Source organism: Lolium perenne, chromosome 4 (assembly GCF_019359855.2).
Source record: "Lolium perenne isolate Kyuss_39 chromosome 4, Kyuss_2.0, whole genome shotgun sequence".
Lineage (NCBI taxonomy): Eukaryota > Viridiplantae > Streptophyta > Magnoliopsida > Poales > Poaceae > Lolium > Lolium perenne.
The window spans coordinates 366,156,931-366,228,508 of NC_067247.2; the positions used below are offsets into that span (position 1 = coordinate 366,156,931).

At 47.3% G+C, this 71,578-nt stretch overlaps 4 protein-coding genes across 4 annotated transcripts; 2 read left to right on the forward strand and 2 right to left on the reverse strand.

Moving 5' to 3' along the window:
- Positions 1-39,121: 39,121 nt before the first annotated feature.
- LOC127296686 (ras-related protein RABC2a) lies at positions 39,122-44,202 on the reverse strand. The gene is made up of 6 exons (XM_051326874.2): positions 43,965-44,202; positions 42,894-42,962; positions 42,468-42,533; positions 41,751-41,872; positions 41,523-41,651; positions 39,122-39,596 (listed from the first exon to the last, which is right to left on the reverse strand). Exons 1-6 carry the CDS (start codon positions 44,104-44,106, stop codon positions 39,486-39,488), a joined length of 639 nt encoding a protein of 212 aa, XP_051182834.1. The 5' UTR covers positions 44,107-44,202; the 3' UTR covers positions 39,122-39,485.
- A 3,024-nt stretch (positions 44,203-47,226) lies between these two features.
- Positions 47,227-50,136, forward strand: LOC127296685 (uncharacterized). The gene is made up of 5 exons (XM_051326873.1): positions 47,227-47,520; positions 49,159-49,250; positions 49,344-49,422; positions 49,509-49,606; positions 49,706-50,136. Exons 1-5 carry the CDS (start codon positions 47,349-47,351, stop codon positions 49,889-49,891), a joined length of 627 nt encoding a protein of 208 aa, XP_051182833.1. The 5' UTR covers positions 47,227-47,348; the 3' UTR covers positions 49,892-50,136.
- Positions 50,137-51,932: 1,796 nt separating this feature from the next.
- Positions 51,933-53,457, forward strand: LOC127296684 (zinc finger CCCH domain-containing protein 17). Its single transcript, XM_051326872.2, has one exon. The coding sequence runs from the start codon at positions 52,031-52,033 to the stop codon at positions 53,381-53,383; it is 1,353 nt and encodes a 450-aa protein (XP_051182832.1). The 5' UTR covers positions 51,933-52,030; the 3' UTR covers positions 53,384-53,457.
- Positions 53,458-54,443: 986 nt separating this feature from the next.
- On the reverse strand, positions 54,444-57,108 carry LOC127296683 (mitochondrial import inner membrane translocase subunit TIM22-3-like). The gene is made up of 5 exons (XM_051326871.2): positions 56,848-57,108; positions 56,587-56,651; positions 56,414-56,486; positions 56,281-56,334; positions 54,444-54,935 (listed from the first exon to the last, which is right to left on the reverse strand). The coding sequence occupies exons 1-5, from the start codon at positions 57,002-57,004 to the stop codon at positions 54,706-54,708; spliced, it is 579 nt and encodes a 192-aa protein (XP_051182831.1). The 5' UTR covers positions 57,005-57,108; the 3' UTR covers positions 54,444-54,705.
- Positions 57,109-71,578: the final 14,470 nt, after the last annotated feature.

Consider the following 71,578-nt stretch of genomic DNA (forward strand, 5'->3'; position numbering starts at 1 on the left):
GGCAACTAAAGTTCAACTAGAGATGATTAATGGATCTTTTAGAATTTGAATTTCTCATGAGTATGGCATACCACATAGTGACTAGATAATCTTGCAATATCACTACTAAGTGGTGGTACCCATGTACACATATTTTAAAGAAAGAGAGATGCACAAAGCATATCACTCCCCCAAAATGGGATGTTCCATTAATCACTTCAAAGAGAGCCAAATAAAATATCATCAAGATGCATTAGGCTCAAGGCAATACACAAGTATATGATGAGTCAAACAAACATACTTGATTACACAAGATATGTAAGTAAGACACAACACATACACACAAATATTTGGTACAAAACCAAACATGCAAAGGGGCAAGTAACTTACAATAAACATGGAGAGTTGAAGTATAAGTTACCGCAAGGAGGAACATTGGATTATAAGATATAGACGATAATCCATACGACTTGGCTTGGTAACAATACAATATATGAAGATCCCTTAATTCTTCATGAAGAAGCCAAATCTCCAATGCCCTCCAAATGTACCTATTGATCAAGTTTGAGATTGTTGGTCCCCAACCAAGTTGGGTCCTAAGAGGTTAGTCACAATAGGCTTGGCAACCCAAATGGTTCTTTTCTTGAAACCACTTTGAGCTCCAACAAACTTGGCAAACACATTGCCATCCTTATCCTTCCCTAGAGAATAATCATCATTAACAATTATAGGGTTAGATAAGGTACCACCTAAGCAAGAAGAAGCAAAGTGCCCCTTCTCACGACATAAGTAGCAAGTGTTCCCCTTTCTCTTCTTTATTGATTTCTTCTCTTGGGGAACAATATCTTGATTCTTCTTGGGAAGTGGCCTATCTTCAACTTGAGGTCGAGCATGAGCTAGACCTTTACCTTGTGGCCGTTTCCCTTGTTGTTTCTCACTCAAGTGCTTCTTCTTCTTCAATGGGCATGATCTAACATGATGCCCTTCAACCTTGCACTTGAAACAAACCAACTTGGCCGGATCCTTGACTTTGTCTTGGCCCTTCTTCTTGTTGTTCTTGCTCTTGGACTTGTTCTTGTTATTGGAGTTGAATCCAAGTCCACTCTTGTCATTGGGGGATTGTTGCACACTTAGCATCTTGTCAAGTGCGGATTTCCCTTCATGACGCTTTTCCAAGTCTTTCTTCAAAGAAAGAACTTGGGCCTCGAGCTCTTTTATTTCCTCTACATGGTTAGTAGAAATACAAGTACTAGAGGAAGTAGAAGCTTCATTGTTAGAGCAACAAGGCAAAGTGAGTAATCCAACACAAGGTGTATCACTAATTTGACTAGATGGATTACAAGGACTAGCACATGGCAATATAACATTTTGGGTAGAGGTTGTGCTAATGTCCACATGAGGCTCACAAGATGTTACCTTAGTGATACTAGCCTCATGAGCTAACTTTAGCTCATCGTAGGAAGTTAGAAGATCCTCAAAAGAGTGTGAGAGCGTTTTATTGCTTTCTTCCAATTCCCTACAATTGCTAGTTAGCAACTCAAGTTGAGCCCTTAGCTCAACATTCTCCTTTAAGGTAGATGCTTCACAAGAATTAGAGTTAGTAGCACAAGCATCATCAATAGATTTTTCATTTTCAAGCTCATAGGATTCAATTTTTTGTGTGAGCATAAAATTAGTATGCTTCTCATCTTTTAGCTCTTGCTTGAGGAGATTGAATCTCATTTCCCCATTTTCAACATGGGACTCCAACTCCACTATGGTTTCCCTATATTTACTCAAGGTATCCATAGAGTGTTCGAGATTAGCACGAGCTTCTTTATTACCATGAAGAGAAGCATATATCATTGCCATATTATGCACCAAGGTATTATACTCTTCATCATTATCATCATCATCACTCTCATCATTAGAGGATGTGTTAGGAGTCAAAGTAGGAGATACCTTTGATCCATTTGCCATAAGGCACATGTGCATACCGGAGGATAAAGATGAAGGTATTCTTGAATCCTCATTTGAAATCATGTCTTGATCCATAGAGTGTTCGGTTTCCTCTACATTGTTAGTCAACAAGCAACTAGAGGAAATAGAAGCATTTTGATTATGGGAGCAAGACAAGGCAAGCATATCCTCATGAGATCTATGTAAGCAATTTACACATGATATGCGAGGACTATCAACACGAGCATGTAGATTATTTTCAATGCTAGATGTGTTTAAGTCCAAAGAGGAAACATTGCAATGAGATAGAGATGAAGAGTCATCACTATTGAGCACAATATCAACATTGCAATTTCCCTCACCACTCACCATATCATTACCTTGTGTCTTGCAACACGTTGGTGAAGTGGAAGAAGATGATATATCATCACGACCGGAGGTGGAAGCAACTTGGAGCTCTTCATGATGTGAAGGGGAAGAGAGCTCCTCGGAGACACCACCGATCAATTGAGAAGTGGATCCACCAAACATTTCCTTAAGCTTGATCCACATCTCATGAGACGATTTTCGCTTTATATATATCAAGAACCTACGAAAATCGGGTCTCAAAGAGAATAACAGCTCATTAGATACTTGAGCTTCAAGATGTAAGTTTTTCTCATCCTCTAAAGATAGATTTTGAGAATCCATCGGAGGAGAAAAACCGACATCTAGAAATTGCTCTATATGTGGACACAAGGTCCGAAGCTTACAAAGCAAGCAATTTCTCCACAAAAGATAATTTGTGCCATTAAAGACAATTGTGTCATTGTGCACTATACTAGCCGACATCTTTACTCTCAAGGCGGTGAAGCCTTAAACAAGGAGAGACCTTGCTCTGATACCAATTGAAAGATCGAGATGTCGCCTAGAGGGGGGGGGGGTGAATAGGCAATTACAAACTCTCGCGGATTTGTCTTGTAACAATGCGGAATAAAACTATCGTTTAGTTTACAAGCACAAACCCTAAATATGCTAAGCTCAACTAATTGTAACAATAGCAACTAGAGCTAAGCAAGATAGGCACAAGATATATGTAGCACAAGTGATAGCAAGATATATGTACTTCAAGCACGATGGCTATCACAAGGAAAGAGAGCTCGGGTATAGAAATAACCGAGGCACGCGGAGACGAGGATGTATTCCCGTGTTCCCTTGCTTTGCAACAAGGTACGTCACGTTTGGAGGAGTGGAGGTCCCACGAAGGATTCCCCGCGCCACGAAGGCTCACCCTATTCTCCGAACCACACCCACGAAGGATAATGGCCCTTTCCTTATGGTTAGCTTTTCCTCCGCTCCGGAGATGGCAAGCTCCACAACCACTTCACAAGCCCCACGAAGGAGAAGCCCGGGCCTCTTCACAATCTTCTTGAAGAGATCACCGGAGCACCAATCACCAAGCCAACTAGGAGGTCACCCTCCAAGAGTAACAAGCTCACGGTCTCTCACTCGAACAAATCGTGGTGGAGAGCTCAACACTATGCAATGATGCAAAGCAAGAACACCGGAGGTGTTCAAGTCCTTCACACTCAAATCCCACCAAAGCAACGAATGCTAGGATGAGATTGGAGAGGAAGAACAAGGGGGAAAGTCAACCAAAGACTCCAAGATCTAGATCCCAAGAGATTCCCTCACTTAGAGAAGAAACGGTTTGGTGGAAGTGTAGATCTAGATCTCCTCTCCCAAATCCTCAAATATGAGCAAGAATGATTGGAGGAATCAAGGGGGAGAGCAAGTTCTTCAAATAGTAGCAATGGAGGAGAGAGAGTAGGAAGAACTGGTTTGGCTCAAGGTGGAAGAAGCCTATTTATAGCAAAGGGAGAAATAGAGCTGTTGGGGAAAAAGACAGGAAATAAATAAAGGAAAACGGGCTAAAAAAAACGCTCTAGAAGGCAGCCCAGCCGGTTGCCAGGCCGGTTGACCGGCACAGGCACTGAGTGGCCTGGTCGGCGGCCCGGACCGACCGGCCCAGCCGACCGGACTGGGCAGTGGCCGCGCTGGGCGGCGGATAAGGGAGAGGAGCGCTGGGCAGGTGGGCCGAGCTGGAGCATGAAGCCCAGCCGGCGCAGAGGCCGGATCGACCGGGGCCTCCACCGGCGGCCCGGTAGGAAACCGGTGCACAGGCCGGACAATCCCGCCAGTGCCCACCGGAGATTGCCGGATGGCAATGGCGCCCGGGCCGGTCAACGACCGGGTGGGCCGGCGCCAGGCCCGGCTGGCCGGCAGGCCGACCGGCTGCCCCTTCCTATTTTTTTCTTTTTCTTTTTATCTTTTTCCTTTTTCCCTTTTCTTTTAATAACAAATGCTCCCGAACTCCGAATCGCATGAAACCAATTTTGTTTGGAAGATAACAACGAATGCTATCTTATAGAAAGTGAAAACCCAAGAATCTGTAGGAGGGGATTTTATCATGAATATAAAAGGTAGAACCTTATATCATGAATAACCGGTAAAATCACCCAACCTCGAAAACGCAATAGAAGATGCATGTGAACTCCGTTTTCGATGAACTTGGGCTTGTTGTAAAGCTAGCAACAAGCTCAAGAACCTCACACCGAGAAATACCAAGAAGCAATAAGAATATGCAACGCATGCAAGGATTGAGCTCCCTAAGACGATGTGATCAAGTTACCCAACCGAAAGCCCCTCTTAATAGTGCGGCTATCTATCCTATAATCCGGTCTCCCATCAACCACCTCGAGACCGGTAAAAGGAAAGCCTATCAAGGTCATACCTTTGCCTTGCGCATCCCATCACTTGATCATTGTTGCTTCGTGTATACTCACAAATGCTCCCCCATACACTATGATGGGAAAGCTTCATTGATGCACATCTTCACATGTCCATTATCACCAAATGGACGGCAAGCTTCAAGCATGTGATCCACTCAAGATGCTCATCTTGAACTTGCCCAACTCAACCTTGTATCTTCTCATACTCACTTGAGATAGAGCATGGCTAATATTGGGTTCCATATAAGAACACCATCTTCATTTCTTCTTCTTGATCATATCACATATGTATCTTCAAATCGATGATCTTGATGGCAATACACAAGGTATATCTTTATTTTCATGGCATCCATACTTGAATCCAACACATGGAGAACAAGTAGAACCTATGGAATATTCCTTCATATAAACTCAATGAAAACATTAGTCCATAGGGGTTGTCATTAATTACCAAAACCACACATAGGGGCAATATACCCTTACACCAAGCAAAGGAAAGCCGATGATGAGACATCGGCTGGTACAAACATGGTGTTCATCCTCCCTTCGGAGTTCAGTGCTCCAGGATTAGACGAGGCACCTGTGGCACAACTTGACTGCGGCCCACGGCCGGTTATCTTTGAGAAGCCACGAGAAAGAAGCTACAGACATCTGAGGGCCCTGTACTTGCGAGGTTATATCGATGGGAGGCCTGTAAATAAGATGCTGGTAGACACCGGAGCGGCAGTCAACATCATGCCGTACTCTATGCTACGTCGGCTGGGACGCTCTAGCTCAGATCTAATCAAGACCAACGTGACATTGAGCGATTTCAATGGCCAAGCGTCGGACGCACAAGGTGTTCTGAACGTGGATCTGACCGTAGGAAGGAAAACTATCCCTACAACGTTCTTCATCGTCGATAGCACGAGCACTTATGCTGTTCTGCTAGGAAGAGATTGGATCCACGCCAACTGTTGCATTCCCTCCACGATGCACCAATGCATAATTCAGTGGGATGGAGATGAGGTAGAGGTCGTCCAGGCCGATGACTCAGCCGAAATTTCAACGGCTGGCATGAACGCATGGGAAGCAGCAGGCCAAGAACCCCTCTCAGGGGTCAATTTGGACGACTGCGAGCGCATTGACGTGACGAAGGGAAGGGTTAAGCTGGTTTTATCCACTGGCCTGACCATGTAGCTGAAGCAAAAGCGATGAGCAAACGTGGCGAGGCTGATCCTTGTGATCGGCCCCAAAAAATTATGAAGGAGCATTACAAAACCTTCAGTCAGCGCTTCAATGGATATGGAGGCCGATTCCAGCAATCGGCCAAAATTATCTTCACCACATGTTCTGCTTGTGTTCAGCATCGATCTACTGGGCAGCGGCCAGTGGCGGACCTTAGTTGGGGCAAAACTGGGCCATGGCCCGCCCAGCCCAGAGAGATTTAAGCCTAATACCAGTAAAATTTGGCCCAAAAATGTCACATTTTGGTCTAATTTAGTGTACTGGCCCACCCAGGTTTTTGGGCCTAGATCCGCCGCTGGCAGCGGCCACGTCGGCAGATGAAAGTCAGCACGAGTCCTTGCGGAGCCGACGTGCAAGTGCAGTGCCCTGGCTAACCATAAAAGCCGATATCTGCAGTCACCTGGCAGATTCGGCTCGGGGGGCATATAGTCAGATGAACATGTGCAGTAAACATTTGTACAAGGAAACATTGGGGGCCGATGGGAAAAATCGGCCAGTAAAAAACAAAAAAATTTCATAACAGACAGCCGATGCAAGGGCATCGACTTTAGAATTGAGAAGCTGCCGATGCGCAGCCATCGACTCTAGTACAATTATACGAGGTTTACCGGATCTCCACCAAGTCCAGTTCAGCTGTCGAGGATTTCCAACCTTCGATACTAGTTCAGCCGTGTTGACAGAAGGGATATATCGGCTTTCTAAAGGAAAAAGGTGATCGGCTTTGGCGCATCCTCTCTGACATTCTCGCCTCGAGTAAGGCTCGGGGGGCAGCAGGCCTGGTAGACGCTCTATTCATGAGCCGATTGGGGTACCATCGGCTGATCTTTCGTCGCAACCTTCTTCACAGATGATGAGTGTTAAAGAAGACCATCAGGTTTGGTTGGAGGAATTCAAAGACTTCCATGAAGATGCTACATTATCCACCAGATTTCAAGATCATCAGTTGAAGAATGGAAGGGTGAATTTTTAAAGGACTGATACATTGCTATCGGCTCATTACGCATTGGCAAAGGGGACAAATCGGCAAGGTCAGTAGAAGAGGAAATGGGCTAAATTAAGCTCAGAGGAAATCGGCAAAATCAAATTGGGGAAAGTTCTTCATTGATAAGCGAGATTTCTTACATAAAGAGCTGATTGCTCTCAAAAGGAAGTACTAGGGGATACATTGCCCCATCTACTGCTACTGGCCCTATACTAGAGGTCCTATCTACGGGCCGTCGCTGCCCTCGTCGTCGCCGTCATCGCCGCTGTAGGCGCTGCTCCCGGCGGGCTCGTCGTTGCTCCAATGGCCGCCGACTGGGCCCTCATTGTCCTCGTCCTCTTCGTCAGCGTCGTCGTCGTCGCTGTCGAAGTCGCTGAGGTTGCCCGGCCAGGGGCAGAACCGCTTGGTCGGCGGCTCATCGGAGGGGGTGTCGTCCTCCTCCTCCTCCTCCTCCTCCTCCTCTTCCTCCTCCTCCTCGGGGGAGGAGAAGTCACAGGAGAAGCGATCGTCGTCGCTCTCCTCCTCTGTTTCCCCGTCGGCGAGGAAGCAGAGGCAGCTCTCCCCGTCGGTCAGGGACTGGTCGTCCTCCGACCAGATGGAGAAGTCATGGCTAGACTCCTCCCCGGCCTCAATGGCGCGGCAGGTGTTGGCTGCGTGGACCTCCGCCGGGTTCGGTTCCGGCGTCGGCTCGCGAGAGGAAGAGGACTGGGTGGAAAGATCTGATGAGGCAGAGGAGGAAGAAGACATGGTGGCGTAGGAGGGCTTTTGGAGTGCTAATGCGAGGAAGATGCGGAAATAAACTGTGCGGAGCGGTTAAATAAAAGGGGATATAGTGGAAATTCAATGCCACAGCAGTTTCCGAGGAAGTGGTGCCTAAAAGAAAAAAAAACTGCCAGGTCATGCGGAGAAGTTGAGAAGGCAAGGCATCATGATGAAGGATACTGCGACGGTTCTGCCACGACATGACCCGACGAAGAAAAGCAGAGTGATTTCGGAATTGTCAATTCCAAAACCAGGGGGGCATGTGTTATCACCAGAATTTGACCGAGTCAGAGGTGGGCCGCGATCAAGATGGATTCGAAGAATATACATGGAAGAGATACGTGAATCGGCCTGTTATGCAAAGTTTGGGCTAGTTGGCCCGTGTATCTGTAACATATTAGGATACGTGTCGGTTAGTTAGAGTTTTATCCGTGCACGGTTAGGTGCACGCCTAAATTAGAAAGTCCCCTGGACTATAAATATGTATCTAGGGTTTATGGAATAAACAACAACCAACGTTCAACCAACCAAATCAATCTCGGCGCATCGCCAACTCCTTCGTCTCGAGGGTTTCTACCGGTAAGCAACATGCTGCCTAGATCGCATCTTGCGATCTAGGCAGCACAAGCTCCACGTTGTTCATGCGTTGCTCGTACTGAAGCCTTTTTGATGGCGAGCAACGTAGTTATCATAGATGTGTTAGGGTTAGCATAGTTCTTCGTGTAACATGCTATCGTAGTGCAACCCTCGCATGTCTAGCCGCCCTTACACCTATCTTAGGTGTAGGGGCGGCACCCCGCTTGATCATTATTTAGTAGATCCGATCCGTTACGGTTGCTCCTTGTTCATCAAGGATTAGTTAATATCTGCAATAGTTAGGCCTTACAAAGGGCTAGAGGATCCAGCGGCACGTAGGGTGTCGTTTGCTAGTCCTGGACAGGATGTTCCGGGGATCAACCTCGTGTTGGTTTTTAGGCCTTGTCTAGGATCGGCTTACGATCACCGTGCGTGGCCGCGAGGCCCAGTCCTGAGTAGGATGATCCGATTATGCGGTGAAAACCCTAAATCGTCGTAGATCTCATTAGCTTTATCTTGATCAAGCAGGACCACCATATATTCGTGCACCCCGTACGAATCATGGGTGGATCGGCTCCTTGAGCCGATTCACAGGATAACCTGAGAGCCGATCGAGGCTCGTATTTAATGTTTACATGTATGCCTGTTGTCATCAGAAACCCACCGGCGGGCAGCGACGGACAACACCTGTTGACGTCAGAAACCCACCGACGGGCAGCGACGGGTCAACACCGTAGAGCCGGGAAGAGCCTAGAGCTGCGGCTGGCTGAGACCCCTCCGAGCGACGGCCCGCAAAGCACTTCTGGTCACACGTCCGATGCTGGGTGCAAGGGCGTGCCACCTGACCTATACCTGGCCAGGAAGGTGATGGAGATGCCTCGCTTAATTTCCTGCATGGCATACACGTAAACATTAAATACGAGCCTCGATCGGCTCTCGGTTATCTCGTGAATCGGCTCAAAGAGCCGATCCACCCATGATTCGTACGGGGTGCACGAATATATGGTGGTCCTGCTTGATCAAGATAAAGCTAATGAGATCTACGACGATTTAGGGTTTTCACCGCATAATCGGATCATCCTACTCCAGGTTGGGCCTCGCGGCCACGCACGGTGCTCGTAAGCCGATCCTAAACAAGGCCTAAAAACCAACACGAAGTTGATCCCCGGAACATCCTGTTTAGGACTTGCGAACGCCACCCTACGTGCCGCTGGATCCTACCACCATTTGTAAGGCCTAACTATTGCAGATATTAAACTAATACTTGTAGAACAAGGAGCAATCGTAACGGATCAGATCTACTAAATAATGATCAAGCGAATGCCGCCCCACACCCGAGATAGGTGTGAGGGCGGCTAGACATGCAAGGGTTGCACTACCCAAGCATGATATCCGCAGAACACTCCTAACCCTAACACCTCTATGATAACTACGTTGCTCGCCAACAACCAGGCTGCAGCACGAGCAACGCATGAACAACGTGGAGCTTGTGCTGCCTAGATCGCAAGATGCGATCTAGGCAGCATGTCGCTTACTGGATAGAAACCCTCGAGACGAAGGAGTTGGCGATGCGCCGAGATTGGTTTGTTTGGGTGAACGTTGTGTTGTTGTTTATTCCATAAACCCTAGATACATATTTATAGTCCAAGGGACTTTCTAACGAGGGAATAATCCCACCGTGCACAAGACAAACTCTAACTTTTAATCTACGATACAATCTACTATAATTAAAGATACACGGGCAATCTAGCCCAAACTCTTCGTGCAAGGCCGTTTCAGAGATCCTCCACATGTAATCTTTCAAGCCCATCTCCTTTACGGCCCACTTCCTGATTTGGCCAAAATCTGGTGATAACACATGCCCCCCTGGTTTTGGCAATGATAATTCCAAAACCACTGCTTTTTTCCTCACGAAGGGTCATGTCGTGGCAGAGCAGAGCTGTTGCAGTATCCGTTATCATTATGCCCTGTCTTCTCAGCTTCTCTGCAAAATTCGATAGCCCTGGCGTCATCTCCTTGGAAACTATAATGGCATTAAATTTCCACCAGGCTTCTCATTATTTAACTATGCCGATTGATTAGCTCTTTTCATCCCCTTCCTCTGTTCCAGCCATCGGCACCCAAAAAACCCTCTTCTCCCTCAGCCATGTCTTCCTCTTCCTCTTCCTTCTCAAGCCTCTTCCCCCAATCCTCGCCGAAGAAGAAGAACGAGGACAGCCTTCACTCCGAGGTGAACCCCCTTTCCTCCGCCAATGAGAAGAAAGAAGGAGAAGTAGCGAAGGCCAAGGCCTCCCCCTCCGCCAAGCTCCCGCCGAAGAAGCGCTCCCGCATGTGGGCGGACAGCGAGGACGAAGATGACGACGAAGAAGGAGAAGAGGAGGAGAAAGATGAATCTTCCTCTTCCGCCGGGTACCCGCCAACCAAGCGCTTCCGCTCCTGGGCGGACAGCGAGGATGATGATGATGACGAGGAGGAAGAGGCTCCGGCCACGGGCTGGGGCAGCAGCGACGAGGAGCTCCCTGGGAGCAGCGCCGACGACATCGACGGCGGTGATGACGAGGACAGCGACGACTAGTAGAATAGGACTAGTAGTAGCAGTGCACTAGGCACCAGATCCCCCTTTTCAGAGTCATCGGCTCTTTCTTGTAAAGCCGCTCCTTTGAATTAATGAAATTGTTCTTTCAATCAATCCAATTTCATTCCTTCCACCTGTCTCGCCAAGACCGATAGCAACGTATCGGATTTCTTTTCTTTTGGACGCCCGTGAAGCCGGACTCTCATGTCGATTAGCCCGTCGGTCAAGCACTTCTCAATTTCAGGCTGCGATTCGATATCTGACCACAATTCTTCGCAATCCCTTAGCCGATGACTGCTCATCGGCTATTTTGAGAATCCAATCCCTTTGCAGCGACAGGACAGTCCAAAATCTGTAAAAACCGACGGCCTCCTTTCCTGATTCCTCTTCATAGCTTCAGCAATCTTCTTTCGCGACCGGAACTGCTTCCAGAGAGGATCACGATGCAGGATCAGTCGATGCAACTCCAATCGGTTTCTTAAGAACCAAATATCCATGCAGTCCGTTGCCCCCCGAGCCTTCATCAAGGCGAGAACAGTAGTGAGCCAACCACATGTGCCACCATCGGCCTCCGAATCGTAATGCAGAATCAGCCGATTCTATCAAAATCGGCTCTCCAGAGAATTTTTAAGGCGAGCTGCCCCCCGAGCCCGGCAAGGATGCACCGGTCGCTGATCAGCTTTCTTCTACTGAACGTCGACGTTGATGTAAACCTTGAGCACATAGCCAGTAGGTCTTGGTCTTGTGTAACTGTACTAAAGTCGATGGCTGCGCATCGGCTTCGCCGAAATTTTTTTTTTATTTGGCCGATTTTTCTTAATCGGCCCCCAATGTTTCACTGCACGCATGTTTACACACATTTATCTGCACATGTTCATCTGATCAGATGCCCAGAGCCGAATCTGCCAAATGATTGCAGATATCGGCTTCTATGGTTAGTCGGGGCCTTTGCACTTGCACGTCGGCTCCGTAAGGATTCATGCTGACTTTCATCTGCCGACGTGGCCGCTGCCCAGTGGATCGTTGCTGAACACAAGCAAAACATGTGCTGAATATGCGGTGAAGATAATTTTGGCCGATTGCTGGAATCGGCCTCCATATCCATTGGAGCGCTGATCGAAGGTTACGTAATGTCCCTTCATAATTTTTGGGGCCGATCACAAGGATCAGCCTCGCCTTGTTTGCTCATTGGTGTGTTCTTGCTACTCGGTCAGGCTGGATAAAACCAACCCAACCTCTGACTTTATGCGCTTGCCGTCGTCCACCTTGAGTGCATCGTATAATCGTGGAGCACTAAGCTCCGTCGGAAGGACGAGCACCACGTTTGTGCCAGCGGATGTTTCATCATCGGCTTTCTTTTGCTTGGGACGCCACTCCATTCTCCGTGGACGACCCTCTTTATCCAGGGTTCGCTGAACTTTTGCAGCCAGATCAGGCCGTGCCTTCCTTAGCGTATGCAGGTATAACCTTTCGGCTTCCTCCAGGCCGCGCAATCGTTGAACCCTGCGCTTTTGTGAACGGCTGAGTCCGTCAGGGCACCACCTTGGACGGTTGTACCTGTCTTCTTCTTCTTCTTGTCCCTCGCCTTCGGAATCCTCGAGATCTGCCCACCGAGGGGACTCAGCGCGTTTGCTTTGTGGCGGGAGAGGCCCTAAGTGCTTGAATACAGACACGTTGGCTGCCTCCTTCTTCTTCTGGTTGCATTCTGGGCAATTGCCGATTGTGGGCAATCGGCTCATTCCTGAATCCCAGCAGTGTCTGAAGAAGGGGCAGTCCCAATGTCTCGCGTTGTCATCTTGCTCCCTTGATTGGTCCGTGGCACAGCGCTCGTGCTCCTCCTCATCGCGATCATGCCGACGATGTCTTCTGGCTTCTCTAGCCAGACGATCTCCTTCATCATCATAGCTGGACCGTCGGCGTTGGTCATACTGACTCACATATTTGTTGAGGAGGTGATCAGAGAGGGGTCGCTGATATCTTATGTTCTTCACCTCTCCCTCTGTGACGTAGCATTTGCCATCATGACGGAGCCGATCGCGTGGAGCGGCCTCCTCTGTGTCCTCGCTACGAGAGCAGCTGCCCTCGTCTCCATCTTTGCCAGAGTGGTTCCCAGGTCCTACCATGTTGATGCTGAACGAGGATCCTGGCTGGCAACCTTCAGGGTACGTGCACTCCACCATGTTAACGGCGGGAAAAGGCTGGGTGTCGACCTTTATGGCGTACTGGTTGAAAATCAGACGCCCTTTTTCTATCGCCGCTTGGATGTGCTGACGCCATACCCTGCAGTCGTTGGTGGCATGGGAAAGCGAGTTGTGCCATTTGCAGTATGGCTTTCCGTTCAGCTCTTGCACCGTGGGGAATTTGAGACCTTCAGGAATCGTCAACTGTTTCTCCTTGAGCAGGAGGTCGAAGATTTGTTCAGTCTTGGTCACGTCAAAATCAAATCCCCTGGGTGGGCCTGGTGGCTTTACCCATTTGCAGGGCACTGGGGTTCCTCCCCGAGTCCATTCAGCCACTGCTACCTCTTGGTCTCCCGCAGGAACTTCGTCTTCCTCTGCATCGACCGGGACTATCGCACGCTTGAACTTGTCTTGGTACAGGTCCGGGTGGCGCTGTTCATATGCCGATAGTTTCTGAACCATGTGCGCCAATGAGGGATAATCTGCTTGGGAGGCCATGTCCTTGAGCTGTGTTGCAAGGCCTGCTACTGCCAACTCGACTGCTTCTTTTTCAGCTATACGAACCGAATAACATCGGTTCCTAAGATTCCTGAAGCGCTGGATGTATTCTGTCACAGTTTCTCCGCGCTTCTGACGTAGTTGTGCTAGATCGGCAATGCCAGACTCGGAAGCCTCTGAATGGTACTGCATATGGAACTGTTCTTCCAACTGCTTCCAAGTCTGGATGGAGTTTGATGGCAAAGAGGTATACCATCCAAAAGCCGATCCCGTGAGGGACTGTGAGAAGAGCCTCACGCGTAGCTGATCCGACACTGAAGCCGGTCCTAGTTGTGCCAAATATCGGCCGACGTGCTCGATGGAGCTGGAGCCATCTGATCCACTGAATTTGGAGAAATCAGGGAGCCGATACTTAGGTGGCAGCGGGATCATCTCGTACTCGTCGGGGTACGGCTTGGAATAGCCGATTGCCCTCCTTTTCGGCACCATGCCGAACTGGTCTCTCAAAGATAGTCTTGATTCGATCCATTTGTCTTGGCTGTAGGAGTTGAACTCTGAAGATTCGCCAGGGTGGCGTACTTAGCCAGCCATGTTTGCTTTTCCAGCTCTGAGCCAACTGCAGGAGCTGAGCTCTGGAGGTTCGTCGGGGTGGCGTGTAGGATAACGTTGCATAGAAAACAAAAATTTTCCTACCGCGAACACGCAATCCAAGCCAAGATGCAATCTAGAAGACGGTAGCAACGAGGGGGTATCGAGTCTCACCCTTGAAGAGATTCCAAAGCCTACAAGAGGAGGCTCTTGTTGCTGCGGTAGACGATCACTTGCCGCTTGCAAAAGCGCGTAGAAGATCTTGATCACGATCGGTTCCGGCGCCACGAACGGGCAGCACCTCCATACTCGGTCACACGTTCGGTTGTTGATGAAGACGACGTCCACCTCCCCGTTCCAGCGGGCAGCGGAAGTAGTAGCTCCTCTTGAATCCGACAGCACGACGGCGTGGTGTCGGTGGCGGTGAAGAAGTCCGGCGGAGCTTCGCTAAGCTACGCGGGAGATATGGAGGAGAGGGGGGCGGCTAGGGTTTGGGAGGGGGTGGCCGGCCACTTCAATGGGGCGGCCAGCTTGTGGTCTTGGGGTGGCCGGCCCCCTCCCTTGGCCCCTCATTATATAGGTGGATCCCAAGTGTTGGTGTCCAAGTCTTCGAATAAGACCCGAAACCAAAACCTTCCATAAGAGGTGAAACCTAGCCCTACTAGGACTCCCACCCAAAGGGTGGGATTTCCACCTCCCATGTGGGGGGGTGGCCGGCCCCCTATGGTGGAGTCCACTTGGGACTCCACCCCATCTAGGGCTGGCCGGCCATGGTGGTTTCTTCCGGACTTTTCTAGAACCTTCTAGAACCTTCCATAGAACCTTCCGCGACATTTTATTTCACATAAAATGACATCCTATATATGAATCTTATTCTCCGGACCATTCCGGAACTCCTCGTGATGTCCGGGATCTCATCCGGGACTCCGAACAAATATTCGAACTCCATTCCATATTTCAAGTGCTACCATTTCAACATCCAACTTTAAGTGTGTCACCCTACGGTTCGAGAACTATGCGGACATGGTTGAGTACTCACTCCGACCAATAACCAATAGCGGGATCTGGAGATCCATAATGGCTCCCACATATTCAACGATGACTTTAGTGATCGAATGAACCATTCACATACGATACCAATTCCCTTTGTCTCGCGATATTTTACTTGTCCGAGGTTTGATCTTCGGTATCACTCTATACCTTGTTCAACCTCGTCTCCTGACAAGTACTCTTTACTCGTACCGTGGTATGTGGTCTCTTATGAACTCATTCATATGCTTGCAAGACATTAGACGACATTCCACCGAGAGGGCCCAGAGTATATCTATCCGTCATCGGGATGGACAAATCCCACTGTTGATCCATATGCCTCAACTCATACTTTCCGGATACTTAATCCCACCTTTATAGCCACCCATTTACGCAGTGGCGTTTGATGTAATCAAAGTACCTTTCCGGTATAAGTGATTTACATGATCTCATGGTCATAAGGACTAGGTAACTATGTATCGAAAGCTTATAGCAAATAACTTAATGACGAGATCTTATGCTACGCTTAATTGGGTGTGTCCATTACATCATTCATATAATGATATAACCTTGTTATTAATAACATCCAATGTTCATGATTATGAAACTAATCATCCATTAATCAACAAGCTAGTTTAAGAGGCATACTAGGGACTTCTTGTTTGTCTACATATCACACATGTACTAATGTTTCGGTTAATACAATTATAGCATGATATATAAACATTTATCATAAACATAAAGATATAAATAATAACCACTTTATTATTGCCTCTAGGGCATATCTCCTTCAGTCTCCCACTTGCACTAGAGTCAATAATCTAGTTTACATTTGTAAAGATATAACACCTTGGCCTTCTGGTGCTTTATCATGTTTCGCTCACGGGAGAGGTTTTAGTCAACGGATCTGACACGCTCAGAAACGTATGTATTTTGTAATTCATTTGCGTCTCAACGCATCACTCATTTCCAAATGAGTTGGCATTAAATATGTTTGATCTTATGGTGGAACCTTAATTCCGCGGTCTGAAATAAGTCACTAATATTGTCACATACAATATAGCTTCAAAGTTCTGACACTATCGGAACTACACCAAGTTCTCAAAGAACTTCTTGACTCAATATCCTCAGTCATTTGTCAAAACAAATGACATACTCTGCCTTCGTTTTGTAGAATCCATCACAATATTTAGAACTCTTCTAAATCTAACATAGACAACTTCTAGTTCATTGTGCTACCTTTAAAACAACACTTAGTCTAATTTGAGATTGAAATTCTATTTTGATATGTGACAAAATAAATATCGGTGTAACACCTTACAGCGATTTGTTTGTCATTTCTTCATACAAAAATATATATGTATATCCTTAGTTCTTCTAAAGTACTCAAGGATATTCTTACTGTCGTTCAATGATCATCATATGAATCATTCTGGTATATGCTCATAACACTTTATAGCACATGATATCTGATTGTGTACATATTATTCGTGATCTATAATCACTCATGTGTTTTTTTTTTACTCATCGAGTGTCAGATACACTCAAGTCTTGTTAAACCTTCACATGACAAGAACATTTTCTTAATATTTCTATATTGAACTACTTCAATATCCATCATATGTACTTTGACTTAAACTTATTTATGTGTTTCAATCTATCTTCATAGATCTTGTCACTAAATTTGTTTCAGTCCATATCCTTTCATTGAAGTTTAATTTTCAATGAAACCTTTTAATCAAGTATATAATTACATCATTTATAACCAACTATATGTCATCTACATAAAGTATTATAAATATGTCTTAGCGCTCCCACTTAATTTCTTGCAAATGCAAGCCTCTTCATCGTTTCTGATGAAATCAAAAACTCTTTGACTATTTCATCTGGTGAAGATTCTAACTCCGCGATACTTACTTCATCCATTGAAGTTCGTATACCTATCTAGTATTCCACGGACCAGCAAAACTCTTGGTTGTATCTTGTATACACCTTTAATACACACTTCTGTTAAGTAGTGTATTTTGCCACTCTACTAACATATCTCATAAAAGAAATATGTAGTGATTACTAGAATAATCCACATAGACTATAAGCATTGCTACGGAAGATTTAATCTTATCGTAGTCAACTCTTTGAACTTTGTCGTAAACAACTTTTCGACAAGTTGAGCTTCTTCAAGGATATTTCATCCAAGTCCATCAATTTCATAGATCCATTTACTTTCAAAAAGTATTCATCTATCTTGGATTTCATGGCGTATAGCCATTTTAACGGAGTCAGGGCCCATCATAACTTCTTTGTTTGTAGTTGGTTTATTATTGTTCAAAATCAATCCTTTGTCCACAAATCTTTTATTTGATCACAAAGTAAACCATACCTACAAGGTTCAATATGTACTTCGATCTCCATGGCTAAAACACTTTGTAGTCATGGGAGCCATGATCATCGTAGCCGCTTCCGAAACCAATTCCAATGCTGCGCTACTCTGATCATTATGCTCAGGTTCATAAACCTTATCAAATTATATTGTCCTCCCACTCAAAAACTTCACTAGAAACAATTTCTTGGAAATAAGAAACATTGACAAACACTTTTGTCTTTGTCTCGTGGGAAGAATTCCCAATTAAATCTCTGGGATAACCAACAAAGACATTCATCCGATTTTGGTTGTAAACTCTTAGACCAAAATTTAAAGAAAAGACTATTAGGGTTTATACCCATGTCATAACTTGTATGATGTCATTTCATCGGATCATGATGATGCTCTATTCAGTGTAAAAGCGGTAGTCACTAAAGCATAATCCACAAAAATATAATGGCATCAATATTTTATCTCATCATTGATCCAACAAGGTTTGGATACATATCTCGGATACTATATCATCATTATGATACTCCAAGAAATGTGAGTTGTAGAATAATTTCATAACTCTCTTAGATGTTCGCTAAAACTCGTAATTCAAATATTTCCACCATGATCCAATCATAGATATTTGACTTTTCTATTACGTTGATTTCCACTTCATGTTGAAATTTATTTGAACCCATTCAAATGTTTCAAACTTCTTCCTTATCGAATATATCCATATATATACTCAATTCATTGTTGAAAGTTTTCATGAAGTAGAAGAATCTCCCGCACACAACTATGCTCAGTGAACCATATACATCATTATGTATTTTTCCACTAAGTTTGTTGCCCGTTCAACTCTTGGCCTATGAACGGTATTTTAATCATTCTCTTTAGAAAAGATTTGCAAGCGTCAAATGATTCAAAAATCAAATGACTCCAAAAATCCATTTGCATGGAGTTCCTTCATGCGTTCCTTTCTAACATGACCTAAATGGCGGTTCCACAAATAAGTGGAATTCAAATCATTTGCCTTATGGCATTTTAGCGTCGATTTTATGTATGTGTGTTTCACCATTAAGATTTATAATAACTTATCCATCGTACATGGAGTAATGTCATAATTTGAACAACTCATTGTTTTCATTTGACCAGAGCAAAATAACAATTATTAAGTTCTTTATTATAAATTCTAAGGGCTAGATAGAATGCCAACGACGAACATAATAACACTTTATTTTGTTCCAGACGTGCTTTTCTATCATATTCCTTGTCGATCACTTAGGCCATTGTATTCTTGTATTGCGTTGTTTTGTATGACACTTCATACCAACCAATATGGTACTAATACCCAAGAATTTCATTGTGTGACTTAACTAGGAATACAACCATAACATGTATATCATTTATATACACCTGAGCTAGACTTTCTAGTCTTTTCTTTTCTTTTTGCCAAAATATCTTTTGCAGTTTCTCTTTTAGCTTTCCTCATTATTCAGAAAAACACTTCAACATTAATAACTTCTAGGTTTGTTGGTCAAATACCAATAACCTTGAGGTTCTTACTTTGAAGTTGATCATCATATGACAAGTGTTCCAGATTTCACTATTAGTAACTTTGTAATATGATGAACAATTTCACTCATAATTTTATCCATCATATCATGACGACTTTTCGAGACCATGTCTGTACATGCTAGGCTCGTAAAGTTTTAACCTTGGTATTTGCATGTGCAAATCTAGCTTGCACCCGTTGTATGCACACGTAGAATCTATCACACCCGATCATCACGTGATGCTTCGAAACGACGAGTTTTAGTAACGGTGCATATTAAGGATGGTCACTTCATGGATATGCGAATATCGTTAGTGCCCCAATAGTTGGAGGATTGTGACGCCTTGCGTCTTCAACCTTCGTACATTCCCATAAAACTTATGAGTTCATGTAGTCTCACCAAATTATATTCTATCATCTTGCAATAAGGTCTTAGATATCACATATATCTCATACCTTGATTATTTCTGAAAACTAAATTTTCAGCTCCTTACTTTTCAAACAGATTTGAACTTCAAGTTTCACGGAGACAAGATAACTTTAGGTACTAATTGAAACCATAGCTCTTTGAATCAACAATGTGAGGTTTACTAAAAGTTTGCAATAGGACTTAATTAATTCTTGATTCTTTAACAATACGGTACCAGTCCGTAAAGTTTCTTGTCAGATTTTAACAGTATTTCTATCTCAATAACAAGACTAGCGCATAGTAGAAAACGGATGCCAATTCTACAAAATTAATTCAAAATACTACTCAGACTATGTTTATGATAATTAGTTCATGTTTTAATCTAATTACTAATGAACTCCCACTTAATACAACATCCCTCATAGTTGTTAAGTGGTACACGATCCATATCCACTACACCAAAACCGATCATCACGTGAGATGATGTAGCTTCAATGGTGAACATCAACATGTTGATCATATCATCCATATGACTCGTGTTCAACCTTTCGGTTTCCGTTGTCCCGAGGCCATGTCTGTACATGCTAGGCTCGTCAAGCAAACCCAAGTATTCCGCGTGTGCAACATGGCTTACACCCGTTGTATGTGAATCGTTGAATCTATCACATCCGATCATCACGAGATGCTTCGAAACGACGAACTGTTACAACGGTGCATACGAGGGGAGAACACTTTATTATCTTGATATTAATGTGAGGGATCATCTTATAATGCTACCGTCGCGATCTAAGCAAAATAAGATGCATAAAAGGATTAACATCACATGCAGTTCATATGTGATATGATATGGCCCTTTTGTCTTTGCGCCTTTGATCTTTATCTCCAAAGCACGGACATGATCTCCATCATCAACGAGCATGATCTCCATCATCGTCGGCGTAGCGTCAAGGTTCATGGCGCCGTCTTCATGGTTGTTCACCTCATGTAGCAACTATTACAACTACTTTGAAATACTACTCAACATGAAAATTAAAGACAACCATAAGGCTCCTGCCGGTTGCCACAATACAATAATGATCATCTCATACATATTCATCATCATATCATGGCCATATCACATCACCAAACCCTGCAGAAACAAGTTAGACGTCTCTAATTTGGTTTGCATATTTTACGTGGTTTAGGGTTTTCGAGAGAGATCTAATCTACCTACGAACATGAACCACAACGTTGATACTAATGTTTTCGATAGAAGAGTAAATTGAATCTTCACTATAGTAGGAGAGACAGACACCCGCAAAGCCTCTTATGCAATACAAGTTGCATGTCGAACGAGGAACAAGTCTCATGAACGCGGTCATGTAAAGTTAGTCCGAGCCGCTTCATCCCACTATGCCACAAAGATGCAAAGTACTCAAACTAAAGATAACAAGAGCATCAACGCCCACAAACCATTGTGTTCTACTCGTGCAACCATCTATGCATAGACACGGCTCTGACACCACTGTAGGATAACGTTGCATAGAAAACAAAAATTTTCCTACCGCGAACACGCAATCCAAGCCAAGATGCAATCTAGAAGACGGTAGCAACGAGGGGGTATCGAGTCTCACCCTTGAAGAGATTCCAAAGCCTACAAGAGGAGGCTCTTGTTGCTGCGGTAGACGATCACTTGCCGCTTGCAAAAGCGCGTAGAAGATCTTGATCACGATCGGTTCCGGCGCCACGAACGGGCAGCACCTCCGTACTCGGTCACACGTTCGGTTGTTGATGAAGACGACGTCCACCTCCCGTTCCAGCGGGCAGCGGAAGTAGTAGCTCCTCTTGAATCCGACAGCACGACGGCGTGGTGTCGGTGGCGGTGAAGAAGTCCGGCGGAGCTTCGCTAAGCTACGCGGGAGATATGGAGGAGAGGGGGGCGGCTAGGGTTTGGGAGGGGGTGGCCGGCCACTTCAATGGGGCGGCCAGCTTGTGGTCTTGGGGTGGCCGGCCCCCTCCCTTGGCCCCTCATTATATAGGTGGATCCCAAGTGTTGGTGTCCAAGTCTTCGAATAAGACCCGAAACCAAAACCTTCCATAAGAGGTGAAACCTAGCCCTACTAGGACTCCCACCCAAAGGGTGGGATTTCCACCTCCCATGTGGGGGGGTGGCCGGCCCCCTATGGTGGAGTCCACTTGGGACTCCACCCCATCTAGGGCTGGCCGGCCATGGTGGTTTCTTCCGGACTTTTCTAGAACCTTCTAGAACCTTCCATAGAACCTTCCGCGACATTTTATTTCACATAAAATGACATCCTATATATGAATCTTATTCTCCGGACCATTCCGGAACTCCTCGTGATGTCCGGGATCTCATCCGGGACTCCGAACAAATATTCGAACTCCATTCCATATTTCAAGTGCTACCATTTCAACATCCAACTTTAAGTGTGTCACCCTACGGTTCGAGAACTATGCGGACATGGTTGAGTACTCACTCCGACCAATAACCAATAGCGGGATCTGGAGATCCATAATGGCTCCCACATATTCAACGATGACTTTAGTGATCGAATGAACCATTCACATACGATACCAATTCCCTTTGTCTCGCGATATTTTACTTGTCCGAGGTTTGATCTTCGGTATCACTCTATACCTTGTTCAACCTCGTCTCCTGACAAGTACTCTTTACTCGTACCGTGGTATGTGGTCTCTTATGAACTCATTCATATGCTTGCAAGACATTAGACGACATTCCACCGAGAGGGCCCAGAGTATATCTATCCGTCATCGGGATGGACAAATCCCACTGTTGATCCATATGCCTCAACTCATACTTTCTGGATACTTAATCCCACCTTTATAGCCACCCATTTACGCAGTGGTGTTTGATGTAATCAAAGTACCTTTCCGGTATAAGTGATTTACATGATCTCATGGTCATAAGGACTAGGTAACTATGTATCGAAAGCTTATAGCAAATAACTTAATGACGAGATCTTATGCTACGCTTAATTGGGTGTGTCCATTACATCATTCATATAATGATATAACCTTGTTATTAATAACATCCAATGTTCATGATTATGAAACTGATCATCCATTAATCAACAAGCTAGTTTAAGAGGCATACTAGGGACTTCTTGTTTGTCTACATATCACACATGTACTAATGTTTCGGTTAATACAATTATAGCATGATATATAAACATTTATCATAAACATAAAGATATAAATAATAACCACTTTATTATTGCCTCTAGGGCATATCTCCTTCATGGCGTACTTAGCTAGCCACGTCTGCTTCTCAAGCTCTGTTGCTGACGTTCCTCCTGTCTTCCCAGAGGTCCCTGATGTTGTGGCCTGGTTTGTGAGTGCCCAGTTGCCACAATCCGGCACATACGTGCACGCGTATCCGTGAGGGATCTCCTTAGGCGCCTCGGTCAAGAACTGGTAGTCACTAGGGTCACCACCGATCTTGTAGACGACGAATGCCGGTGTAGCCGGCACTTCTGGTGCTGCCAACGCATATGGCAGCGGTGGACGGGACCGGAGTGGCAACTCTCCTTGAGGTGTCCCGAGAGCTGGTCCTGACGGCGAGTACTGGTGCCTCATGATCTCCTGGATCACGCGAAGAGCGACACGCTCCAACGTGTTGACCAGGTTCTCAGAGTGGCGGTGTAGCGAATGAGCCACCAAGTAGTTGATCTCCTGCCGCAGGCCCCTAGTGCGTTCCTCCGACGGGGCAGAGAGGTCTATCCCATCGAGTGCACCTTCTGGTGAGAATCCCTTCCATCTGATGCCATGGGAACGGGTTCTCTGAAAAGAGCCGATGAGGTCGGCTTCGAGGGTGGCCTTGATCTCGTCATATCTCTTCTTGAGTTCGTCAGGCAGCTCCTCGTAGGTGACTGGCGTGCCGTCCGCCATCTCGGATGTAGATGGCGATGTGGTTGATGTAGACGATTGTCCCACCGGGCGTGCCAGAATGTGTTGACGTCAGAAACCCACCGACGGGCAGCGACGGGTCAACACCGTAGAGCCGGGAAGAGCCTAGAGCTGCGGCTGGCTGAGACCCCTCCGAGCGACGGCCCGCAAAGCACTTCTGGTCACACGTCCGATGCTGGGTGCAAGGGCGTGCCACCTGACCTATACCTGGCCAGGAAGGTGATGGAGATGCCTCGCTTAATTTCCTGCATGGCATACACGTAAACATTAAATACGAGCCTCGATCGGCTCTCAGGTTATCCTGTGAATCGGCTCAAAGAGCCGATCCACCCATGATTCGTACGGGGTGCACGAATATATGGTGGTCCTGCTTGATCAAGATAAAGCTAATGAGATCTACGACGATTTAGGGTTTTCACCGCATAATCGGATCATCCTACTCCAGGTTGGGCCTCGCGGCCACGCACGGTGCTCGTAAGCCGATCCTAAACAAGGCCTAAAAACCAACACGAAGTTGATCCCCGGAACATCCTGTTTAGGACTTGCGAACGCCACCCTACGTGCCGCTGGATCCTCCCCCCCTTTGTAAGGCCTAACTATTGCAGATATTAAACTAATCCTTGTAGAACAAGGAGCAATCGTAACGGATCAGATCTACTAAATAATGATCAAGCGGGGTGCCGCCCCCACACCTGAGATAGGTGTGAGGGCGGCTAGACATGCAAGGGTTGCACTACGTAAGCATGTTATACGAAGAACAATGCTAACCCTAACACATCTATGATAACTACGTTGCTCGCCATCAACAAGGCTTCAGTACGAGCAACGCATGAACAACGTGGAGCTTGTGCTGCCTAGATCGCAAGATGCGATCTAGGCAGCATGTCGCTTACTGGATAGAAACCCTCGAGACGAAGGAGTTGGCGATGCGCCGAGATTAGTTTGTTTGGGTGAACGTTGTGTTGTTGTTTATTCCATAAACCCTAGATACATATTTATAGTCCAAGGGACTTTCTAACGAGGGAATAATCCCACCGTGCACGAGACAAACTCTAACTTTTAATCTACGATACAATCTACTATAATTAAAGATACACGGGCAATCTAGCCCAAACTCTTCGTGCAAGGCCGTTTCAGAGATCCTCCACATGTAATCTTTCAAGCCCATCTCCTTTACGGCCCACTTCCTGATTTGGCCAAAATCTGGTGATAACAACACCGTAGAGCCGGGAACAACCTAGGGCTGCGGCTGGCCGAGGTCCCTCCGAGCGACGGCCCGCAAAGCCTTCTGGTCACACGTCCGATGCTGATTGCAAGGGCGTGCCACCTGACCTATACCTGGTCAGGAAGGTGATGGAGATGCCTCGCTTAGTTTCCTGCATGGCATACACGTAAACGTTAAATACGAGCCTCGATCGGCTCTCAGGTTATCCTGTGAATCGGCTCAAGGAGCCGATCCACCCATGATTCGTACGGGGTGCACGAATATATGGTGGTCCTGCTTGATCAAGATAAAGCTAATTAGATCTACGACGATTTAGGGTTTTCACCGCATAATCGGAACATCCTACTCAGGATTGGGCCTCGCGGCCACGCACGGTGATCATAAGTCGATCCTAGACAAGGCCTAAAAACCAACACGAGGTTGATCCCCGGAACATCCTGTCTAGGACTAACGAACGACACCCTACGTGCCGCTGGATCCTCCAGCCCCTTGTAAGGCCTAACTATTGCAGATATTAAACTAATCCTTGATGAACAAGGAGCAATCGTAACGGATCAGATCTACTAAATAACGATCAAGCGGGGTGCCGCCCCCACACCTGAGATAGGTGTGAGGGCGGCTAGATGCGCAAGGGTTGCACTACGATAGCATGTCTATGCGAAGAACTATGCTAACCCTAACACATCTATGATAACTACGTTGCTCGCCATCAACAAGGCTTCAGTACGAGCAACGCATGAACAACGTGGAGCTTGTGCTGCCTAGATCGCGAGATGCGATCTAGGCAGCATGTTGCTTACCGATAGAAACCCTCGAGATGAAGGAGTTGGCGATGCGCCGAGATTGATTTGGTTGGTTGAACGTTGGTTGTTGTTTATTCCATAAACCCTAGATACATATTTATAGTCCAGGGGACTTTCTAATTTAGGCGTGCACCTAACCGTGCACGGGTAAAACTCTAACTAACCGACACGTATCCTAATATGTTACAGATACACGGGCAATTTGCCCAACTTGGTACATAAGGCCGATTCACGTATTTCTTCCATGTATAAATTCTTCAACTTCATCTTGATCGCGGCCCACCTCTGACTCGGTCAAATTCTGGTGATAACACATGCCCCCCTGGTTTTGGAATTGGTAATTCCAAAATCACTCTGCTTTTCTTCGTCGGGTCATGTCGTGGCAGAACCGTCGCAGTATCCGTCATCATGATGCCTTGCCTTCTCAACTTCTCCGCGTGACCTGGCAGTTAATTTTTTCTTTTAGGCACCACTTCCTCGGAAACTGCTGTGACATTGAATTTCCACTATATCCTCTTTTATTTAACCGCTCCGCACAGTTTATTTCCGTATCTTCTTCGCACTAGCACTCCAAAAGCCCTCCTGTGCCACCATGTCTTCTTCCTCCTCTGCTTCATCGGATCTCTCCATCCCGTCCTCTTCCTCTCGCGAGCCGACGCCGGAGCCGAACCCGGCGGAGGTCCACGCAGCCAACATCCGCCGCGCCATTGAGGCCGGGGAGGAGTCTAGCCATGACTTCTCCATCTGGTCGGAGGACGACAAGTCCCTGACCGACGGGGAGAGCGACCTCCGCTTCCTCGCCAGCGGAGAAACGGAGGAGGAGAGCGACGACGACCGCTTTTCCTGCGACTTCACCTCTCCCGAAGAGGTGGAGGAGGAAGAAGAGGAGGAGGAGGAGGACGACACCTCCTCCGACGAGCCGCCGGCCAAGCGGTTCTGCCCCTGGCCGGGGAACCTCAGCGACTTCGACAGCGACGACGACGACGCTGACGAAGAGGACGAGGATAATGAAGGCCCGGTCGGCGGCCATTGGAGCGACGACGAGCCCGCCGGGAGCAGCGCCGACAGTAGCGACGACGGCGACGACGAGGGCAGCGACGGCCCGTAGATAGGACCTCTAGTATAGGACCAGTAGTAGTAGATGGGGCAATGTATCCCCTAGTACTTCCTTTTGGGAGCAATCAGCTCTTTATGTAAGAAATCTATCAATGAAGAACTTTTCCCCAATTTGATCTTGCCGATTTTCTTTGAGTTTAATTTAGCCGATTTCCTCTTCTACTGTCCTTGCCGATTTGTCCCCTTTGCTAATGCGTAATGAGCCGATAGCAATGCATCAGTCCTTTAAAAATTCACCCTTCCATTCTTCAACCGATGATCTTGAAATTTGGTGGATAATATAGAACCTTCAGGGAGGTCTTTGAATTCTTCCAACCAAACCTAATGGTCTTCTTTAACACTCATCATCTGTGAAGAAGGTTGCGACGAAAGACCAGCCGATGGTACCCCAATCGGCTCATGAACAGAGCGTCTACCAGACCTGCTGCCCCCCGAGCCTTACTCGAGGCGAGAATGTCAGAGAGGATGCGCCAAAGCCGATCACCTTTTTCCTTTAGAAAGCCGATATATCCCTTCTGTCAACACGGCTAAACTAGTATCAAAGGTTGGAAATCCTTGATAGCTGAACTAGACTTGGTGGAGATCCCCTTGGTGGAAATCCTCGCATAATTCTAAAGTCGATGCCCTTGCATCGGCTGTCTGTTATGAATTTTTTTTTTTGCTGGCCGATTTCTCTCTAATCGGCCCCTAATGTTTCATTGTACACATGTTTGCTGCACATGTCCATCTGACTATATGCCCCCCGAGCCGAATCTGCCAGGTGACTGCAGATATCGGCTTTTATGGTTGGCTAGGGCACTGCACTTGCACGTCGGTTCCGCAAGGATTCGTGCTGACCCTCATCTGACGACGTGGCCGCTGCCCAGTAGATCGATGCTGCACATAAGCGGAACATGTGGTGAAGATAATTTTGGCCGATTGCTGGAATCGGCCTCCATATCGACTGAAGCGCTGGCTGAAGGTTCCGTAATGCTCCTTCATAAATTTTTGGGGCCGATCACACGGATCAGCCTCGCCATGTCTGCTCATTGCTTTGCTTCAGCTACGCGGTCGGGCTGGTGGATAAAACCAGTCCAACCTCTGACTTGATGCGCCTGCTATCGTCCACCTTGAGTGCGTCGTAGAATCGTGGAGCACTAAGCTCCGTCGGAAGGACGAGCACCATGTTTGTACCAGCCGATGTTTCATCATCGGCTTTCCTTTGCTTGGGGCGCCACTCCATTTTCCGTGGACAACCCTCTTCATCCAGGGTTTGCTGAACTTTCGCAGCCAGATCAGGTCGTGCCTTCCTTAGCGCATGCAAGTATAACCTTTCGGCTTCCTCCAGACCGCGCAAACGCTGAACCCTGCGCTTTTGTGAACGGCTGAGTCCATCAGGGCACCACCTTGGCCGGTGGTACCTGTCTTCTTCTTCTTGTCCCTCGTCTTCTGAATCCTCGAGATCCGCCCACCGAGGGGACTCAGCGCGTTTGCTTTGTGGCGGGAGAGGCCCTAAGCGCCTGAACACGGACACGTTGGCTGCCTCCTTCTTCTTTTGGTTGCATTCTGGGCAATTGCCGATTGTAGGCAATCGGCTCATTCCTGAATCCCAGCAGTGTCTGAAGAAGGGGCAGTCCCAGTGCCTGTCGTTGTCATCTTGCTCCCTTGATTCTTCTTTGGCACGGCGCTCGTGCTCCTCCTCATTGTGATCGTGCCGACGATGTCTTCTGGCTTCTCTAGCCAGACGATCTCTTTCATCATCATCGCTGGATCGTCGGCGTCGGTCATACTGACTCACATACTTGTTGAGGAGGTGATCAGAGAGGGGTCGCTGATATCTTATGTTCTTCACTTCTCCCTCTGTGACGTAGCGCTTGCCATCATGATGGAGCCGATCGCGTGGAGCGGCTTCCTCTGTGTCCTTGCTACGAGAGCAGCTGCCCTCGTCTCCATCTTTGCCAGAGTGGTGCCCAGGTCCTACCATGTTGATGCTGAACGAGGATCCTGGCTAGCAACCTTCAGGGTAAGTGCATTCTACCATGTTAACGGCGGGGAAGGGCTGGGTGTCGACCTTCATGGCGTACTGGTTGAAAATCAGTCGTCCCTTCTCTATCGCCGCTTGGATGTGCTGACGCCACACCCTGCAGTCGTTGGTGGCATGGGAGAGCGAGTTATGCCATTTGCAGTATGGCTTTCCGTTCAGCTCTTGCACCGTGGGGAATTTGAGACCTTCAGGAATCGTCAACTGCTTCTCCTTGAGCAGGAGGTCGAAGATTTGCTCAGTCTTGGTCACGTCAAAATCAAATCCCCTGGGCGGGCCTGGTGGCTTTACCCATTTGCAGGACACGGGGGTTCCTCCCCGAGCCCATTCAGCCACTGCTACCTCTTGGTCTCCCGCAGGAACTTCGTCTTCTTCTGCATTGACGAGGACTACTGCACGCTTGAATTTGTCCTGGTACAGGTCCGGGTGGCGCTGTTCATATGCCGATAGTTTCTGGACCATGTGCGCCAGTGAAGGATAGTCTGCTTGGGAGGCCATGTCCTTGAGCGGTGTTGCGAGGCCTGCTACTGCCAACTCGACTGCTTCCTTTTCAGTTAAACGAACCGAATAACCTCGGTTCCTAAGATTCCTGAAGCGCTGGATGTATTCTGTCACCGTTTCCCCGCGCTTCTGACGCAATTGTGCTAGATCGGCAATGCCGGACTCGGAAGCCTCTGAATGGTACTGCGTATGGAACTGCTCTTCCAACTGCTTCCAAGTCCGGATGGAGTCTGGTGGCAACGAGGTGTACCATCCGAAAGCCGATCCCGTGAGGGACTGTGAAAAGAGCCTCACGCGTAGTTGATCCGACACTGCAGCCGGTCCTAGTTGTGCCAAATATCGGCCCACGTGCTCGATGGGGCTGGCACCATCCGATCCACTGAATTTGGAGAAATCAGGGAGCCGATATTTGGGTGGTAGCGGGATCATCTCGTAGTCGTCGGGATACGGCTTGGAATAGCCGATTGCCCTCCTTTTCGGCACCATGCCGAACTGGTCTCTCAGTATGGTACTGATCTGATCCGCCGTGCTGGCTGCAGGAGTTGAACTCTGAAGATTCGCCGGGGTGGCGTACTTAGCCAACCATGCTTGCTTTTCCAGCTCTAAGCCAACTGTAGGAGCTGAGCTCTGGAGATTCGTCGGGGTGGCATACCTAGTTAGCCACGTCTGCTTCTCAAGCTCTGTCGCTGACGTACCTCCTGTCTTCCCAAGAGTCCCTGATGCTGTGGCCTGGTTTGTGAGTGCCCAGTTACCACCATCTGGCACATACGTGCACGTGTACCCGTGAGGGATCTCCTTCGGCGCCTCAGGCAAGAACTGGTAGTCACCAGGGTCACCACCGATCTTGTAGACGACGAACGCCGGTGAAGCCGGCGCTTCTGGTGCTGCCAACGCATATGGCAGCGGTGGACGGGACTGGAGTGGCAACTCTCCTTGACGCGTCCCGAGAGCTGGTCCTGACGGCGAGTACTGGTGCCTCATGATCTCCTAGATCACGCGAAGAGCGACACGCTCCAACGTGTTGACCAGGTTCTCAGAGTGGCGGTGTAGCGAGTGGGCCACCAGGTAGTTGATCTCCTGCCGCAGGGACCTGGTGCGTTCTTCCGATGGGGCAGAGAGGTCTACCCCATCTAGTGCGCCTTCCGGTGAGAACCCCTTCCACCTGACGCCATGTGAACGGGTTCTGTAGAAAGAGCCGATGAGGTCGGCCTCGAGGATGACCTTAATCTCGTCATACTTCTTCTTGAGCTCATCGGTCAGGTCCTCGTACGTGACTGGCGTGCCGTCCGCCATCTCAGATGTAGATGGCGATGTGGTCGATGTAGAAGCTTGTCCCACCGGGCGTGCCAGAATGTGTTGTCGTCAGAAACCCACCGGCGGGCAGCGACGGGCAACACCGTAGAGCCGGGAACAACCTAGGGCTGCGGCTGGCCGAGGTCCCTCCGAGCGACGGCCCGCAAAGCCTTCTGGTCACACGTCCGATGCTGATTGCAAGGGCGTGCCACCTGACCTATACCTGGTCAGGAAAGTGATGGAGATGCCTCGCTTAGTTTCCTGCATGGCATACACGTAAACGTTAAATACGAGCCTCGATCGGCTCTCAGGTTATCCTGTGAATCGGCTCAAGGAGCCGATCCACCCATGATTCGTACGGGGTGCACGAATATATGGTGGTCCTGCTTGATCAAGATAAAGCTAATTAGATCTACGACGATTTAGGGTTTTCACCGCATAATCGGAACATCCTACTCAGGATTGGGCCTCGCGGCCACGCACGGTGATCATAAGTCGATCCTAGACAAGGCCTAAAAACCAACACGAGGTTGATCCCCGGAACATCCTGTCTAGGACTAACGAACGACACCCTACGTGCCGCTGGATCCTCCAGCCCCTTGTAAGGCCTAACTATTGCAGATATTAAACTAATCCTTGATGAACAAGGAGCAATCGTAACGGATCAGATCTACTAAATAACGATCAAGCGGGGTGCCGCCCCCACACCTGAGATAGGTGTGAGGGCGGCTAGATGCGCAAGGGTTGCACTACGATAGCATGTCTACGCGAAGAACTATGCTAACCCTAACACATCTATGATAACTACGTTGCTCGCCATCAACAAGGCTTCAGTACGAGCAACGCATGAACAACGTGGAGCTTGTGCTGCCTAGATCGCGAGATGCGATCTAGGCAGCATGTTGCTTACCGATAGAAACCCTCGAGATGAAGGAGTTGGCGATGCGCCGAGATTGATTTGGTTGGTTGAACGTTGGTTGTTGTTTATTCCATAAACCCTAGATACATATTTATAGTCCAGGGGACTTTCTAATTTAGGCGTGCACCTAACCGTGCACGGGTAAAACTCTAACTAACCGACACGTATCCTAATATGTTACAGATACACGGGCAATTCGCCCAACTTGGTACATAAGGCCGATTCACGTATTTCTTCCATGTATAAATTCTTCAACTTCATCTTGATCGCGGCCCACCTCTGACTCGGTCAAATTCTGGTGATAACAATACCATGTAGGAAACTAAGCGAGACATCTCCATCACCTTCCTGGCCATGTATAGGTCAGGTGGCACGCCCTTGCAATCAGCATCGGACGTGTGACCAGAAGGCTTTGCGTGCCGTCGCTCGGAGGGACCTCGGCCAGCCGCAGCCCTAGGTTGTTCCCGGCTCTACGGTGTTGCCCGTCGCTGCCCGTCGGTGGGTTTCGGACGTCAACACATGTCTACATAAAATGTTCTCAGTTGCAACTCGTGATGACACGAACCATATGCTCGAGGAGTTTGCTGAGAATTAGCAAAACTTAAAAAAAAACTTAGTAGAAGTGGAAGCTCAATTGTAAGTCTTTTTATCACTAAAATTTATAAAGCTCAATTTCAGGCTGCTTCGTTTCATGCCGAATATACCACCTCGAGAGGTGTGGAGCTTAGACTCATGGGGATGTTTAAAAAAAATCAAAAACAACATTTTGAAGATTAAAATAAAAAATCTAAAATAAAATAAAATGTAGTTAACACTGTACTCTATCAATATGCAAAATCTAAGCTCAAAATATTTTTATTCAGGGATAAACAATGAAAAATTATGACATCTAAACTAGTGAACAGTGCACTCAAAATTACTATTTTTTGTGTAGCCCCGTATAACAGAAATCGTCTTAAGATTTTGCAAGTTTGTAAAGTGCAACATTGTTTATATATTTTTTAAAATAGATTTTTTTAGAAAACTTTAAAATGTTGTTTTCAATTTTGAAATTTTTTATGGAGCCCCTTTTTTCTTCTATATCTCGCCTTATGTTGTCTTCTGGCCCGCACAATCTGTCCTAACCACGGGTCCACGTGCTTATATTACAGGTCGAAAAAGGAGCAGTAATGGTCGTTGTTAGTCTAGACAAATGGAGAGACTGTGATGTGTCACATGTGGCTAGGTAATTAGGTAATCAGTTTGTCTTTTGCGCTATATGCGGCATCGAGCAACTGAGGCCGAGCTGCATTCTGAACGCAACTTGGCGCGCACTCCGGGTGCCAGAACATGCAAAACATTAGCGCTACTGCCTACTACCAACCAGTAGTTAAGTAAATCGGATTCAGCTTATACTAATCTGTTTGCATCACTTTTTGGCCTGCGACAATGACTGGGTGCTAGCAATTAGTTCAGGATTTAGCCTGCTAGCTAGGTGTCCACTCGGTGGGCTGTGCTCCGGTGTCCCCCTGGCGAACGACGTTCACGTGGTAAACGTGCGTTTGGTTCGTGACCAGAAAATATGGATGATTCCATCCTAAAAGCCGAATATTTTTGAGAAAGGCTGGACCATATGATCCGTGAATTTCATGACTGATCTCAATAGCCGTCTGAGAATCCATGGCCGTCGACGCAACTCCAACACCTGCCACCGTCGTATGTGTGGCTCCCCAGCTCAGCGGCGGCCACCATGTCACGGCGAGCGGTGGGCTTGCTTTTCCGCGTGGCTCCCCAGCTCGACATCGGCGGCCTCCAGGGCATGGTAAGCGGCGGGCTTGATTTTCAACGTGGCTCCCTAGCTCGGCAGCGGCGGCCTTCATGGCGTGGCGAGCAACGAGCTTGCTACGTCTGCGCCACACCCAGTCGAAGAAACGGCCTCGCTAAGTATGTGCGAGTAGTGACCTTGCTAGGCACGGGTAGGCGGCCGCCCGCTAGGTCCGGCCTCCACCACAAAGGGAAAAGGACCCGTTAATTACATATTAACCTGTGTGTTAATGGCATATTTATATTTTTCTATTAATCGTTAATTAAACATATTTTATCCCATCTCATCCCCTACATGTTTGCCCATGAACCAAAACACATGTTAAGTCAACCCACGAAGGGGTATCAACAGATCCTAGCCGTTTAAATAGAACAAAGCTTAGAGGGGGACACCGGAGCAATAGCCTCGGTCTGAACTGGTATTTTGCTAATTCGCTCGTCGGAATCTTCCGGAGAATAATCCTCTTGTCAGCGACATGTTATCCTCCTCCTAAACCATTTTAAAACCAGAGTCGACTCTCTAATCTTTGGATATGGCTTCAAGAGTTTGGACCACGCCAATCAATCATCAGACCTGTAGCTTAGCATTATCTTCTCTGCTTATTTAACCGATCGGCTGATTACGACAACAGAGTTGTCTTTGGTGCGAGCTAATCGATCGAGTTCTAATTAAGAGCAAATTAATTATCCCGGAGCCATACAGGCAGTTCAGTTCAGCCTTCCTAATCACTCGAGCATACACTAACTATCTTGGCTGTACGTAGGCGGTTAGCTGAACTAGGTTTAGGCTGGACCCCGACCAGGCGGTAGCCGTCGAGAAGTTACAGATCAGGAGTTCAGGACTCAGGAGCCAGGAGGTATGACGCTGGATCAGCACGGCGACGAGGCGTCACCGCGTCAGCGAGGAGGATGGGAGGCCGTCGCTGTTGCCGTATTGAATCTCTCTCGATGTCGCGAGCGATCGCGTGACGCGGGACCGAGATTATCCTGTCCGGAGTGCGGGCGTACGTCTTCTTCCGCACTCTCGATCGGTTCACCGGCCGTAGGAAAGAAAGACAGAAAGAGATAGGAACCGAATCGAAGGCGATGGCCGGCCGTTTCTTCATCTTTAGTCGCCGTTCCCGCGAAGTTCACAATGATGATGATGCACATGTTCCTTTTAATGAGTTGGTTACGTTTTTACTGCTGCACGCTGAAACATCCAAATGTAGATAAATCTGTACGTACTGGTCAATGACGGATGGGGTATTAGTCAATGATATCATGAGCCCTAGTCCAAATTTCTCCATAATAAAAAAACTAATTTACTTTGTTCATTGGTTTTTATTTAATGTCAAAAGTATTAAAAGCATTTATCATGATATATTATTTCTCTTGCAAATCATATTATTGTAGTTGACAACTACATCGGTTCCGTTTCAGTCATCATCCTCTTAGTGGTTTGATAAACCTTGAGCCACTCACTAAGGAAAAAAACGCCACTGCTACCGAACTCCGCGCTAGGAGGTTCAACAGTCCTCACAGCTTAATTCAACAACACCATGACATCGAGGAGGTGTACCATCGCCCCACTAGAGGGAGCCACCACACCATTGTGATCAACACCACTGAGTAGGAGAAGCAACTACCATGCCTCTTGGATAGGAGGACGGTTCGCAACATCCGGGCTCGTCATCACCGCCGAGGAGTCATCATTGCCGTAGATCGTCTTTCCTTTTGTAGATTTGAATGAGCAGCAAACAAACGAGGGGACAATATCGTCTAGTTAAGGATTTGAAGCCCGAAACTAGGTGTCAAAGGGCAATATCCCTTATTGTCTTTGTGGGGGCCACACCCTTGACTTGTGGAGGGTTGCTGCCCTTTAAGCTTCGTTGGTTGTTGCAGATCATCACCCCTTGGTCTCATGGGGCAGAGTTGTTCGAGGAAGCAGGGCCTTTTTGAATTGTATGAACGATAGGAATGGAGCCGTGAAGGAGAACGTGAACCCAAAAGCCGATCATCGACTCGATTCTCAGAACATGCGGTTCCTCGAAACCATGAGAGGCGAGAGCATGTTCCTCCGTACCTTGACCATCGACCCTTAGTACCTCAAAACCATGTCTCGACCATCATTCTGGAGCAAGGAGGAAAGAGACTAGGCACGAGAAACCTAGGCAGGGTGAGAAGGAACTTAAACTTAAAAGTCAAGCGAAGAGGGCGAGAATTAGCACGACGACTCCCACCAAGTACCACCGGAAGGAACTAGGGTATATTTGGTGCTGACCAAAGGCAACCATTTTAAAGAAAAATATCATGAGCAAAATTTGGGCTCTTTCTTGGATGTTTGCCAATATCTTGACATGCCCATGCTCTCTAGCCGGTTCTAGTTCATTTTTGTTGCCAACATTGGTCAAAATATGGGAAATCAAAAACAATAGCCAAATATTGGTTAAATTTCATCTTGTGTTTAAACCAGACACATGTCTAACCTTCAAATGGGGATGCTAATAAATTCATTGTTCGGTCGTACCTTCCGTTAGTGTGTCCAACTAGTGTATGCTAAAGAGCCACATGGCCAGTGAAGTTCCGATGGCGACACTCCTTCCGTTACTATTTACGTGACGATCTTGTTTTATGCGTTTTAACTTTCATCATTAAATTAATCAATAATCCATTAGAAGAGTCACAACTGTCTATCATTAGGAATACAAATACAATGGCAGATCCTTTTTAGAGCATAACACATGCTTTGCAGGTTAAATCTAATGGTCAAACTTGAACCTTGAACCCATGTGTATAGGGACGAAGGCAATACACATCCCGGAAACCACAAATGTAGTCCGAACTACATGTAGCTCTTTTTCTTAAAAAAATGTTGTATTCCATCAACATGAAAATTCTGAAATCAAAATAGCTTATATTCGGGCTATGCAGAGATGACAAAATCTGACACCTATAGGTGTATCTAGTGCAAAAATTTAAAACCTTAAAATCAGTCAGATTTTGTTTTATTGTGTGCATCCCAAAATATAAGGTGTCCCCGGTAAAAATTTCACACATTGGTAGAACACGACAATGTCTACTGGCAGAATTGTTTTTCAAAAAAAATGAATCTTTGAATGGCATTTTTGAATTTTGAAGAAAAACGAGCTACATATAGCTCGGGCAAAGAAAGAAAATCCACTCCCATGCACAACCAGCATATTTGCATCGTACCAGTAGTAAGTAGTAGTTAAGCTAAAAAAAAATATAGTAAATAGTAGTTCACATTTAATTTTGAATTAAGCTCCTGAAACGCTCATATCTCGCAAAGTCTGTGGCTTAACCTGACGCAGTAGCAGACTTGAACGCAATAATATGTCTGCTTGCCTACAAGTGTCCAAATCTAAACTAAAAAAAGGGTTTGAGAAACAAAAAGGACACTCTATCCATTCATGAATTAATCCTAACTGAGCTGTGAATTTGGTCCATTTCTCCTAGTAGCACCATAAAAATTGGACGAAAACGTTTTTGAGGATTATAGGCACCGCTGGCCGGATCAGCCAGTGTCGGCAGTGGAGCCCGCCCGCGCCGTGTGTATATACGGAGTATGCATGTGTATCTGTATGTATGTATGCGGTCGGGGGAAACCTGGACAAAACCAGCATGGCCGTGGCCCAACCGCTGCGGTCCGTCCTCATGGCCCACTTCCCTGAATAGATCAATCAGCGTGGCCCGCCTGAACAAAAATGCCCTAATAATTTTGCTGCCTACGCCTCAGGAGTCAGGAGGACCCATGAGATGAGAATCCAATGGTTGATGGCTGGAGCTGCTCCCACGGTTCTGTTTTTGGCCATTAGACTAGACATGGATCCTCCCAAACCTTTCTTTTCTTGTGCTTCCATGGGAATGTATGATAGAGCCTGCTAGGCCAGTCTTGGCATTTCCTTCTTGGCTGAATATAGATGCTTGTTTCTCATCTTGCATGTTTGCAAATGGAAACTTGGCTAGAGGTGGAGGTGGGAGTGATCGAGGAAGGAAGATCGCACCCACCAATCCACCATGTATATATCTTGGGACTACAGTGTGCTTGTGTACATTGTTGATGCCTTTTGTGCGAGTCCTGAAAGATAATTAATCCACCAAAGCCAGAGATACAGGATCGTCCTTTGCTGCGCCCTTCCGGGCAGAAAAGCATGTTAGCGGTCGCTGCACCTGAGAGCATCACGTACGTCTTCACGTGCCTTCCCCTGCCCATATGCATCATCAGTGTTGTCCCTTGGGTGCTCCGGTCACAAGAACCAACAGCACACAGGACGTGAGGTACGCGCACACGATGCAGTTACTTATCACGTGAGCGTCGTCTCACGTCTTAGAACAAAATCTGACTGGCTAGCCACAGTACACGACCGAGTATAAATCCCTACACCAGGAAAATAATCATCTAGTACTGAAAAGGGGGAATAAGGGCATCTCCAACCGGGCGACCCATCCCGCGCCCGCGCGTCCGGATGGGTCACAATGGACAAAACCCGCCAAATGCGTGATCCATCCCTAAAACGGATGCCCGCGGCGTCGGATCGACGCAAAACCCGGCCCAAATCTTGGCCGGGTTTGCGTGGTCATGACGCGAAAGGCTGGTCGCTCGCGTCCGCCCTTGTCCGCCTCGGCCCGCGTGTCATAGGCATAAATAATATTTGTCATTAAAAAGAACTCATTACATTTTTTTAGTACTACTTCTATCCTAAATACGTACGGGGCCGGCGGCCTCGCCGGCGACTCCTCGCCGGCTCGCCGTCGGGGCGTGGATTTCACTCGACGCGGGCGGCTTTGTACGCGTGAGGATTCCACTCCGGCCACTACGGGCCGGGTGGCGCGTCGCGTCGGCGCGGCGGCGGCGCGGGCTGGGCAGCTTGGAAGGAGGCCGTCATCCTCCTCCTTTCCGTCCGCGCACCTCGGGCGCGCTCGCGCTCCGCCTCTGCGGCGGAATCATCCGCTTCCCGCATAGCTCCACCTCTGCAGAGCGGCGCGTTCCACGGCGGCGCCTCAACGCGGACGAGGCGGGGGCCCGGGCCTCGTGGATCTCCTGCCGCCGGCGCATGCGCTCTTGCCGGCCGCGCTCCGCCGACTCGGCATCCTCCCGGGCGCGCCGCTCGGGGACGGCATCTGGATGAGGTGACGGGCTGCTCGCATAGCGAGCGGCTCGTTCTTCCGGCGAGGAGGTCGCCAAGCGGCGGCGGCCGGCCCGCGGATGCCCTCGTGCTCCTTCGTCACGCGCGTGAGGTCGAGGAGTCGCCTCGATGGCGGCGTTGATGTTCGCCGGCGCGAGGTCCTCCTCGTTGACGGGCTCCTCCGCGGCGGCCGCCCTCCTCCGCGGCCTCGTACCGGCCCGTCCGCGGTCTCGTGCCGCCTCCGCGGCCGCCTCCACCATCTCCGCGTCACCGGCCTTCTTTGCCGCCGCCTCGGCGGCGACGCGGAGCGCCTCGTCGTCGGCGACCCACCGGAGTCCGCGCGCTCCTCCTCCACCGTCCGCGGGAACTCGGCCCGGCGGCGAGGGAGAGCTTGGCCCATGTATCCTGCAGGGGTGCGCGGCATGGCGACGGAGAAGGTGGAGTGGCCGCCGGAGAAGGTGGAGTGGGAGAGGAAGGTCTCGCGGTCGTGTGGAGACCGCCGCCGTCTTTTATAGCCGGCGGTCTGGCGGGAAACTAGGGCGCGAGCGCGCGCCAATGTCGTTTTCGCGCGCGCGGGAACCTTGCCGCGCGCGGGATCTTTCCCGCGCGTTCCACCGCCCACCATGGCTGTCCCGTCGAGGCCTGCCATGGCGCAGCGCCGCACAAGGAAGACGAACCACGTGGCGTCTCTTTGGGTCGCCGCGTTGGGCGCAGCGCGCGACCCAAACGGACACGCGGACGCGGGGCGCTGTCCGCGTGTCCTGGCGGCGACCCAAACGGCCCAAAACGGACGGCCCAGCGCGTCCGTTTGGGTCGCCCGGTTGGAGATGCCCTAATGTATCCACTATCCATGCATGTGATTGATCAGTGGTCAGATCAGGCTAGTGTCTAGTGTTACAGCAAGAAATGATGATATAACGGTGTAACAAGCAATTTCATACAAGACCACAGTGACCCCAAACAAAACCAAAGGTAACACTGTATATCAAAAACCAAAAAAGAAAACAGAATTATGTACCAGCAGAACACATCCCATGCATACCAGTGCCAAGGTGATCAGCTCGCTGAGTCACTGACCTCCTTACAGTCAGCAAACCGTGTCACCAGACCAAGTTGGTCAGGAAAACCATTGTCTCCCTTTGTACAGATCGATTCCCACCCTTCACACCAAAACCTCAAGTTGCTGTTATTTCTTCTTTAACTCACACGCTGGCTGCTGCACCGGTGAGCACTTAGTTACAACTCATTTACATCAGAACACAAGAACAAGCTATGTCTAGGCGTCATCGATCACGAGATCTAGTCGGTTGCATACAATGAACTGGATCTACTGGCAGCATCCTCCGCCCAGTTTTGCGTTGTTCTCCTGCTTCTGTTTCAGCGAGTTCCTCTTAACAACTGAAGAGCCTTCCTCCGAGAGACTTGGAACCTCAAGAATCTGCAATAGCTCAGCACGGTAAGGTATTTATACACGATGATCACAATGATGGAATACAACTGTAGGCATTAAGGAAACATGTTTTCTACACTTCAATCAAACAATATTGTCTGGAACACTATTTTTGTTGTGCCACACTGAAGTATTCAGATACTAGCAAGGCTTACATATAGCTCAAAAAATATAGCTGGATGAATTTGCTAATACAATGGTGTTGTCCATGGAAAGGGGCTCGCCAAAGATAGATATATTGCATATACATATCTATGTTAAGATATAACTGCAGAAATCAGTTAAAAAATACTCCACTATCCATAACAAAGGACAGAAGCTATGCATGTTCAATGATGTCCAAATACCAAATCTGTGAGTAAACAAAATCTGCGAGTAATTATAGTGCATCAAGACGATCATCTGACAAAATAGACTGGCAAATTGCTTCGAGCATGTTCTTTTGTTAGTACAGTACGGATATGCTGCCTAGAACAGAAAAAATCCACTGCTGATTGCCTATACAGAGCACGTTCAGTTATCCGTGTTGTCTGCGAGCCAAGGGTTTCAAAATGAAATACAATGGAGAAATCCTATGTCATTGACTCGATAAATGAACCTATCATGAGGAAAAAAATAGAACAGCTACCAACTTCTCAGTGAAATGACGAAAGACCATACAGCATGACAATGGAATAAATAACACGTGGAAGTGTAAGCAATATTAGGAACAGAAAAGGGTTAAACGTACAGGATATCTTTAAAATTATAAGCACGTGACAATATATTTGCATGCTCAGGGGGATATTAAGTTAACCTTGCATGGCATATCTAGATAAAACTCAACATACCCGACTTTGGCTGGTAGTTTCATGCAGACATCGGCCATAAAAAATCTGGCAGATGTGCGAAAGCTGCCTTGCACCAGTTCACAAACAATAGACTTATGCGTGTATGTAAAGAACTTTTACAGCTCACAGACAAGACATCACAGGCTTGCTTAACAGCACATTAAAACTAAGCAGAAGAAATTCATGTAAAAAAAGGAAGACTGTTTAACAATATTCCAAAAAATCTGACAAGTTCAGGTTTGGCAGATAACAGGCCTGAAGACCATCTTGCCCTTCCCTCACCAAAAAAGGAAAAAAAATATGCTGCTAAATGGCGGCATGGAAGAGAAAGCAAACACTTAGTGACCTATAAAACAAGTTTTGAGGCCTGAAGACCATCTTGCCCTTCCCTCACCAAAAAAGGAATAAAAAAATGCTGCTAAATGGCGGCATGGAAAGAGAAAGCAAACACTTAGTGGCCTATAAAACAAGTTTTGAGGCTGAAGAATATCCAGAACTGCTTTCATGCTGTCTATCATAAACATGAATCTAGTAAATCGGTAATACAAGTTTTCAGGCGTAAAGGGGCAAGTCCACAAGTTCAGGACTCGAGCGATATGCCAGTTAGGGAACCTAGAGTACCCTTCAATACTTAAACATGAACAAACTGAAAGACGACAGCACAATAAGCATTGATCACTGCATCGGTCACATACAAAAAATTAAGGAGACATTTCTGAAAGCCAATTAAGACTCACCACACAGGGATGGTACAGCAATAGGAACATATGCAGTTACATCGTTTCAAAAAAGGGTAGTACTACTTCTAGCTGTGCTTTGCAATAAGGTGGGATAAGTAAAATACATGCATTTGATGAAGGAATGTTCAATGCCGGAAGACTGCTTTCTGAAGAACAGAGTCATAATCTAAAGTGGTTACAAACTAGTCAGCTATATATTTGTTGAACTACTAACTTAAGGATGCTGCATGGAATGACCCATAACTATAAGAGTCCATTTTTTTGGATTTCATGGAATATATTGTTCTACTGTCAAAAGTAAAGAGGATAATGTTGTGTTGCTTAGTATCTTTCTATGGGTGTACCTTTAGTGCAAGCTCTTCAAAACATTTCTCCACATTTTCTCTTGTTTTGGCACTGCTCTCAAGAAATAGGCATCCACATTCCTGTGCAAAGGCAAGCCCTTCTTCCCTTGTTACCAATCGTTCCTCATCCTGCAAGGTAGAACGAACCATAATATTCAGGATACTGTAGTGTCACTTCATCTGGTTAGACTAAATAACCATTTGAATTTAAGAGAAATAAAGTATTACCTTGTCCACTTTGTTTCCAACAAGCATTTTGATGCACTCTTTGTTTGTTGAGTGCAATTCGATTTCCTTGGCCCATACATCAGCCAAATTTGTGAAACTTTGTCTCTTTGTGACATCATAAACTAACAGAAGAAGACAGCACAAAGTTAAACTTCTGCAAGTTAAGCTGCAACATTTGCCGCATGATAAAAGAAATAAAGTAAGCCTGCAACAGTTCTTTCTATATATTTTGTTCCAGAAACTCATTACAAGATGCATTTAAGCATCACTAATCTCAACACAAGCGATACAAAATCATTAGGTGGTACGATATAGTAGTGAGGTGACACTAAGTACAGTGACAAATTCAAGAAGATAACATGGCAACGTTTATTACATACCCATTGAAACCACATCCAAGAGTCTGTATACGAATGGAATGATTACAACTTGGCAGGAAGGAAACACCTATACAAAAGCTAGCCTGGAGAAGTCACTATATTGTTCATAAATCACTATTTGAGTACACTATCTTGCTTGATTTACACGAATATGGAAAAGATCCGTTTGTAAGAAATTGCGAGCTAAAATTTAAATGTATCAAAAGAAAAGTAAATAATTAATAGTACATTAACAGTGAGATCGGCATGAAAACATATTTGCAAGGCAGGTACAAAAAAATGGTAAGAGCTTCAAATTGTTGGCATGTAATCATATATCAGAAAAAATCAATATTACCTAGAATAATTCCATGAGCACCTCTGTAGTAAGAACTAGTGATTGTCCTAAACCTCTCCTGGCCAGCTGCAAACAATGGAAAATTAAGCTGCCAGACACTTGGATGTAAGAACGCCATTAGATGAGACTGACTGCAGAATAACACGATACCACTGACCAGTATTGTACTGGAAGTCACTAATATTTATGAGAGAGATGCAGTGTTTTTCTTTGTACAATGTCGAATACAGTGATTGTGCCCAGGGAAAAAAAAATAGCCCAAACAGACCTATTGCTAGGCACGAAAATAAATCGGCAAATGACAAGTAGGCTTGTAATTTTGGAGTTACTATTGAAAGTCTGAAGGTACCGAGACATAGATCAAGCACTGTTGAGAAAGCATGTGAACACCAAATTCATAAACAATAAGGCAAAAAAAGAACTTGCCGGTGTCCCATATTGTGAGCTTCAGTTTCTTGTCACCGACAGTGAGAAACTTGATTTTGAAATCCACTCCTGGAAATTGTTTGCGAATTGAAGTTAAATTCCGACAAGTAAATAACAGGGAGAAGAATACAGCATAACGCGCTTGTATATGCAGCAAACTACCATGGGTCAGTAGCCGAATAATTTGATGGGTAAAATTTCAGGATATCACGTCAGACTGGTACAGTGATGCTGCTAGCAGTTAGAAGATATTTTATCGGCCTGAAAACTTAGGTGATGGAGTGTACAATCTAGTCCGTTGCACAGTGGACACGGAACATTTGGTACCACCATCAATAATCCCAGCTGAACTTTGATCCTAAAAATGACATCACACACGCGCTTCGAGCTGATGGGTGTCGACGAATACAGTAGATCATGAACAGCGTTCAGGATTGGTGTGCTTCCCTTCATCTATTGCTGGGCACGTCGGAGTTAGGCGTACCTTATGCATCAACTTTGATCGGTTTTAACTTTTAACTGAGACAGTTGTAGTGTTTTCATTTAATTACAATAAAAAGATCACGAGGCAGTTGATGAGGGTGCCTGCTGAAACAGCGTAGGTGAAGCGATCTCTGCTGCTACGAGAAGAGGTTGGGCATGGCAGCACCAGGGACGCGGAACCAATTAATGTGCAGGCAGTTACGGACGGTTCCTGATCGAAACAGCACAAGTAGTGAAACGTCCGCGCGCGCGCGCTTGAAGGAATCGATATCGCGCGCGGCGTTGGGTGATGGCTCCAGGCTCCAACACCTTGGGTGTCGGCGCCATGGTGCGGAGGGTAGGCGGGCGCGAGCACGTCGCAACGGGATCAGGCAAACAGCGGACACGCACGTACGGGGTGGGTACGATTGCGATTGCGATTAGGCTACCCGCGCGCCGACAGGCAGAGGCAGGAATCGGTGCTAGAGACAAACGAAACAGCATTTATTGGTGGTGTTTTGGCTAATCGGGGCGGGCATAGCGGGGCGGGGGGGATCCAGGCAGGGAGAGGCGGGCTGGAGGCAGGAGGAGGGATGGAGGGTGGCGTACCTATGGTAGGGGAGATGTCGTCGTCGGCGGGCGCGGCGGAGACGAAGCTGACGAGGAGGCTGCTCTTGCCGACGGCGGAGTCCCCGATGAGGAGGACCTTGAAGGAGCAGTCGTAGCTGCTGGTCCCCGGCGAGGAGCCCATGGCGTAGCGAATCGCGGGCGGGGCGGAAGGAAGGGGGAATGCGGGCGGGTTGGTGGAGTGGAGATTGTGCTGGAGAAGAGAAGAGAGAAGGGGAGGAGGCGAGGAGGGAATAAAGCGAGCGACGGGAGGGAGTCAGTGGGAAGGGAGGAAGTCGATGGAAAGCCAAAGCGGAACGGAACGGTGGAGGAGTGGACTGGAAATGGACCGCTCTTTCTTTCGGCTGCGGTTGACGACTCGACGTGCGTGCGTGCGTGGGCAGCTGCAGATACAGATACAGGTGGCGTCGCCTGGGAGATGGGCGCCGCACCGCGCTGTCTCGTCAGTCGTCGTGTTGCTTTGGCGGCGGGCGGTCACCCAGGCCCAGATGCAGTCTGCAGACGAGACGAAACGAAACGGAGAAGCGCCACGCCACGGTGCGCTTCGAATTCGATCATGTACGTGTTTGCTGCCCAGATATCCATCCATCGGTGATCGGTGTGGACGTGGGGTGCAGCGCTGTCTCGCCCGCCCGCCCGACCGCCCAAGCGATCCCATCGTCCCGCGCGCACCGCGATGCTGCGTTGCTCGTGGGGGAGGCGCGCGGTGGTCACCGGCCGGCCCGCGCACTGCCTGCCACATCATCATCCAAACGTGTTTTTTTTTTTAAACACACTACAACGCAGACGCTCACAAACACGCACGTACAAACACCCCTATGAAGTATGAACGCACGCACACCCTACCTTAAGATATGCTCGATCCTCCAAACGTGCTGAATCGGTCGATGGGCGTCTCAAGATAGGACCAAGTCGGCTGTCTTTGAAATCTTATCAAAGAGCAGCAAGCGGCGCCTAGGCAATTCGATCTTGATCTTCCACAGCTAGTTGCAATGGCCTGCTGCTACATCTGGAGGGAGGCAGGTCGATCGAGATGAAAAAGTTCAAAAGCCGGGGAGAACTTCACAGTCAATTTTATTTAGCCTTGGCCTTGGAACTATTTCAGAGCGCTCAAGAAAAACAAAACAACACATTGGCATGGATGGGGGAAACCGAGGGAAGGGTATATAACAAGCTGGATGTTGATGTTGCATTCTCCCAATCGATCCCCATTCTCGGGTGATTCAGGTGCGGTAATCAGGGATGATCAGGGTGTATTTCTAACTTGCTTGGGGATACCGAACATCTATTGGAGACACGGCTGAAGCTATAGCACTACGTGACGGTTTAATCTTAGCCGGCCAAATTGGATGTACCAAACTGGAAATTATCGGTGTGTACTATTAAGGCATGTACAACGCGGTGACGTCAGTCTTCTTTTAGCTTAGCCATGTAAACAAATTTACTTAGTTGATAAATAAGAAAAAAAAAAAGATGCTTTCCCTTAGCTAAGAGATCATCTCTTAGAAAATAGAGAAAATAAGAGAAAGCTATTTTATGCATTGTATGATATGTCTTCCCTTAGCATTTATCATTATAACTACTAGGGACGATAATAAGAAATAATGCATTGTATGACTTATCTCTACGGCTTTGTCTAGATGATGTTGAAGACATACCTTCTACACCATTGTACATGCCCTTAGGAGATGATGTAAGCAACTTTATTAATCAATAAATTGCCTCGATGGATTTTCAAAAATAAAAGTGGCTCTAAGCTGTGCAAAGAGCACGTAGCAGGCATGATTGTCATGCATAGTTTACCTGAAAAGAACGTCCTAATTAACACTGCCTTTGGGGTCACGGCCTGACAGCACTGAAGACGATAATGATGTTCTGCATCTCAGGAACAGGCCGAAGCTGCGTTGGTTCGTAAAGCTAGCACGAAACCCCGTGGTATGATATGATCGTTCCATCTTTAGAATCGTTTATTAAACTTCTCATTAGCATATGCACATGATGCAGGTCGAATTAGTCAAAGCGAAATGAGCTTTAGCTGGTGAGGTTATGCCCATCAGCACGGTTAGGTCTCATGGACCCCGTTATCTGTCGGACCAAAGGTCGATCGACGACCATGGAAAAGTTGATGTTAAGATTTCATGATCACGGGCCATATATATGATAGATGGGTTCATACGAATCATACCTCGTGAGGGTCTAGTGGTCGTTGAATTTTTGTGTTTGGAGTCGAGTTGGTTGGTTCTCTGTTGCAAAGGTTCTAGTAAAAAATATTACTCTCTTCGAATCAAATTAATTTACTCAACTTTGTTTAGATATGGATGTATCTAGATAAGTTGAGTCAATTTATATATACCGGAGAAAGTAGTACTTCAAGATGCGTTGTTTTGGCTCGCACGTGCATATAGACCTATCATTGCAGTATATATTTTCAAAAATGCTAAAATATTTTGAAAAAATATTGTTTGTACATCCAAATATTCTATGTTTGTGCGCAAGTTTTTGGATTATTTTTCTTTGGTCCCATGTAATTGATAACTTGTTTGGTCTCTGTTGTATCTCTCCTCGATTTCATCAACAAGATTCCAAATATAAATCAACTTATACTTAGATAAAATTTGGTGATTTAAAATCTGAATACAAAAAAACACCGATGTTTCAGAAACCTAAGCTTGTGGGATTTTCTAGCAAGCAGAAAATGCCCTAGACTATTAGAATGCTCTGTGGTTTGTGCCGGTCACGACACACGAGGTGTTAACTAAGATTGGATGATTTCATCTATTCACAATGTAGTTACTTCCAATATTAACATTTTTTTACAATCAATATCATATATACTGAAGTATAAAAGAAACTATCAAATCTTGAAGTGTTCAAACTCTTTCTTCTTCCATAATATGATCTTGCATTTTTTTAAAGGTTGCCAAAGATAGGTACTAAACTATAGACTTGTAAATACCAATGAAGGTTATCCCATAATTTTAATTTGACCCGTAATGTCAAAGCTACCTGCAGAAATAACCGAACAACTTTGTCGATATCGCTAGGAAGGTGAGAGTATGATGATCATTGTCGAGAAGGTAGGAGCCGGGACAAATATTCGAGATAACCAGACTGGCATTTTTTTTTAGCATTCTAGGCTTCTTTTATTTTGTACTATGTGGACCGTCTATTTCTGATCCAGCGGTCCGAGATGGTGCGATCAGGGTTTCCACTTTCCACACCTGGTGCTTTGACGGTGGTATCCAGCGCCGCCGCCCAGCGTAGGTAGGTTTTCAGCTCTTGACCGAATCCCCGCCGTGAAAGCGCACTGCGCGCTCGCGAGCCCACCGAAACCCAGACGCACGGAGACCCAACCCTAGCCCGAAGATGGCAGTCCCTGGCGGCCGCAACGGCCTCGTTGACGACGACGACCTCGCCGAACACGCCGACGCCTTCGACGCCGCCTCCGACGACGAGGAGGCGCCGCTGCCTCCCCACCTCCGCGCCCTCGCCGACGCCGCCCAGACAGGCAACGTCGACGCCCTCCGCACCGCGCTCGGTAACTGCCTTACTGATTCCGCCCCATCCCCCTAAATTTCGATCCTCGTACGCTCCTAGGGTTCTACAGGATCATTTTATCGGAGCGGAACGCGCGTACTGTATAGATTGGTCCCTGTTCTTGTTTGTGCCGTCTACTTGTATGCCTGCTTATTTCGTGAAAGTTGTTTCGAACTCAAGTTGTAGTGCCACTGTATAGATTGGGATTCGCTGGCCAGATCTCTGCTTCACTTGGTGCGTCCGCGAAATTGCAGCTGTTTCAGACTTAAGTTCAGTGCCACTGTCTGAACTGATGGGTGTTCTGCACGCATCAGCTTGTATTTTACCTGAACTTTTCCTAGCACGAGTTTTGCATCGGATGATTGCGACGTATGGGTTCAGGTCCGCATCCGTGCTAGCCCTCTTCGTGCTTCCATCAGCGTAGTCACGCGGAAGGGAAGTCTTCACTTAGTCCAGTAGCAACATGAATGCGATTCTGTGTGTACAAGCACCAGATGGGCGTATTCCTTTTGTTAAGATAAGTTTATAATTATGCTGTTGAAATCTCCAACTGCTGCATGCCGTTTAGAGCCATTGGGGTAATGCTGTAGCCAAGGAAGCAACAGAATAAAGTTATTCTCAGAACAAAGAGTTCTGTTAAGTGTTTTCTCGTAATAAAACTATTCACTGTATGGCTATAGAGAAGAGGTTGCCTATCAGTTGGTTGTCTGAAATTAGCAAAGCATAAGCATTTTGAAAATCCATTCTTATGTCAAATACAAACTCGATTTCCTTTCCAGCCTACGAAATTTGAAGGGGTGGGAATCTGTTATCCTATTCTTCTTAACTGCACACTATGCTTGCTTGGCTGCCATCTTGTGTTCTTCTCCATGGATGCAATAAACCATCATTGAATTGCTTTCATGTTCAGAACAGTACTTTGTGGTGGTGGTGTTCTGGTTATCCTGAAACCTGCATGGATTTAACCTCCATTGTTTGAAAACGTCTATGTTTCTCGTCTTGTAGGATACTACCTCCGTTCCAATGAATAAGGCTTATTTTATTTTTGGAAAGTCAAATAATGTAAAGTTTGACCAAGTTTTTACAAAAAATATCAACATGCAAAATACAAAATCAATGTCGTTATATACATTGTGAAATATATTTTCACATGATATATATAAAATATCATATTTGTTGATAGATTTTTCAAAAACTGTAGTCAGACTTTACTTGGCTTGACTTTTCAAAAAAAAGCCTTATTCATTGGAATGGAGGGAGTATATACTAAACAGTTTAGTACTTCAGAAATTGAAAATGAGATAAGGGAGATGATACTGCGGGATAGAACTGTGTACAGTGGTTAGATGCTTGTGATTCCATGGTTTACGTCTATGTTTTCTCAAGTTTGTGTAGTGATTATTATAAGATCTTTGCACTGTAGGCCGCAATGACTGCATTGCTTCAAATTTGTTGCTAGTTTTTGCTTTACTTGTTTAAGACCTTACTTTACTTGTCAATGTCACTTGTTTCTAACGCGAGTGTTCTTTGGAAGTTTATTGCAAAGCGGAAAGCTGCAGCAGAAAATGACGTGCATTCATATGTGTTGGTCATCCATTGAGCTCCTTACTTAGAGTCTATTCTTATTATGTTTACACAGGTAACTATGTTGGCAGCATTGATGATCCAGTTGAAGATGGGGATACTGTTCTTCACCTGTCATGCTTATATGGCCATCTACCTTGCGTGCAGGTTTACATTATTACCTCGCATAGTTTTCTCCACATTTTTTAGACCTTTTTCTCCTCTGATTGTGGTGGTATCCAACTATGGTCATCTTGCCAGCTACTGCTGCAACGAGGAGCAAGCTTGGAGTGCAAAGATGAAGAAGGGGCAATTCCCCTCCATGATGCTTGTGCTGGAGGTATGCATTTTTCATCTGTGTCGAGCTTATTTTTCCTTTTTGCACTTTTGTATGTTCAGTATCTCTTATAGATTCTTTTTGTACAGGCTTCACTGAGATAGTTCAGTGCATTCTGAGTTTTGCTGCAAATACTGAAGGCTGTGTGATGCGAATGCTCAACACCGTTGATGCTGAAGGCGATACTGTAAACTCTCTAAGCTGATTGTTTCATCATTTGCTTACCGTATTTTACATCCATTTGCTATCCACATGGTCTATATATTTATTCATTTGCTCTGTGCAGCCACTTCACCATGCTGCCAGAGGGGAACATATGGACACCGTCAAGATTTTGCTTGAGGCTGGCGCATGCCCCAAGAAGGAGAATTCCTATGGTCAGGCACCCGCCGAGATGGCCGATCAAGATACTGAAGTCCGAGCCCTGTTAACTGCCAAGCAAGTTGAGGCCAGCGTACACATGTCGGACTGATGTATCTGTGGGAATCCTTAGCTGAAACCCTCTAATATGACTGCTTTGGTAAAAGGAGTGTTAGTATTAGTAGTATCTTAATACACAGCTTCATACCGTTGTGAGAATTGGGTTTCTGTTGTCTTGGAGAAATATGGAGTTGTGTGCAGAGACAACGGAGGAGTCAAGGAGATGACTATTTCCTTTGTCCTTGCTATTTATAATTTCGCCTTATATATCAAAAGCACTAAATCGAACTTGTGCCATGCTTCTTTATCTGCATGATGATTACACTTACTGTGAGGATTCAGGAGGAAATATTTCCTGAGACTGAATCGCTAAGTGCCACATGTTTACGACACGTTGATTCTGATGCTAGGCTATATGGTAGGATGAAATTATGTCTTCTTTTCTTCTTCCAAGATATGGTGGCTGGGGATGTATGCCGAAAACTTGTTTTTACAGACCCCGGTACCTACCGGAGTGATGCCAGACATGTGCTGACCAATTTTTACACAAAAAATGTGAAACATAATTGAAACAAAACTGAAACACTAATTGAAACATAACTGAAACACTAATAGTGACGTTAGCAATGATGTCATTAGTTTCACTTTTTGTCAGACTGTTTCACAATGTTTTTCATGTATCACTTTAGTTTCATAAAAGTTTCACTTGTGTTTCAATTATTAGTTTTATATTAGACAAATGTTAAAAGCCTCACCAATCTCCAAGCAGAGAGTGGATGGTGGATTGAACTCCTTTACCTACCGGCGCCGGTAAATTCGCCGCGTTGGGGTGTATGCGCGCTCAACATCGTACCCGAGGAAACATGTAAACATCTATTTTTCAACACAGTATACCGTTGTTGTTTTCAAAACTAAGTTTCTCTTTGGTTCGAAGGGGTTGCATATAGATTATTGGAGGATTCAAGTCCTTGGATTTTCTTTTCAATTTTGTTTGATTTGTAGGGTTAAATCACCAGCAGCGCTTGGCCCTCCTCTGCTTGAGCATGACTATCCAGTGTTCGATGTGCGCGTGCAGATTCAGATCCCGAAGGCTTTGTCTCTGTTGAAACAATCACCAACTGCAGCAACGTGGCCCCTAAGCCAGCTTCTTCCACTGATCCATTGCCCCGACGAGCAGGGATGAAGACGCATCGACGCTGGTGAGAGCGAAGGTCCCGACAAGAATGATGGATGGAGTGAATTGGCTGGATTAGGGAGTCTTTCGTCGGGCGAGCAGTTGAGAGCGCGGCAACCCTAGGAGCCCATTGTAGCCATCAGTTGGATCGAGAAGATAGGAAGAGGCAGGGCGGCTGCTTCATTAGAGTATCTTTAACTGATTCCTTATAATCGGTTAGAGGAGTAACTTTTTTTGGTTTTAATTCTCGAAACCACACCTAGCCGAACCCTCAAACAGTTAGAGGTGCATAAGTCCCGAAAAATGTTATCTAACAAGAGAATTTGTTTTCTACAAGGGGCATACCTAGTGCAAACATTTAGGGTTTGACGAAATGTATAAGGGAAATATAAATTTTAGAAAAATAAGTTTAGGGGTTCACTTAGAGTCCACACTTTTTAGAGGAGCAAATATACACTTCTAAAGGATACTCAGACTGTTTGCTTCTCTAAAATAAACTGCCTTTAGATCGGTCGGTTATTGTTGTGATCTCTATTGGCTTGGTTGTTTCGTGTTTGCTTGACCTTAGATAGACCATGAGCATAAGGACACAACAATCAGTGTACTAGCGTCCAACACTTGATTTTTACCTAGTAGCTCACCAACATGGCCGGCTGAACTGTTTAGCTCGTCAACCTTAACAAGCAAAGAAATACTACTTAGCTTGGTTCGTTACGAAATAGTATGAGCCAGCGCAAACGAGTCAACCAAACAAGCACTCATTAAACTGGCCAAAGCTTTGAACTTTATGTCCAGTCCTAGCTGCCATGTACACTAACACTACACTTGTAGTACTCCAAGTGTATTATTCGGAAAGTTGTGTAGTGGACAGTGTATCCCGCGTTCAGGTGTACTAGCACGAAGCGAAGTCGGACTCGGAGCAGTTTCCGATCTATAGAAGCAAACCCGTACGCCACCAGCGAACGAACGCGTATTCCCCTTCCATTCATAGATCGATCCCGATCGCCACCTTCCTCCATGGCGGCCGTGCAGCGCCTTCCCCTCCCGCCCGCCGCCTCTCCTCAGCTGAGCCGCGGCAACCCCGGTACTTCGCGCGACGCGCCGGCGCCCATCTGCCGCTACTGGAATTCCGGACACTGCAGCCGGAAACCCTGCCGGTTCCTCCACGGCGATCCGGCGGCGCCCGCCGCCCGCAAGAAGCGCAACAACACCTGGGTCAACACTTCCTCCCAAATCCCCACAACCACCAATGCCGCGGTTCCTTCGGTCCCGCCGCCGACGACGAGGAATCGCCACGCGGAGCAGGGCCGGCAGGTGCCGCCGCCTCCGAATCCGAAGCGCCACGCGGAGCAGGAAGAGCAGGCGCCGCCGCCTCCGAAGCGCGGCTGCCACGCCCAAGAACAAGAAGAACCCGGCGGCGGCGGCGGCGCGTGGTGCGCTGGCGACGGCATCCGCGGCGTGGCGCGGCTCGAGGGCCACGCCAAGGCGGTCACCGGCGTCGCGGTTCCGGAAGGGTCGGGCACGCTGTTCTCCGGCAGCCTGGACGGCACGGTGCGCGCCTGGGACTGTGGCACCGGGAAGTGCGTTCACGTCGCGCCGGCCCACGAAGGCGAGGTGGGCTGCCTGATCGCCATGGGCCCGTGGGTGCTCGTCGGGGTGCGCGGCGCCGTGAAGGCGCTCCAGACGGGGAGCGGCAAGGAACTCCGGCTGCGGCTGCCTGCCGGCGCACAGATTACCACCCTGCTCGCCGAGGATGACGAGCGCCTCTTCGCCGGCGCGGAGGACGGCGACATCTACATTTGGAGGCTGGACAGAGAGCGCCAGCGCTTCGACGAGGTTGCCGCACTCGCCGGCCACGAGGGGCAAGCCGTCGCGTCGCTCGCGCAGGGGAAGGGCGCGCTCTACTCAGGCTCGGCGGACGGCGGCATCAAGGTCTGGGACCTCGAGACCCGCCGGTGCATCTTCAGCTTCGCCGGCCACGTGTCTATGATCACCGCGCTGCTGTGCTGGGACCGGTTCCTGCTCTCCTCGTCCGACGACGGCACCGTGAAGGTCTGGAGATCGAAGCCAGATCACGGCGACGACGACCTCGAGCTCGAGGTGCACTACACTCACAAGGAAGAAGGCCAGCGAGTGGTCAGCATGGATGGGACGCACGACGCCAACAAGAAGCCCGTGCTGCTCGTCGCGCGCGGTGATGGCGTTGTCCGTGTCTACGACCTCCCATCATTCAAGAGAAGAGGGCAGATTCGCTGCGATGGCGAGGTCACGGCAATGTCGCTCAGGACACCCGGCATGGTCTTCACCGGAGATGAGTCCGGGGAGGTCAGGGTGGCTAAGTGGGTGCCGGCTGGCGGCTGCAGCAGCTGAAGCACAAGCCTGAATCTTTTAGTTGTACACCTCTGGTCAAGGAGTTGTGATCTGTAGCTTGACTCATCCATGACTGGCAGTTTTGGTAGCGAGCCAGTTCAGTTAGGATGTGTTCGGTTTTAGGATGAAGTGGAATGGAATGGAACCATTCCATTCCATTCCACTCCATTCCATTCCACTTCATACTTGCGTTCGGTTGAGGTGGCCGGGTGGCGGAGTCGGGCCGCGCCGGCGCGCTCTGGGCCGGAGCTGGTGGCGGCCAGGCGGGAGCAAGGAGAGAGAGAGGCTCGGGGCCGGAGCTGGTGGAGGCCGCCGTCGCGCCGCGCCCGGACGAGGCCGCCGTCTCCACGCTCGGACGAGGCCACCGTCCCCGCTCCGTCGCCGCCCGCGCCCGACGACCTCCGCGGCCGTGGCTGGTCGCATCCGCGCCGCCGCGCCTCGGGCCGTGGCCGGGCGGACTCGGCCGCCGCGCCTCCGGCCGTGCTCGAGGTGGCCGGCCTCCGGCCGCCGCGCCGTGCTCGAGATTGGGGCGGCGAGGGCGGCGAGGGCCGTCTCGCGTTGCTCCGGCCGGGAGAGAGAGAGGGGTTAGCACAGGGGAGAGAGAGGGATTAGCACGCAGATCGAGACATTCCACCTCATCCGGCCGATTTGCCCGGACGGGTGCGTTCCGCATCTGGGCGGAATATTCCCTTTCGAGGAACGGTTCCATTCCATCCTGTCCCTGAACCGAACGCGAGAATGGCTCCAAAGAATGGAATGGTTCCATTCCGTTCCACCTAATTCTACAACCGAACAGACCCTTAGTTCGCGAGACAGCCAGTTGCTCCTCAGCTTGTAAATTAAAACTGAAGATGCGATAACTGACATCGAAGTGTCACTATTTATTTGGCACAGACGACAGTTCAGTAAAGATGCTACGCAAAGAGAGCGGCGATTGACGTCCCGTGTGCACGAAAACATTAGATTTCCCCGCGAATCATTACGTTTCAGATTTTCAAAACACAACAAAACTTAATGTCATTTGGAGCACGAATCTAAAAGCAATTAAACAAAGCAAATCGAAGGGCAACCAAAGACATTTCTGTGCAAACATTTGCATTTGTCAACATAGTGCCCTAGTTGTCCTTTCTCATGTAGGCGAACACATGCAGTGGTTGCATAACAGCTAAAACGCCAAACCAAATTTACATAAATTTGGTCTTCAATGCCTGGAAGCAACTCTACCACGAAGTTGACGTGTCCTAAAGAAAAATTTACATATGCTAAGGAAACCGGTTTATCGAATATAGAGGATCTCTCTCTATATATATGTATGATGTTGTCTAGTGCTTAGGCTTTACTAGCATCTGGCAGCACGAAGATAAAGCATCTGAAGCATCAAGAATTGGTGGAAGCATGAAGGGCGGGAGAACACCACGTTTCTTGTGGGCAAAGGTCAAGGCGTTCCCGCCGAGCACGTGCGCCATCGCAGCCTGCTGCTTGTTCAGCCCCTCCATTATGCAGGAGAATGCTGCAAAGGTGGCGCAGCTCTGAAGCAATGCTTGAGGCGCTCCTGGATTAAGAGAAACAACCATGTAATGAAGTTATTTATGAGGGACTCTAAATCAATTTGGGACTCACATACATAAATGATCTCAATGTAGAGAAGTCCTATCTTGAAATATCATTTCAGTGTTCACGCATACCTATCTTCTTACAAGGCTAACTGGGTACATGTGCCATACAATTCCTTAAGACACTTGAATACTGAAATATAATGCAATTCGGTGATGACTGAACATATGTCCAGTAAAGCAACAGAGAAATGAAGTGTGAACTTACAAGATATGTGTTATGAATAACAATGTGTCTAACGTATCACAAGCTTAGCCTACTACTGAAGCATGAGCATTGAGCACAACATGAAACTGAATACCATGGTACATTTATGGTGCACGATTATATTAGCAACAGAAAGTTAAAGTATGCAAATCAGGCGCACGCGAGATGCATGAGCAATCCAGCTTAATTGAACCTTGCAACTGCACAAGCTGTGCAATCATGAGCTATAACTAGGACCCTCATGCAAGGGTCACCTATAACTAAGACCCTCATGCAGTCTTGCCCAGTGGCCGTGGGTACAAGACTTTGCTTATTTATCCTGATGGATAAGGTTGACTTGATTTTCTGAATTTCTTAGACACGATACATGTCGGCACTTAACTTTACTGAAAGTCTACGACTACTACAAGAAGGAAATCAGTAACTGCAGCTTTATTTCTCACGTTAGTCCTCTAAATAGACAGAACTTCAAATTAAATCAAGAACTGGAAGCACACCCAAATAGGCATTACAAAGTTCACCAATTACAAATGATTATCCTAATCTTAATGTTAATAAAGCAAGTGGTTTCACAAGGTGCTATCCAATAATCCATGCATCCAAATAACATTTACAATACCCCCATACCTGTAGCAATGACATACCACAACCTACCCTATATGATATATGAGAAAATGAGAATGCTCTATGAAATGCCTTCCCAATAAAGGACCCGATCGAAATACCTTGCTTACGTATCATTGGAAGGTGCATTAACATAAATACTGCCATAAGCAGATGCAGTACAAAGGTATGTAAACTATACAGACAGAGTATAAGTGGATTTACCAACACTAGCACTTCCACGCTGCTACATGTTTACAGAGATGATCTACTTAGGCAACCAAGTGGCACGTAATATGCATAGCAATCTGATCACCAAAAATTGAAGATAAAAAACAGAAAGAAAAAGTTCGCAACCACTGACCAAAAATATTCATGATGCTGCCCGATACCATGTAGCACTATAATAATTCCATATTAAAGATGTTAGAATAGTGGGCTGTGAAAATCAAGTCAGCTAAATGTAACTATACCCGGAAAGCTTAAAGCAAGGCCAGTACAGCACCCAGCAACGCCAGCATTAACAACTGCCAAAGGAACACGTCAATTCATGTCAAACATTAACCCCTGATTTAGACAGATAAAATGGTCAGATAAGAAATATACTATCATCTTTTCCACGCAGCTTTCTCAGCAAGCACACCACCAAACTCTGGACACCAGAGAGAACTGCAAAAGTCTAATCCAAGAATTTTCTATCACGAGTAAGCTGTCTGGAAAGGGGTAGCACAGTTTCCCTGCGATAATAAATATTCATACAAGCAAGATGCACATATAACCTTAGCAGAAGACCCTGCATTGTTTAATGAGCCCTTGAAGCCCTTCTTAGTAAACAAACCTTGTCCTGGAAAAGTAGTTCAAGGAGACAAGTAATGTAAGTCATGAACTGGAGACACCAAGGCAAAGAAAATTCGAGATGCCCTTAGGAACTGAACTCCAAAAATAGATAAAAGTCGAGACAGCAACATCAGGGATGATGAATTCAGCGGTGTAAATTAGAATAATCTAGGAAACGAAGACGACGGGTTGTGGAGAAATACCATATCCAACTACAGATCCGACGAATGCGCCACCGGCGAAGTCTCCCACGGAACGGAGGGCGCAGACGACTGGGGCGGCGGCAAGAGTCATCGGAGGCGCGCCTCCCTCGGCTCCGGTCACGTCGCCATCCGACTCGTTCTCGCGCTTCGCCGACATCTCTGTGAATGAACTCGTGGACAGGGGGCGGCGGACGTGAAGGTTCACCAGCGTGCTGAGAACGAAGCGGCGGGGCCGAAGGTAGAGAGAGGATGCAGTGGGCCCGTGGGAGTAAGAGCATTTTTTCTAGCCCTCCCAAACGGCTAAAAAAAGCTACTCCTACTGTAAAATGTACTCGAGAGAAAACAGTCCTATCCGGAGTAAAATTTTCTTTATCTGGCACCTCAGCCGCTCAGCCCAACCCTATAGGGAGGCAATGGGGGCGCTGGCTAACACCGCGGCCAACAAAATAGTTCACGACGGGACCACTAAAACTGCCGAAATGAGGGCTAGCTATGACTGAATCTATACTCCCTTTTAAATAAAAATATTGCCGACGTCACTCTATACGAGCAAATGCCGGATCTCATATGGGGGTTTCGAGTGGAGATTCTCTAAGAGATGGCTTTAAACTTTGGATGCGACGGGCATACGCGAGCCCGGGAATCTAGATCTCTAAGAACACCTAGTACTGGAATTCTCGGCCCATGTTAGGGTTTCATCCCTCTCCCACCCCCACTGCCAGTGCTAAGGTGAAAACGTTCACTTGAAAAAAATGACAAGCTAAAAAAATGTTAAATTGCAAACATGTGTTCCTGGAGTTGGATTTCGAGCAGTTTGTTCACCTAATCTTTTTTCTAGTGCAAAGTGTGAAACAGCCGAGACCCGTTTGGTACAAGTGTATTTGTTGGTTTTGTAGTGTATTTTTCTAGGTCAGCCCAGTAATAAACTCAAAAGCCCCCGACGTACCGATCAAGAAGTCGGGCTTGAACAGGATGAGCCTAGATACCCCCCCCCCCCCCCCCAAAAAACTCGCTGAATTGAAGTGGACTATAAACACGAGTACCCCTCGCATTTTGGAAAGCTTCAATCGCGGCGTTGAAATCCCTAGTTGGCTCGTGCTCTAGGAAAGGTAGAACGCTTGGTGTTTTCTGCCGATCCTGATAGATAATACTCTCCAAAACACATGGAAATTCTCCTGCCGAACGAGCCCTGAGGTGACCTGGTATGGAAAATGAGTTTGCGGTGGTATTCCGCACATTATCGACGTGGCCAATTGATACGTGCATTTTACATCATCATTATTGTCACATATATGTTTAGTTCTCATTGATATATCATATATGCCATCATACACCATTATTTATGCATTTTTAGATGATTTATGGGACTTTCCTACAAAGTCCCCTTCATTAGTATTTAATTACTGGGAGGCAGAAAACCTCCTTTTTCATTTTTTTTATTGTTTCAGGGACCTTCTGGACACCTAAAAATCGAGGAACTCATTTACCGGGAAATACATTTGTACACCCAAGCATGGGTGTGGGTGTTGCCCCAACCGTTTGATTCTTTGAGATTCGGAAAGGACAACAGGTGAGAGAAACATTTTTTAGCCAATTTCTCCAATTTTACACAACAATGCGTGGGTCCCAACAGAATAGTAAAAAATCCGCCCGGCACGCCTTTGACAGACAAGATTCCCGGGGCGACGAACCGCACCCAGTCCCTCACCTCCGGTTCTTCTCTCTCTCCCGTCACGCATCGGCTCTGGTTCTTCTCCACCATCCCAGCCTCCACTCCTTCCTTCCCTAGTTGCACCATGACTGAGTCTTCTCTCCGCAGCTGCAAGCCTGCAACGCATCTGGCCACCACTTTGGCTGCGGCTCGGTGGCGACGCCGACGGCGCACGGCGGCTGCTCGGTGGAAGGAGGGAGCGCCTTGGTGGCGGTGGAAGACATGTCGCAGCCGCAGATCGATATGAAGATGGACATTGCGGTGTTCCTCTCATCCTATGCCAGGCTTGCCTCCTCCCCCTCAAGCCCCCAATTTTCAAGGTGAGCTCTCCTCTCTCACCGGGATGAGGATCTGTTTGCCAAGACCCCAATTTTATCTGCAAAGGGTTCATGCAAGCTGAGATTTTTCTTGTCGCAGTGCGAGACGGCCGGTAACATCGTCTGTTCCTTCTGCCGCGGCGGCCATGGCGACACATGCAGCCGCGCGGACACCCGCTGCGGCGAGCTGGACGCCTTCGGCCTTCCTCGAAGCCGCCAAGGTGCGCTGCCGTACAGGCAGTTCGGGTGCGACCGTTACGTCGTCTACCACGGCGCCGCGGAGGGACGGGAGCACCAGCACGCGTGCCCCTGCGCACCCTGTTCCTTCCTCTCTCCTAAGTCCTGCCAACACCCATACCAGCCCGCACGGCCGCACCTATCGTTCTTCTGCAGCATCATCGCCTCCCCTCCTTCCTTTCTCCCGCCTACCTGCATTGCAGACCTCGCTTCTCAGTGTTGGAAATAATCTTGTCCTTGATCAAGCGTCAGTTAAATGTTTAAGTAGTTGCCTAATAGGATTATTAGGAGTCCAAGAGCTAGTAGGTTGTACGTGAGCTTCTAGTCTTGTGCTAGTCCGGCTGGGTTTCTTAGTCGTGTTGTACCAGGACTAGAAGATCGTGTAGTGTTTAGGAATAGCTTGAGTCGGTTTAGTCTAGGAAACATAGTACTAGTCGGTTTGGTATTGTTGGCTGGTGCGTGTATATAAGCACAGCCTAGGCGTTGAGTTTTGTATATCGTGAGTTGAGAAAAGAAAACAGAAAAGAGAAATAAAGAGAAAAATTTAGAGGGTGCGACACGCACCCTTGGCGATAAGATTTTCTTGTGCGTGTGTTCGTATAGTTTGATGTGATTGATCCGTGGGCGATTTCCAACACTCAGCACCAGGACTCGAGTAAGTCATCTCTCCGCGGCAGCGGCGGATCTGGCTACTCCCAACTGCTCCCAGTCCTCATGTAGCCTTGTAGATACAGCATCCCCGACGCGACGCCCTTGATGATGCGGAACCTCTGGCCTCAGCTCAGGAGCATCTTCGTCTGGTCGTACAGGTGCTTGTCGAGGCTGCCGTGAGCATGTGGTCGTACACCAGGAGGAGCTCGCCCTTGCGCCGGCAGTAGCCGTCTAGCCGAGCAGCTGCACGAGGTTGCGGTGCCGGAGCCGGCCGATGGTCACCACTTCGGTTATGAACTCCTTATCCCCATCGTGTAGTATTGATCTTTGTCCTGTAGTGCTAATGTATCCAAGCTGTACCTCTGATGTTCTTAGCAGCTAGCAATGAAAAATATAACTGAATATGTATGTGTTTCAGCTTGTAGTGTTAGCATCTACTGTATGTTCAGTGCCATCTTGTACTGAACTGGTTTCAGTCGCGTACCCGATTTTTCTTCAGTGTAGAGGACTGGTCTGTTCCAGCTTGTAGTGTTACCATTTTCGCCTAGTTTAGAGCTATCTTGTACATCACTGTTTGCAGCATGTATCCATCTTGCTCGAATTTTAGGATCAATGCCATCGTGTGCATCACTGGTTGCAGCATGTAACCATCTTGCTCGAATTTGGGGATCAAAGCCATCTTGTATCACATTTTGTCAGTGTAGAGGCATCTTGGTTCGGAATGTTTAGGTTCATTTGCATGGTATGGTTCCAGATCTTGTACAGGTTCGAAAGTAATCTCAATTTGCCACAAAAGTGCTTCTTTGTTTAATTTGTATGAAAATAATTTTCCACGGCACATCAAATTCTTAGGTACATTTTCATGGAAATGGATCCCTGTGCGAGGTGTAACACTGTAGCTTCAATTTCAGCCCAGTTTTCAAATCAATAAAAAAAACTGAGCACAAGAGATGAACAAAGCTGAGCGTGAAGAACTGATCCGAAATCCCCATTTTAATGCGTTACCAAGATCGAAACCGAGAACAGTTACCATTTTTCGGATAAGAACAGAAATCACTCCATACAAGATAAGAGAGAGAGAGAGAGAGAGAGAGAGAGAGAGGGGGAGAGGGAGGGAGGGAGAGAGAGAGAGCGAGAGAGGGAGAGAGGCGATGCAGAGATTCTACAACGTTGTGGGCGTCCCTGTCTTATCCAACGATTGCTAGTTTTCTAAGATTCGTGCATGTCTGTTTTGCCCACACCACCCTATACTTTGTTCATCTTCCTTCCCCTAGATCGACCAAGGTGGACACGTACACTTTGATTCTCCCCTATCGTGTCCCAGGCACCTGACCCACCGTCCATCCCTCTCTTCCTGTCCACCAGATCCGTTCTCAAGCATTGGCGACGGCCTCCTCCCTGCGCTCCTCCCTCCGGCGCCACCACCTGCCCCACCTCCAACCTGCCACGCACCCCGCTTTCTCCGCTGACCGGCGAATCGGCGATGGGCCGGCAACCTCCCTTGCCCGAAGATATGGCGGCCGGCGACCTCCCTTGCCCGAAGATATGGCGGCCGGCGACGCCACGAATCTGCGCAGGACGGCCGGAGCGACGACAACGCCCTTGACTCCTACCCTCCTCCGACCACGCCGGCGACAAGCAGATCCCGGACGACACCGACCTCTTCTTATCTCTTATTTCTTTCTAAAGGTTTGATTTTTTGTTGTGTTGGTTCTTGGACAAAAATCATGTTCATCCATATTGGATCCGAAATGATATGATGGTATCTGCAGGATTACTGCATCCAATTTTTTCCTTTCTCAAAAAAAAATCTGGATCCAAAATTCCTGTTAAATTTGTCCAGATCCTGTAAAGTTACTTGGAAAAAGAATTGATCCAACAAGTCCAGTAATGGTCACTGTTAATCAGTGTGCTAATTTCTTGCTTATGGCCTAATCTTGATCATGTCCTTGCTTTCTTGCATAAACAGAACCATAAAAGCTACAGTAATGAACAATGTATTTAATGTTAAAAGAAAATCATTGCCAACATAATCTTGTTCCTAGGAAATTAATACTCGTAAGAAAAATCCAATGAAGATTTTACCCTGGATAAAATGAAGTGTGGGAGAGCAGGTCGACTTAACGTACTGGAAAACGTAATGGAAATTTCTTGGTCTAGGTCCAACTAACATAGTAACGTTTGGTCAAGGTAGTATGGAACCTGTTTGCAGTACAGGGATATGACAGCAAAAGGTCGGCAAATTAAGGTTGTTTTTGTACCGAACAGAAACATATATTTGAGGGGTTTTCTGCAATGTGGACAGTAGCCTGCACAGATCTTGAAGCAAAAATGGACGCCCGGGATAAGCCCGGGACGCCCACGTGTATGTAGAGAGTGATTTCCGGGAGGGAGGGAGGGAGAGAGAGAGGGAGAGAGAGAGGGAGAGGGAGAGAGGGAGAGAGGGGGAGAGAGAGAGAGAGAGAGAGGGGGGGGCGCCGCACCCTCTCTCGCTGCTGCACGGCCATGTGGCCTTTGTGTACGGCGCCGGCCGCGTTGATCTCTCGGGTCGGCACCGGCAGTTGGCCTCGGTGCGCGTCTCACCGCACACCGTAGGGCCACCGCCGCGGTCCACGCCACCTTGCGTTCCAAGCGTTCGGCGGCTCCCTCGCCGTGGCCACGGTCGCCGGGGACGCCGCCAACACGACGCTCGGCGACATCCTCCGGCGCGACGCCGTGATGTGCCGGTCCGGCACATCGGCACATCCATGGAGGCCACGGGAATCTCATCGGCACCGCATCGACATCTCCGGCGCCCTTGCTCCGCCTCCAGCAGCACGTCGTCTAGGGCGCTGCGCCGCTCCAGCCGAAGACCCCCGCGCGCAAGGGAGCACCGGAGCAGCAGCCGCCGACTACCAAACAGGTTTCACCGGCCAGCTACGCCTGGCGGCGGTGAGGGTAGCAGACGAGGAGGCCGTCGGCTACCAGACGGGATTCAACCTCTACAAGGACCTCATGACCGTCGCCGGCGACGCGCTCCAGGCCAACATCACCGCCATCGGGCTTCGTCTGTTTGCTGCCGGCGTCGGAGCGGTGCCCTTCGCGCTGTCATTCATCACGCGGCGTGTGTTCGGGAGCAAGGGCATCAAGCCATACCTGCCGGACTTCCTCATGGGCGTTCGAGCACCTCTGCTCTGCATCCACGCCGGCGGGTGGGCGGTGAACGACGAGCTGTCGGACGAGCACGTGGAGGCGCCGCGCATGGCGTTGCACCGGTTCGGCAGCACGTCCAGCACTCCAGCAGCTTGCTCTCGTACGAGCTGTCAAAAGGGTGGATGCGGAAGGCGAAATTTACTAGTTCTACAGTACGAGTTTGATAATCAATTGATGAAGCACCGACAGAAATAATTTACTTATTATACTACTCTCTTCAGACATGGAGACATGGAGGACGGAACTGGATCCTCTAACGTTGGGAAGGCAAGTCAGCTAAGCTACAGTAGTCAGCTAGTGTAAAACGAAGAAACAAAGTCAGAGAACTGTAGCGAAAACACTGTTTCACTATACTGTAGCAAATTACTGTACATGGTTACTGTACATACAAATCTTCTAAACTAAAAAAAGTCGCTTATAATTTTGATTGTAAGCAATTATAGTACATGGATATCACACATATATTTTTTGCAAGTTAGTTTAGATCAAAATAATCCTAATCATGTGAATGTGAAGAAGGAAAGTTATAGGGGTGTAGCATACCTGACTTCCCTCCTCACCGTTAGAGGATCCAGTTCGATGGAGGACAGACCTCTGCCCCGCGTCACGCGGAGAAAAGCCACGGTAAAAGGGGAGAGTGATGTGACTGAAAAATTGCACAACGTGGAGTGAAATGTCCTAGTGACCTGTTCATGCACGAATCTTGAGATTGCAACGAGTGGTACAGGATACACCCACACCCATGCTTGGGTGTACAAAATCCGCACTCAAATTTACCTGATCAGTTTTTCACCCGGAGAAAGAACGTAAGCGAAAGAAGTACGCGAGGGAGGCCATGAGGGCCAAACGGCACCAGGTGGCACATCCTACATGTCTAGGCGGGCCACCCAGGCTCGTTTGAGCCTCGGGCATCGTCTCGGGGCACCTTTTATACCAGAGCCTCCGTTTCGCCCAAAAACCTAAGCCATATTTTGCCCGAGATTTATTGAGTCATCGGCGGAGGTGAGGGTCTTCTCCTACTCCTGGAGAGGGTAGATGACAAAGGGTTAACCTTACCAATGTCCATGATGATGGACTTGGGTTTCTACGAAGGAGGACACTAGCGAATCAACAAGCCGGTTAGCCAAACTAGGCAGCCGGGAAGTATGATCAAGGGCGAATTGCCGAGATTGTATTATGTGAAACTAGGGTTACATGGTGTATCGTCTGGTTGAATCTGTCCCTCCTCGATGGCTCCTCCTAGCCCTTATAAATGGGCTAGGTCTCAGAGTTCACCTCGAGGCCGAGTTACATCATAAGTCGGTTTTCCCGATATGGGCTTTGCTTTCCTAATTTACATAACATAAGATCTTCGGCTTCGTCGAGATTTCTTCATGGGCTTTCCCCTATTCCTTCATGGGCTTTGTACCAGAGACGTCAACGTTGAGGACCCGATATGGCATACCCATGTCCACAGATCATGTTGCTCCAGTGCCTCCGGTGAAGTGGAAATCGACGCCGTCGACATCACCACTCCTCCTTAGCTTGGGGGAGGCATCTCCATCAGCACCATCAGCACCACCATCTCCATCCACGAGATCATCTTCATCCCCCACATAGTTGTGTTGAACTGAACCCCAAATATCATTTTGAGGCTAGTTGCATGTTTGTGATTGGTACTTTATCTTTATTTGGTGGAGAGATAATATATTTAGATTGTGTTGTAATCATTATGCCTCTGGTCCATATCATGTTTGACACTTGTGAGTAGTTTCTCACATTCCCGAGGGCATATGATGATCTGGCTATGATTCTATATGATGTGCTATGCGTATTTGGTAAAGTTTTCTATCTTTTATGTTGTTCTATGATGGTTTATGCGAACGTCTGATGCATGCAAAATGCATACATGAGCGTTGCACTTTATTGCCACATATTACCACATATTTGTATATTATATATATATATAATGTTATTTCCATGTCTTATGATGTTTCAGGGGATTTTCTAAACAATCTCCTCTCCTCCGGTTCTGATTCTGTTTGGCAGAAAACGCCTATTTTTAGTGTTTTTGACTTTCCAGGAGTTACGGGACTCGAAAAAGGGCAAGATAAGGGGTCACGCTTCGAAAACTTTGAGAGGAACAAAATGAGCTGAAGTGGGCCACTAGGATACAAACAGGCAAGTAAAGAGGCATGGTGGCGCGCCCTCCCCTTCTAGGTGCGCCACCGACACTCTTTCTCGCCTCGAGCGTCCGTTTCGCCTCAATATTTCGCGAACCGACTTCTTTTGACCTAGAACCCTCTATATATGCGGCCCCTAGGGTTTCATCGATCCTGCGGCGGCGGAGATCAAAAACACATAAATAGAGAGTCAGCAGGCCGCCGCCGGCAGAGATCGGAGGGAGGAAACACTGTCGGAATCGCCTCCTGTGGACTCCACCCCCCTTCCGTAAGGTCATCTTCATCAACATCTACATCAGCACCATCTTCATCTACCACTTTTAATCTATTGTCAAACATTATGTATGATTCAATATATTATTTTCCCATGATCTATTGTATCTCTATGTTGATGTTTGAGTAGTGACTTGTTCATGACAATTGTGATATAGTTTGTTGGTGGTTGCATACAAGTATATGTTATCTTCTATGATGAGATCTTGTACTGATATATGAGTGCACACATATGTTGGTGAATGCATGAGGTTATCACCGTTGCATGATGATAGGGAGAGGGACAGTTGGAGATTGACAGAACCATGTCCCAATTCTTAAATATGCATTAAGTATTAATTCATGGTTAATCAACGGGGGGTAAAACTATGGGGACCTTTAAACCTTCAGCGGTGATTATCTACCCCTTGCTTGCGCTTAATTGGCCTTGGGCTCAATCACTAGTGGTGTATTTGCTCATGTAAATGGCTACACCTATCTATGGGTCCTCTCTAGAAGAAACACTAAAAAGACTATAATGAGCTTCACTAATTGCGTGACAACCACACATATGAAATAGAAATTTTTTCTTGAACACTTGCTCTCTTGATTTACTCCACTTCACTTCCCTTCATCTTACTTTACTTTACTGCACTTTACTTGTCTTGCATTTTACTTATTGTATTTTATTTTTAGCACTTCTAGTTCCTAGTAGAAACCTCTCCTCACACAAAAAAAACACTATAGATCCTAGCTTTGCATAGAGGGCCATACAAGTGGGTTATAGGGCTTTAGAGAATAGACAGTTTACCTTCAGCTCCTCGTGGGTTCGACACTCAAATACTTATCGAATTGTACTATGGTGATCCCCTGCACTTGGGGGTTATCAACGTCGACTGCATATTATTCACCTATATGGCTCATAGGGATGCAATTTAATGTAATGAATGTGTGTTCGAAGGGATGTACTGACAGAAACCGTTTTCCAATACTATGAGTTGCATTAGAGGGGTTTATGTCGGGGACCAATGATCTTATTGCTATGGTGGGATATTTATGTCTTAATGATTCCTATACTTGATCATGAAAATGGCTCTAGGACCCATCATAAGGGGTGTGTTTGCTCATATATATGGATGCACCTAATTTACGCTCCGCCCCTAATTGAATGAAACTTGACAAAATATTTACCATGTTGTGTAGAACTCTGATGCTAGTAAATCCATGCCGCCCTCGGGAATATATGTCTCATATAAGCACACACACACACACACACTTGAGTTTGTCCTCTTGCTGCATAGAGGATTGGGCATTCTCTCATTGAGAGAATTTACATACTGCAATTTAATTTACTACAAACTATACACACAAAACACCAAAACTACAGCTTTTTATCGTTTGCTTGTCAAATCCGCTAACCAATACCTTCAGCTCCTTGTGGGTTCGACAAACTTTCTTATTGAAAAGTAGTACAATTGATCTCGTGCATTTGGGAGCCATCACCAAGGCAGAGTCATAACACTTCGGGAGGGCCCTTCTGCTTGCAGGCTAGTACATTAGTTGCATAAATATAATAATCGAAAGAGCATTTTACAACTTCAGTTGGTTTTGTGTGTTTGTTGACAAGTGAGTCAATTTTATTTTTTTAGATCAAGGGAGTCAATTCTAACCGGAAGCTAAGTCTGTAGGTCGACAAGGGATAATCACAAGAAGGTTGTCGACCCACAAAAGTGAAAAGACCGAACATGGCATTTCCGTAGATCTTGTAGTTTACGTGTGTATCGGAACCCGTACTATCAAGAGGGGTTCGAGAGTGGAAGGATGTGGGAATTCAAATAACGCACACGAAACCATATTTGCCCCCACTAAACCCTTCATATTCATGTTGTGAGAGGAACCATCATTTTAAGTAGTTGCCGTTTTCGTGGGGTGGAATTTCCGATGTCTTGCAAACTTGAATATTCATCCTGGAGGGCGGAAGATCCAGCGAGAATTTCCGCCACTGATCTCCCCCCCCCCCCAGTTTTTGGACAAACCCAAGTGATGCTCCGTGCAGATGGTGCTGCGGAGATAGGGCGGATATTTGTGTCTGAAATTTTAAATCTCCGGCAGGGGTGTAGATCCCATCTTGCCTCGCAAGGTTTGGAACTAGAATATCCCCCTCCTCCTAGAACTTCTGGCTTTCACTTACTTTGGGTATTCTTGCCCCTCCTCCCATATTACCAATAACTATAAATAATGGGGACCTATAAAAGGCTCCCTTCTTCCCCCAAGAGGATGCATCTCTTTTCCCCTCTCTCTCTCTCCTCTCCTTCCCTAGACAGTAACTTCTGATGCCCTTTTGGGAATTGATCGAGAGAGGAGATCTTGACTACCTTCTCACCAAAGGAATCTGAATTCCCCATCATTTCATTGTGGAACTTGTTACTCTTGGTTTCTTGAAAACCTTAGATGAAAGAGGTTGTCCTAGAGCTCACTTGGTGTCGTAAGAGCTTCGTGGAAGACGTTAGGAGTCTCCAGTTAAGTTGTGGAGATTGATCCAACTTTGTTGTAAAGGTTTCGGTTACCACCTCGAAGGGGACCACATAGTGGAGCATGAGTGACGAGGGATTAACTCGTCAATGCCTACAGATTGTAGACTTAGGGTTTCGTAAGAAGTAGAGGGCAAGTAGATCTTGAAGGTTTCAGCCGACAAAGGTCCTCGACTAAAGGTTACGGTGGTTCTGTTGACAATAAATTCGATCCCTTGCTTTTCCCTCGGCTCCCCTTTATATAGGAGGTGGAGCTGAGGTTTTTCGTGTCATATAAGTTACAATCTGCGAGAGGCGTATTGAGCCTTTCCTATATTGCTACAATATTCCTACTACAACTCTAATTTCCTTATCCGAGGTTCTCTGGGCTTTTGGGCCTCCAAAGCTTCGGGTATGTGGGCTTCACGTCCTCTCCATATAACCCGGGTACTTTATTCGACATGCCTATTTGGCATACCTATGTCAGTAGCTCCCGAGATTTTGCTTGAATCGCAGAGTCGAGTAAAATCTCGATCGTAAAACTGAATCGCATGCTTATAAAACTTTCGAATCGTAATAAATATTTTGCTCAATGTCTATTTTGTACAGGGATGATGGTAAATGGGGATGGTTGATCTGACGGATCAGGTACCAGTTAATTGCTCTTGTGGCAAACTCGCATAAACCTATTTCAAGCTCAAGTCCCTGGACTCGAAATCGGGATAGTGGCGTAATTCGACACGCGCTGCTTAAGGACTTATCGTGAATTGTATCCCAGCCTTGTTTCATCGAGTACCTAACGCGTCTGTTAGGATTTTTCTTCGCATCTGCTGATACGGATAAAGTGGGAGAGCGAATTCGATTCCGATGCCACGCCACACAGGACATATCCTGGGTCTTACCTTCGTACTCCTTTGCGAGTTATGGCATTCAGAGTTTTTACCGCGGCGGACGCGCTCTGAGAATATTTTGTCGAGTGTCTTTATACGGCTGCTGGAATTCTTCATTTGTTCGAGTTGACTCATGAGATAATATCTTGACCTCCCGATGGGAGTACATGACGAGTTATATATAACTCGAAGATGTACGGAAGAAGTTCTTCGCCTGCAATTCTATATTGACTTGTTACTTTCTCTTCTTTTTCTTCTTTATATTTCATCGGTGGGCGACCAGCGCTCCCAATATGAGTAGCCCCCGAGGCTACAGCCGAGTGTTTGCACTTGGTTGTAGGCTCAACTTCTGTTATTTTGGTAACTCTATTGTTTCCTTCATCACATCATCTTATCCGAAATATGCATAAAAATTCTGATAAGAGTAGCCCCCGAGCGTATGAACAGGTGCTTGCATCTGGGCATAGGCTCCCGAATTTTCTTTCCATCCATACATTGCTTCAGATGTTGAAGTTTTCTGTCAACTATATTTCGCACCATCACTCGAAGCTTTTTCTATACTAACGTCGTTGCTGATGAGAGCCATGTGTGGCCATCTTGAGAAGACACAACTCCTGGCAAACCACTGTTCTATGGTTCCAAACTTCTGCACTTCCTCCACGTCGCGCAAGTGGGGCGCACGTCCTCCGGAATTCCTGGCACGCGCGCGGTAACTTCCCCTTGGTAAAATTAAAGTGTAAAGACCATTTTACCACTTGGATACACGTAGGATTCAGGATCTTCTCCTTTTCATCTAACGGCTGAGCGTATCATCTTCCACCTATAAGTTCAACCCTTCTCCTCACTTCTCCCCCTTCGCTTGGCCGCACATCCTCTCTCTCCCTATTCTTCTTCCTCCTCGAGCACCTCGCGCACGCACCCTACACTTCCCATATGTTTCTCCACCGTGATTCCGCCATGGCTCCACGCACCAAGCTCTGCAAGAACCGCGCCCCAGGCACCGAGGAATGCTTGGAGAAGAACAAGATCTCCAGATGGGAGAGGTCAAAAATCTCTGCGCAAGACAATCGCCTGATGAAGAAGATGGGAATGTTCAACAAGAAGGCTATGAGGATGCCAGGGGATGAGAGTTCTCCCCATCCTCCTTCCGGTTTCCGGGTAAGTTTCGTCGATTTCCTCATCCGCGGCCTCTCCGTTCCTGTACACGAATTTCTTTGTGGCCTCCTCTTTATCTATGGGATTCAGCTCCACCAGCTGACTCTCAACTCTCTTCTTCACATTTCCATTTTCATCACTCTCTGCGAATGCTTCCTGGGCATCCACCCTCATTGGGGCATGTGGAAACACATTTTTACCTCCGCCGCAACAATTCGAAGAACACCATCTACAATGTTGGTGGTGTTTGCATCTGCATCCGGCCAGAAGTCGGGTATTTTGATGTGAAGTTTGCCGACTCCGTCCAAGGCTGGTGCAGGAAATGGCTTTATGTCAAGGATGAATCTTTGGATACCCAATAGTACGGTCTTGCTCCTCTTGACGCTTCCGAAGTAATTCAGAGGCGCAAGTCTTGGGATGCAGAAGCTACAGCCGAAGAAAAGGCAGCCACAGACGCGTTGATTGCTCGCATCCAAGAGCTTCAAAACACCGAAGGGGCAGAACTGTCGGGTGTGCAAATTATTGCGCACTTTCTGCGGATTCGAGTGCAGCCTCTGCAAGATCGCAAGAATCCCCTTTGGATGTATTCGGGTGATGAGGACGCTGACATAGTTTCCGACGATCTTCCCTTGAAAGATTGGAGAAGCTTGTCTGCCGCTTCACCTCTTTGAGCAAGAACAATGAAGTCCCTTGTTTCTGCCACGTGGAACCATTCAGTGGTGACCACGCCCTTCTCGAAGTAAGTGATTTCCTTTGAGTTGTATTTTATATCTTTTGACTGCAACTGTTTTTCCTTTGCGTTTTGATAACTTTATCTTTACTTCTCGTTCTGTTTTGCCTACAGAACCATCAATCTCTTTCCTCTCTTCCCCCACTGCCTAAAGGTGGGGATGTAGATGAGGAGCCATCGTTAACGATGACTCGCAAGAGTCCTCTGTCCCTGAGAGTGAACCCACAGAATCTCAAAAAAGTGCAGATTCCTTTGACAAAGATTCAGAATCAGAGCAACCCTCTGACTCCGCTCACTCCGTGTTCCCTCCTCCCAACGCTTCTCCAGCACAAGAGGAAGAGAAACGACGACGAAGATTCTGGGGCGTCCAAACTCTCTGAACCAGCCGCCGACGAATCTTCTCCCGAAGAACAAGAAGTCTTCGACCCCTACGCTGCTACTGGCGCCGTTAGCTCGTAAGCTACCCTTTCCTGTTCTTTCCTATCTTTTTACCTTTTGGTATCCTTATATTTATTTTGCTGCTATATTGACAGAGCCGATGAAGAAGAGGTGGAACCCGAAGCTCATGGGCCAGCCAACACGAGCACCTCCAACATGTTGGTCCTTTCTGAGGATCGTCGTGTCGCGCCAGAAGCGTCGCCTCTCGCGCAAGATGATCCAGAAGCCTCGCCTCCATAGCCCAGCCCCCGAGCACCAAAGAAGAAGAGCGCTAAAATTGGGGCTGCTAGCAAACAAGAACTTGTATGTCGACTCCTCTCCTTGACAATGTAAGTTGCCTTTTATTGTTTGTCACCTTTTTTGTTTAGTCGAACAATTTTCTACTTCCTGGTACTATATTTTTTTCCTTGTCTACTTTTTGCAGCTCTTGATGAAGGAGTTGGTCAACTTAGGCTCTCGGTTTATCAGCTTCCGCGATGATGCCAC

Coding starts and splice junctions, on each gene's coding strand:
- LOC127296684 (XM_051326872.2), top strand. CDS start 52,031: ATGGCGGCCGTGCAGCGCCTTCCCCTCCCGCCCGCCGCCTCTCCTCAG.
- LOC127296686 (XM_051326874.2), bottom strand. CDS start 44,106: ATGGGCTCCTCGCCGGGGACCAGCAGCTACGACTGCTCCTTCAAGGTC. Junction 42,534..42,893: donor GCTCACAATATGGGACACCG/GCAAGTTCTTTT, acceptor CATTGTTTGCAG/CTGGCCAGGAGAGGTTTAGG. Junction 41,652..41,750: donor TTGGAAACAAAGTGGACAAG/GTAATACTTTAT, acceptor TCTACCTTGCAG/GATGAGGAACGATTGGTAAC.
- LOC127296683 (XM_051326871.2), bottom strand. CDS start 57,004: ATGTCGGCGAAGCGCGAGAACGAGTCGGATGGCGACGTGACCGGAGCC. Junction 56,335..56,413: donor GCTGCGTGGAAAAGATGATA/GTATATTTCTTA, acceptor TTCCTTTGGCAG/TTGTTAATGCTGGCGTTGCT. Junction 54,936..56,280: donor CCTTGCTTTAAGCTTTCCGG/GTATAGTTACAT, acceptor CTCTTAATCCAG/GAGCGCCTCAAGCATTGCTT.
- LOC127296685 (XM_051326873.1), top strand. CDS start 47,349: ATGGCAGTCCCTGGCGGCCGCAACGGCCTCGTTGACGACGACGACCTC. Junction 49,251..49,343: donor GCCATCTACCTTGCGTGCAG/GTTTACATTATT, acceptor TCATCTTGCCAG/CTACTGCTGCAACGAGGAGC. Junction 49,423..49,508: donor CCATGATGCTTGTGCTGGAG/GTATGCATTTTT, acceptor CTTTTTGTACAG/GCTTCACTGAGATAGTTCAG.